General features: G+C 41.7%; 1 protein-coding gene across 1 annotated transcript; it reads left to right on the top strand.

Moving 5' to 3' along the window:
• Positions 1-25,816: 25,816 nt before the first annotated feature.
• On the top strand, positions 25,817-65,101 carry LOC126260590 (uncharacterized). Its single transcript, XM_049957925.1, has 2 exons — positions 25,817-26,159; positions 64,845-65,101. Exons 1-2 carry the CDS (start codon positions 25,817-25,819, stop codon positions 65,099-65,101), a joined length of 600 nt encoding a protein of 199 aa, XP_049813882.1.
• The last annotated feature ends 6,988 nt before the right edge of the window (positions 65,102-72,089 follow it).

Raw genomic sequence — 72,089 nt, 5'->3', positions numbered from 1 at the left:
CAGTCATTATACCATGCGACATAAGACATACTGTCAAAACAAACGGCAACAAATACTTAAATAACTACATAGCATTTCTTAACTAACAGTAAATATATAAACTTCACCATTATTCTCATCTGCAAAGAAAAAACTTCATTATTCATATTACCATAACTTCATTACTATCATCACCAGCAAAGAAAAACTTCATTATTCATATTAGCATATTTTTCATATAACTATTCATCATCATTCATTATCAACTGCAAAAAAGACACTTCATGATTCATTATTCATATTACCATTTACTTCATACAACTATTCACACCATAGAGTTTCTTATTTCTAGCATATTTCATCACTAAAACTAAGATGTGCAGTTCTGTCTGACAGCCTGCATCAATCGCCTCGTATTCTGAAAGAAAAGAATTAGTTAAGACTGCTATCATACGATGTGTATAGTATATTCTTGTTAATGCTTGTTAATTCTGATCCATTTACTCTTCATCACAAGGTATTCCATTTTCTTTCGTTCGTTCCGAAGGTGAAATTCCCATTTCATAGTAATCCACTGTGGTTTGTTTAATTTATTTCTTTTACACGTTATTGCTTTCTGAAAATGATGAATAAGGATTAATATCTTGCATTTGAATCATATACCCATTAAATAAAAACTGGTTTCTAGTGATACAATTAAGCATACAGCATAGCATGACAGAAAACGTATTATGTCAAAAACATAGACAGTTTTCAAGTGCAAAAAAAAACTGTACACTGAGCATCATAATGTAGTAGCAAAAAAAAAATGTAAAATAGTCAAGATATTGAGATATCATAAGGAAAAATGTCAAAGTCAACTGGTGTTTGTTATACCTTAAAGATTTCGTAGTGCATACAAAAAAAAAAAACAGGAAAACAATCATACATACACGAAAAATGGAAAATGTGCAAGGTCTCATAATTAACGAGAAGAAAAGCGACCTGCTAACCTTACCTTGCCGGGCACTTGCCAAGGAAAAATATGATAATCATCAGTAATTGTTCATATAAATATAATTGTATAAGTGGTCATATAAAAATTAGAAAATGGCATTACAGTGTGATAAATCATAAAGTATGTTCATTCAATAAAGGGTTTAACATTGGAGACATGGTGATTGCCTTTACTTTTTCTGGTTCTCAGAGTTTCGACGTGTACTAAATTGGGGTGAGGAATGCTGCGAGTTCTGTATGGACCTGTATATAGAAGCTCAAATTTACTGCATCTACTCTTTCCTCTGTTGGATAAATAGTGTGTACGTACTAATATCTTCTGTCCAATGTGAAAGTCACGGCGTGTACAAACCTGTTTTTGCTGTCTTCTCCGGCGCTCTGTGGCACGTTTGATGTTGTTCAGCGCAATGTTAACTATTTCATGTTGTCGTAGTCGACGAGATGTAGGAAAGGATACTAATTCTTTAATTTTGTTAGGTGGTTCAACATTTTTCAGTATAACAGACGGAGATAGCATAGTAGATTCATTCGGTATGGAATGACAGTATGTGTGTATCCAAATCATTATGTTTTTTATAGCAGTATATTCTACATAGTTTACCAATTTCTTTCATTAGTCGTTCACAAGGGTTCGAAGAAGCGTGATACATAGATATATAGATCGGAGAAATGTTTCTTGTTCGTAACATACGTGTCCATATAGCAGATCGAAACTGTGGTCCATTATCGGAAATTACTTTCAATACATGCCCTACATGAAATATAAAATGTTTTACAAATGCATTCGAAACAGATTTAGCAGTAGCTTTGCGTAACGGAGTGAAGGTAACAAATTTCGAAGTGAGTTCAACAGCGACAAAGATGTAACAAAAACCTCTATTAGATCTGGAAATTAGACCAAAAATGTCTACAGCGGCCATGTGTCTCAATTTAACAGGTACAATGGGATGTAATGGAGGAATATGTGAAGTCGTGTCTGACTTAGCTTTCTGGCAGATTTTACATGACGCTAAAACTCGTCGTATACGTTTCTCCATGTTGGCAAAATAACTGTTCTGTATCAGTATAAGAAAACATTTTCTGGCTCCATAATGTGCGTAACTTAAATGAGTATACCAAATTAATTTGTTAACAAGTTCGTCAGGAATGCATAGTAACCAGTTGTTGCTGTCAGGGTGAGAGCGGCGAAACAGAATGTTATTGTGTACAGTGTAATGGTTTCTGATGGTAAAATTATTCCTATCTTGCCAAAGGTGTTTAATTTCTTTCCACACGTTGTCCTTGCTCTGCTCTTGTGCTATGTCTCGTAATGATGACGAAATGAAATTTTCAAATGCAACTTGTTGAATATACATGACGCTAAAATTTACTTGGCAGAAGTTGGTTGCTACAATATTTTGCGTACCGGGAATATGAACAACTGTAAAATTAAAGTCCTGTAAATAGTTTCCATCTGCTTAATCTGTCATGTGTAAATTTTGCTCAAAGTAAAAACTGGATAGCTCCATGATCTGTGTAAACGGTCGTATGTCTTCCATAAAGAATATGTCGAAATCATAATGTTTCAAGTTCTGTGACAGAATAATTGCGTCCAGCAGGTGACAGAATGCGATTCGCAAAGGCGATGTTTTTTATTACTGTAGAACCATCTTCTTCAATTTCCTGAAAAATGTGTACGCCTAAAGCGGTGTTAGAACTGCCGGTGGCAATGGGAAAATTTCTAGTAAGATCTGGATGTGATAAAAGTGGTGCATTCAAAAAAGCTTGTTTCAGATTGACAAATTCAGAATGTGCTTGGCTATCCCAGGACCAAATAGTGTTTTTACCCTTCAATTGACATAATCTAGGGGTGTCTAAAGCAGAGTAATGAATAAATTTACGAAAAAAGTTAATTAAACCCAAAAAGCTGCGTAGTTGTCTCTTCGTCGTAGGTACAGTAATGTAGGTACAGTAACAATATGAAGCAGGTTTATGTACGGACTAACTGCCGGTTCAATAATTCCTTGGTCAAGCATAGCTTGCAATTCTTTCTTGACTTGTGTGTGAATATAAGGAATGGGATAATGTTTGGCTTTAAATGTGTCGTGCTGTTTAACTTGAAATTCATACATAAATCCGGACATAGTACCAGGGATGTTGTCAAAAACTGGAGCTTGCTGTAACAGAATTTTGTGTAGTTGCGTGCGTTCGTCGTCTGTATTTGCATTGCTCTGTTTAACTTTATCAGAAATCATCCGTATAACGTCATAGTCTGCTTCGTCTGGAGTATTATAGTTGTGTACATTCGTATCTGTGAACAATGTGGAATGGCAGTCTATGTTACGTGATGCAGAAATGACCTCTGTCCGATTAATTGTTTGTTCTTCTGCAGATAAAGAGTGCTGAAATTCTAATGCTAGTTGTACCATTTCATCCTTTAACATTAAATAGGAATTTTGAAAGTCAATAATTGCGTCGTGTTGTACCAGAAAATTCGTACCTAAAATAACGTCTGTTGTCAATAAGGGAACAATTCAAAAATTTGAGTGAAACGTATGACCTGCAATACAAAATGATAAGTGTGTCTGTAACTTTACATCTACTCCTTTACCAGATACTGCTCCTTTTACTTTAGTTTTGCCTAATGGTAACGTAGGATAGGTATTCTCTTTGTTACATTCGTTGAAAGTTTCCTAATTTGTAACTGACATAGGTGATCCAGAATCGATTACTGCTGAAAATTTGGATGATCCAATCTTTACTTCAATGACAGGGTGTTAAGTGGTTTTTTGAATAACTGGTTTATCCTGCAAAACAGTGTCTCGGATGTCGTCAAAAGTCATAACATTTTCGTGAACAAGATTCTGTGTGTCAAAAGTATTGCTTGCGTTGCTGGAAGATGCAACCTGTACTGTATCTAGTCAAATTCTATCTGACGTGCTATTGTTTGCGGGAGGATAGTGTGGCATTTCAACTATATATGACAGTAGTATCTGTTCCCGAAAGAACAGTTACCGTGGATGACCATGCAGCTTTGCTAGAAATGAAATGATAATTAAAGAGACACCCTAGCTGCAAACAGGCGTTGATGTACTTCATTGGGGACATGTTAAAAATGTGTGCCCCGACCGGGACTCGAACACGGGATCTCCATTGACCTTCTTGTGCGAACGGACACGCTATGCCCGAACTCGTACGGGACTTGGTAGATTAATCTGCCACGAGTAATGAGTATGATGGGCAAACATCTATTAGGCGCACTACGAATGTAGTGGTGTGGACATGTTGGGAATCTGGACCTCACGGGGAGCTTGCAAGGGATAAGTCCCTGCAGATGCACTTTCATCTGTGCCCGCGGTGGCTCAGATGGATAGATAGTCTGCCATGTAAACAGGAGATCCCGGGTTCGAGTCCCGATCGGGGCACAAATTTTCCACATATCCCCAATGAAGTACATCAACGCCTGTTTGCAGCTAGGGTGTCTATTTAATTATCATTTCATTTGAAGCATTTCAACTATTTGTACTGTTCTGTTATTTCTTCCTGGCGTATTACGTTCGGGATGATACCGATTGTCTGGTTCATTCATGATAATCTGTTGTTGCGGATGATTTTCCTGCTGGTAAGACCCACTGTTATTAAACGTACGCTGAAAATTGTGCTCATTACTTTTACGCCTGTCGTGATAGTCATTTCTATACAGTGCATTGCGATATGAGTTGAAATGGTGTTTTTTCTGTACGTACTGATTTCCTTGTTGCTGTGCGTTACTATTTGGCGGAGCCGACGGTATATGTGTAGGCGGCGAAAAATTAAAGCTTGGTTGACCTTGCACATTACATTGTTGGTTAGGTATGCTAACCGGCTGGTTTTGTTGCTGTTATGGGGAAAAGACTCTATTGTTGCATAAATGTATCTACGATAGCTGAAAATTTTGTACATACTGATGATTAAAATTTTGTTTGTTATTAAAAGCTGGTAGTTCTTGCCATTTCGGGAATGTCTAATGAGAAATGTCACTTTCGGTAAAACTTGTCATGTCGGGTTTTCTTTACACATTCTTAATTCTAGATAGATCGATAGTTGAAGAGCTGTTTTGACAGATATAAAGGATAGTAAAAGAGAAGGCAGCAGTGCAGAAAACTAAAGATGAAATAGCACTACAACGGCTCGGGGCCCTGTGCACACTACGGCACATATTCATCAAAGCGTAATGAATCCCCTGAGGTCAATTACGCGCTGCAAATAAAATTTAGTTTCTGCGTTACAGGCAGCTCCGGTGAAAATTCAAAAACATATTGTTGTATCCAATCCAATTCTAGTTTCTGCATTACAGGGCAAGCTGGTGAAAATACGAAAGCAAATTGTCGTATCCAGTCCAAAACGTGTCTCTGTGTTTTGTCATTATTAAGTACGTTAAATTTTCTCACGGTTAGAAACTGCTTATAAGCAAAATTGTCTTCTCTGAATATCTGAACTGGTTCAGGATTGTAAGATAATCTGTTTGTCTGTGTCTGCCCGGAATCCAAGTCAAGTAATCTCTGTAAATTACCTAAATTATACAGGCTGTGTGAGTGTGAGAAATGTTCGGAACGTGGCGTATGCTGTGACGTGTTACTGACTGAAACATTTTTCATTTCTGTCACTTTAAAACGTTCGTCAATTTGGCTGTTCTGTTGTTCAAATTTCTTATCGACTTGCACATCCAGACTGTGTGAAAATTCTGTTGACATTAATTTAAACTCGTCGTGTAACTGTGTTGCGTTCTCAAAGCATTGTTTAGTGACTGCACTAATTTCGTCTCTAAGTAATTTCGTTGTGGCTGCATGTGTATTACTTAATTCTTGTGCCACAGATCTAATTTCTTCACTACTGTTCCTAGCACAAGCCTTAATTTCCTCAGATAATTATTCTTTAGTGTCAAAACGTTGCACGGTAGCGGCTGTAATCTGTTCACTAAGTTGTTTGTTCTGTTCATTAAGGTTGTCGTGTTTTTCATTCGACTGTTTGAAACTTTCATTAAATTGTTTGCACGATTCAGTAAGTTGTTTATAATTGCTGTCTAGTTTTTCATTAAGTTGTTTGTACGATTCTTTAATTTGTAGCAATACTGCCATAACTTGATCCCAGCCAATATTACCTACTCTATTCTCTGTGCTATTTGATGACGTATCTGTATTTGTCACGTTTTGTGTAACCATTTGGTCATTCTGTAATTCTTGAAAAGGTTTGCCAATTGAATGTGCACTGTTGGTCACTATACCGGAATCAAATAAATCTGACGTACTTTGAGTACTTTGTTTACCTTCGTTAGAAACTATTATCTCTTCGCTAAGTGAATTTTGCAAATTAGGTGTATCAAACTGGGTAGCGTTCATTGTAACGGAATGTGCCGCGTCATCATTTGCCGTTAAATTAAGTGTGGACATAAATGAATTGGTTTGCTCATCATCTGGAATAAAACCATTAATAGTGATCGGCACGCACTGATTATCTGTAATTAGGGAATTATCACTATTACACTGAGTGTCGCTAGTATTATCTGTCAAATTATTCGAGTCAACTATTTCACTCATTGCACATCGCGATGTACTGTTAACAGTTTTTCGCGGCATTTTTCACAAATCAAAATTAAGCACAAAATGAAACAAGGACAAGGCAAAAATTGAACAAACACAATTACAACAGAAAGCAATAAATTGCCGATGATCTGTGAAAGAAAGCGTGTCAAATTAGTAAATGTGTTGCGCCAGATGCAAACTAAATTTAAGTAAATAAGAGCAGATATATGACTACTTCTCAGAGGTTCACAAAGAAATACGATCCTGGCCGGTTGTCGCCAAGTGTAACCTCCCCACAAAATAATGTAAATAATGTGAATATGATTCTAATTTAGTGTAACCCCAAAACAAAATTCTTTCACAGTGTAACCTCCCCACAAAATTCATTTACATTTATAACCTCCCTGCAAAATTCTTTACACATTAACCTCCACACAAAATTCTTTCTGATTTAATCCAAGCTCAAAATTCATTCACATTTCGCGTAACCTCAAAAGAGAAAATTTCCTAAACCTCTCAACAGTAAAAATTATAATTATGCAGTTCACATTCATGTGTAACGTCCCAACAAGAAAAACAAATTCACTAACCTGGTAATAATACAATGTAACTAACCTCTCAATTAAATTATCGCTCACTTATGACTTTTCAATAATTCACTGTGAATTTAACCTGGTAAATTTTGGGCGACAGCAGTGCTGCATCATGGCCATGAAAGTTCATTCTGAATAAAAAGAGGAAAAATTCTTACCTCAATGATATCGCCGGATATATCTGCTCTTACAATAAATTTTTCCGGCACAGCTCCGTGCAATGGTGGCCGAACTATCTGTCATTTATGAACGGAAGCAACTGATTTTTCTATTGCAATAATCGGGATGATCATGGATTGGAGAAATTAGTAAATTCTTTAATTTGAATTGAATGGTTTTTAAAAGTTACTTTTTATGAGCAAGATTATTATTACGAAATTTTTAAAACATTTACATGGGACTTGAGATAATATTACTACATATGCGCGAGGCTGCTTTTTACCTTATACATTAATACTCAGGCTCCGGCATCGCTGCACCGCGACCGGGCCAGCCAACACGATACACCATACCAGACCAGAGCAGACTCCAGACTAGCAACAACTTACTGCTACAGCTACACAGTTCCTACTGCAGTCAACACTGCTCTCTGGTCAGAGACCTTGCATATCGCAGGCAGCGCATGAGCAATACATCGAAATTACATCTGCTCGGATCTCTTACAAGGTTTAAGTAGTTCTAAGTTCTAGGGGACTGATGACCTCAGATGTTAAGTCCCATAGTGCTCAGTGCCATTTGAACCACTTTGAACAACCTTTACATTTAATTCCAAACATTTACGAAACTTTTTTACGCTGAAACGCTCCTCGAAATTATGGAAAGAAAAAAAGTTTATAGTTTACTATATTTTCGCTGTCTGTGCTGTCAAACTTCATCATCAGGTATGAAGTTTTAATTTATTACTTCTTTACTACCGACTATATCCACAATAGTATGCACATATACCACTGGACGTCCTGACAAAATTATATCATACTGACCAAATTATATCGTTGCACGACAGATAGTTCAGGAGATATTATGTGACAGTCATGTAGACATACTGAAAACCAGCTTCTGATGAAAATGGCGCACCGCATAACTTCTACATCAGGCATGACGTTTCATTACTAACTTCATGCACTACCCAACGTGAAGACATTACGAAATGATAATTAAATCAATACCCTACGCTGTCGACAGGCGTTGATGTACGTCAACGGGGCAGTTGAAAATGTGTGCGCCCCGAGCGGGAATCGAACCCGAGGATCTCCTGCTTACATGGTAGACGCTCTATCCGTCTGAGCCACCGAGGGCACACAGGATAGCGCGAATGCAGGAAATTATGCCCTGCACGCTCCCCGTGAGACCAATATTCCCAACTTAACGTCCATACGCTACATTCGTAGTGCCCCGCCCATTACAATCATAACTCGCGGCAGATAATCTTACCGAGTCCCGTAAAAGTTCGGGCAATACGTGTGTATATGCACAGAAGAAGAAGTTCAATGGCCGGTTTGCCTTAACTATATGAAGATGGTATCTGTTTTATTGGACATGTTCGAAAGAACAGATACCATTTTCATACATGAAGACTTTATGTTCATATATAACTAAATACACATGAAAAGTTGCTTTACTGTACGACACACAGTTCAGATCATACTACGTCATAAACATTGATAAACCTGAAAAAACAGCTATAGCTTATAATGGAGCGCAAATTAACTGGACTATAATCATACTGTGTTCTATAATGAGAATAGTTATCGACATCCACCAAACTTGAAGCGTAATTTCAATCCTTACTTAAAAGTTTTGTCACTTACATGCTTTGCGTCAAATATTGCACACATTAACTTAAACAGTCAGGTGTTTGAAGCTGTTTTACAGATGAGAGTTCGATTCCTTAAAGAATGGTTGGTTTACTGGAAATTTAGTAACAGAACTCGGCTCTCGGTGTGCTTCGATATTGTAATTAGTGAGAGCACAACTGTAAGGCTCGTTTTAAGTTCATTTGTAGACAGAAAACCGTTGTCTCGAGTGCGGCAGCGTTTGGTGGCTCCAAGCCCGTGCTGCCATCATCCTTACCGCCAGCTAGTCACAGCGTAAGCTTTGGTGTCAGGCGTCGCGCAGAGGACCGCGAGCAGCGCTGGAGCTCCGCCGCCGCCAGACCTCCGTAGGCTGCGGCGCCCCCCTCTTCCCTTGTTACCAAAACCGACCGCCGCGCCGGCAAATTGCGCCAATTAGCGTGGATTTACAGGAGCCGCATGCTGTACCTAACCGTATGGGGAGGAGAACTGGGCTCGGACTACGTTTCGAACGGAGGGGCGCAAGTCATGCATCCCCAGAGGCAGCTGATGGCAGGGAAATAACGAGCACCGCTGTTAGCTGAGCTGGCAATGATAATGTAGATGATACAGTTCCAATCACACCACGACGTGATCATCAGTTCCAGGATTAAATATGACGTACATATTGAGGTTGGAAGAACGACATCTGCTCCAAGATTTGGGAATCTAAAACAATGGGCCAGTGGCGATTTTCGTCTGAACTTAACTAACTGAAACACAGTTCAAGGAAGCCAAGAAAAGAACAAGAGCACGTTGGTCTGTTTGGACGCATTTGGTAATAACGTCGCCATAGTTCGGTTTCCGCAGTTACTGTACGCGCGTCGAAAAGACGCGAATGCCACAGTGAAACCTTGCCTACGTGTCGGTGCATATGTACTCGCATCGGGGTCACGTTACTTTTCGTACACACTGCAGCAGTGGCCTCATACGGAAACTTTATGATTGCTCCTTGTATTAAGAAACCAGTAAATTGACAGTATCGGAAATCGAGAGCTGAGATTGAGCTTGAAATCATCTCACTGACAGAAATACTAGTGCCTCTTAATCACATTCCTATTGGATAGCCGGCCGCGGTGGCCGAGCGGTTCTAGGCGCTTCAGTCCGGAACCGCGCGACTGCTACGGTCGCAGGTTCGAACCCTGCCTCGGGCATGGATATGTGTGATGTCCTTAGGTTAGTTAAGTTTAATTAGTTTTAGGTTCTAGGGGACTGATGACCTCAGATGTTAAGTCCCATACTGCTCAGAGCCATTTGAACCATTTGAACCTATTGGATAATCTGAGTGCCAAAGTGAACACTTAGTCTAGAAGCATGTCACGTGCCACGTAAAGGAGTAAGTAACATGACTCGTTACGAGAAATACAGCGTCTCCACATCTGTTTAAGAATACAAAAATGAGACAGCCCTGAATAAAGGAGTATCGACTAATGACAGTCCTAGTAATGCTACGGACAACTGACGAGGTAAATATGACTTTCGAATTGACTATTGCCTTTGGGTGAAATCAATGTAGCAATCGCTGACTTTGAACACAAAAAGATCTCTTTCCGTTGGTTATAATCCAAGAGAAAGTTAGCAATAGCGATTCATCTGTTGGCCTCCAACTAAAACATCGTCAGCATCATCGTCGCTCGCCAGCTATGAGGGAGTTCCACCAGCCGTACTGCATAACCTTGTTACCAATTGATCTGTACGCATTTGACTCTATCCAGAGTGGACATGTCTGTATTGTGCTTGCGACTTTGCTATTTAATCTTTTCTCCAATATTCCTCGTGGCTGATTCGTCACTCATTTCCAGTTCGCGTTTTTTATCTAACCTGATTACATAATCAATCATCTTCTAGTTGTGAGAACTTGCTTTACTAAGCGAAATTTCGAAAACGCTGTTGCTACTACAAGGCTGTCCTTCCAGTAAGACGGCTATCAACTTATTTGATAATGTCACCTTTTGAGAGTGGCCTAAAGGCCATCGCATCAGAATCAGAACCCTGCCAAATAGAATTTGTTGCGTCTGAAACACTCCACTTCTTCCCTAGGTATTTCTTATGTTTTTGTCGGTGTAAGAGATTTATTTCAACAGAGTTCAGTAACAAATAAGACACAGAGGACTAAATGAAAGCTCGTCATCGAAAGCCAAATTCCAGTAGTACTGAAAGACTGCTAAATGATATTCGGGAACAAAACAAGAATGAAGACCTTAATGTGGGTTAGACAAGCGCAGACTCTATAACAGAAGACGGTCCCAGTGACACAGTAGCACACAAGGTGACTCACATCATTAGAATCAAAATTATACCGACGGTAGATGATCCTAAGCTTGGCATTTGTAGTAAAATGCGATAGGCTGCTAAAGACACTACCACTCAGTTTCATCTTTACGTTCTAGTGGAGATCCATACACCGCCGATGCAGTATAATCTCATAGGAAAGAATTCATTGTGGATAAATTACAGACGATTGTGTATTGTTTTCATGGCAGCTCTGAATACATAGATGTTTATAGGGCTTTGAAACAGTTCTGCTATTTTAATGATATCTTTCAGTAACCACGATGTATCATGCCGTGACTGCTTGGTCAGTGTTACATAACCTTAAAAAATTCGACATTTGTTTCAGACGGCTCCATGGTGACAACTAGGACGCTTGTCACACGACGATATTTTAAGAACTACACTGAACTGTAGCTCAGACGACTCTTTCGTACTTCATATTCTCAGAGGATGTGCCAGCAAAACTGTACTTAACTTGAGTGAAACTATTTCATTGTTGTAGCGTTTCGAACATAATCAGTAAAATCCATCGAGCAGGAAGCATATACAAGTAACTGGGAGCTACAGCACAGTACCTGGACGCTGTCGTGATCAATGGTATCACGGTAATAGCTCGTGTTATAGGTCCCCTCGTGTTCGCAGTGCCACGAGCAAGGCGTAACTTACCATCTTCTGACGGTACATCCAGTTATGTGGCGCCACCGCTTCCAATTAGCGTCTATACTTTCAAACAGGATATTTTCATTTATTTCGCTTTTATTTATATCACTTCACTTTATTTCTCTACCATACAATGCTGTGCGCCAAACGTACATTGTCAGAAATTTCTGCCTCAACTTAAGATAGACGAAGACTTCTGTTGCCCAGGAATGCCCTTTTTGCCAGTGATAGTCTGCTTTTATACCCTCCTTGCTCAGCCCCTTATAGGTTATTTTGCTGCCTAGAAAGTAGAATTCCTTTACTTCGTCTACTTCGTGATCCCCAATTCTGACGTTAAATTTCTCACTGTTCTCTTTTTGTTACTTCTCAATATTTTCGTTTTTCTCCGATTTACTCTCAATCATTGTTCTCTAGCCATCAGACTTTTCGTTGTACTCAACAGATCTTGTATTTCTCTTACACTTTCACTGAGGACAGCAATGTCATCAAGGAATCTTATTACTGATGTACCTGGACCCTGAATTTTTATCAAGCACTTGAATCTTTCCTTTTCTTTCCGTCACAGTTTCTTCGATGAATGGATGGAGCAATAAGTGAGGAAGACTACGAGTACATTCCGGTATTACACACATTGTATTCCGATCACTTCGTTCTTGCTCTCCCAAGGAAAGAAAAAAATTATGATTAAACATCGAGGTCATTAGAGAAGGGGAAAAGCGTGGATTGTGTCAAGCAGGAAAGGAAGCAAATTGTCTGAGTCCTTTGGAAGGAACCATCTCGGCATTTACTTAGAGCTATTTAGGGAAATAACGGAAAACATATATGAGGATGGCCGTCGTACTCCCGAATGCGAGTCCAGTTTGCTAGCCACTGCGCCACCTCAGTTGGTCTTGGTCTCCCATTCTTATTGTTCCCTCTTCGTTCTTCTATACATTATGCACTAATCGTCTTTCCTTATAGCATACTATTACTTTTCTCAGACTTTCAAACGTCTTCCACCACTTCACATTGACAAACGCTTTTTCCAGGTCGGCAAATCCTATGACCGTGTCTTGATTTTTTCCATTATCAGCGCAGCGTCAGACCTGATCTTCTGGTGCCTTCACATTTTCTAAAGTCAAACTGATCCTCATCTCAGATCTCCAATTTTCTTTTCTATCCTTCTGTGCACAATTATTGTCAGCAACTTAGATGCATCAGCTATTAAACTGATTCTAAGATAATTTTCGTAGTTGTCGCCACTTGCTACCTTCAGAATTGTGTGGATGATGGTATATCGTCTGAATCACATATTCTACTTATCAACGGGAATAGTCATTTTACTGCTACCTGTCCCAGTGATTTTAGAAATTCAGATGGAATGTTATCCATCCCTTGCACCTGGTTTGATCTTAAGTGCTCCAAAATTCTTTTAAATTCTGACGCTTATATTCGAACCCCTATTTCTTCTGTATCGACTCTTGTTTTTTTCTTCTTTCACGTCGTCAGACAAGTCTTCACCCTCAGAGGCATCTGGTGTACTCTTTCCACCTACCTGCTTTCTCCTCTGCATTTAACAGTGGAGATCGCGTTGCACTCTAAATGATACCTCACTTGCATTTAATTCCACAGAACGTTGATTGACTTTTCTATATGCTATGTCAGTTCTGCTGACAATCATTTCTTTCGCGATATCTTTTTTCATACAGAAATTTCACCTTAGCTTTCCTGCTCATACGGTTTATTTCATTGGTAAGTGGCCTGTATCATTGTATGGTGAATTTCGCTAAACATTTTCTACTCCCTTCTTTTGTGGATCGGTGAACCTTTCCTTCTGTTATCCAGTTTCCTCGCAGCTACCTTCCCTGAACCTACACTTCGCTTTCCCACTTCTGTGATCGCCTTTTCTAGAGATGTCCATTCCTCTTCAACTGAACTGCGTACTGAGATATGCATTATCGCATTATCTATTACCTCAGAGAACTTAAAACGTATATCTTCAGTCTTTAGCATTCGAGTATCTCACTTCTTTGTGCATTGATGCTTCCTGACTAATGTGTTAAACTTTAGGCTACTCTCCCTAGTTACTAAATTGTGATCTGAGTCTATATATTCTCCTGGATGCGCCTTACAGACCAACATCTTACTTCGGAATTTCTGCCCGACTACGAAGTGATCTAACTGAAATGCCACCCTCTTATTACTATACCTCTTTCCTCTTGCTACCCCTGAACAGAGTATTTTCTATTAGTAGTTGAAATTTATTGCAGAAACAAATTAGTCTTCCTCTCTCATTCCTAGTACCAAGTCCATATTCCTCCTTAACACTTTCTTTTACTCTTTCCTACCACAACCACATTCCAATCCCCCATGACTACTGTATTTTAATCATCCTTTACGTACTGAATCACTCGTTCAATATCCTCATATACTTCCTCTATTTCTTCATTCTCGGCTAGCGACGTCGGCATGTTTACCTGAACTACTGTTTGCGGTGTTTGTTAGCTTCAGTTCAGGTCAGAGCAATCCTGTTCGTAGTAACTCATTGTCTACTCTAGCTTTCTATCGTATTCATTACGAATCCTACATCTTTATACAACTTTTTACTGCTGTTGATATTTTCCTGTACTCACCTGAGCAGAAATCCTTGTCTTCTTTCCATTTCACTTCACTGACCGCCGGTATATCTGGGTGGAGCTTTTGCATTCCACTTTTCAGATCTTCTAGTTTTCCTACTACGTTCAAACTTGACAGTCCCTATCCCGACACGTAAAACATTATCCTCTCATTGGTTATTTAATTTTTTTCTCATGATCTCCTCTCCCTTGGTAGTCTCCTCCCGGAAATCCGAATGGGGGACTTGTCCGGAATCGTTTGCTAATGGAGATATCATAATGAAACTTTTTTTTCAATTACAGGACAGATGTCCTTCGGATACACATCACGTGTCTTTAATTAAGTGGTTTTCATTGCCTTCTGCATCCTGATGCTGATTATTCCGCCCTTTAAGGACAGTTTCTGATTAATAGTCAAAGACACTACTCCTAGATCACGGGTGTATCTGCTAGTGTTACTATAGATACATAAATCAGGAAAAGAAAAGAAAAATTAAATTTTTTAGATAAAAAATACGTTCTTGCAAAAAATAATAGATTATATCACAAAATTCTCACATTAAAACCAATTCCAAGTGTAAACTATTTTTTAATGCGGTTATCAGCCCGTAATATGTTCCATTTTACCAAAGCTGAACCTCTCGCTGTGGTTCTCCCGTTAACTATGATGCTTATTCCTAGATGCTGTACTTTCTTATATATATTAATCTCTTTGTTGTAGGTAGTAGTATTAGTAGTAGTGGTAGTAGTAGTGTTTAATGGTTGTCACGCACTACGTTTGGAGTATCAGCTATTGGTGCAATCTTGCGGGTTGCGTGTATCAAGAGGCGATCTCACGATAATCTCTGTTCCCTTACAATTCTTGTCGACTGCTTGCAAAATGTGACTTCCCTCTAATTTTGGCGTGTATATAGAAAATGTATGAGCAGTGGAAACCTGGGATGGCCCGTAATGCATTCTTCATTTATTTACATCCATACAGAGTGCGAACACTATGCCACCTGTTTTGCAAACGGCTCTGTTATAAATTTCATGGTAGGTACAATCGCTATTCTTGCAAAACCAAGACACTGAAATATAGTTTCACTGTGGAAATTTATGGTTGGAAGCGACACCTTCATTATCAAGGCTTGAGTTCATACCTAAGGACCTGCATTTGGATGACAACACACCAATAAAGAGTATTTGCAAGCTTTTTTGATTATTTTTTGTACAAGGTATCACAGGTAAGCAACTTCCATGGGTTTTAGACAGGAGAAAGGTGGCCACAACTGCCAGCCCAAACTTTTGCGACTTTAGATCAGTTGCAGCGGATCTAGAAACTCTAAAATCACATTGCCTACAGTCAGATTATCCCTCTGTCTGCTTGATCCTATCTAAAAATGAATAACTTCAAAAGTACAGCGAGTGGCAAATGTGCCCGAGGGGGTAGGGTATAATGGCCTCATTGCTAGAAACGGCTACATAGTGTTTTAACTTTGAAAAAGGGTCTTGAAACAAAAAGAATTTATTTACATTAAAAGTTATATACTGAGACTAAAAGAATTAATTATTTAATAATAATTATTTTATCAACACAAAATTCATTATTATTACAAATAAAAAGTAAAGTGATTCCACAGCATTCAGGTACAGTTACCGGATATACATTTTGACAACATGATGAGTGTTCAACAATATATGTAAATGACAAAAAGTCAAATACTTGATGGTTCAAATGGTTCTAAGCACTATGTCACTTAACATCTGAGATCATCAATACCCTAGACTTAAAACTACTTAAACCTAACTAACCTAAGGACATCACACACATCCATGCTCGAGGCAGGATTCGAACCTGCGACCGTAGCAGCAGCGCGGTTCCGGACTGAAGCGCCTAGAACTGCTCAGACACAGCGGCCGGCGTCAAATATTTGAAAATGACATAAAAGGCCGAAACCTGGGTTGTACTTATATATACAATAACATTGTGAAATGGCGGAAAAAAACATCATTTCCCTTCTGTTTATCACTTTCAGGTTCCTTCGATACGGAACATATTCACTTATGAAGTAAACTGATCTCATTGATAACTGAATACCACGCATTAACATCTCTTCGACGTTACAAAGTACTTTGTACCTCACCTCTTTCCTGTTTATTAATATTTTTTCATTATTTTCATCTTCCTGTCTGCATATTCTACTGTAATGACTTTACTTCCTCTCTGTATAATTTTTTAACCACTTCATTGCACCTTGGAATGTATAGTGTAATAGTTTGCCCATAACCCAAAGATAATAAAATTTACCTCTGACGGTTTCGCGCGATATGTCATAGTTAATCTTAGGAACATGCGTCTCTGATCCTTTCTTAGAAACGATGCCAATATTATTGTCCTCATCCTGTAAATCAGTAAACTTGGTCCATATCCCATTACGCATGCCAGAATATATTTATTATACATTGTGGTTCCGAAAACCATGAGACGGCGATATGCACATAGACAGAGGGAGGTAGCAACGAGTACAAAGAGAATTGGCGGAGCTGCCATTTGTACCCACGTGATTCATGTGAGAATGGTTTCTGACGTGATTATGGCCGCACGATGGGTAAAAATAGACGTTGAACGATTTCGGAATTCGCCAGGGAATTCAATATTCCGAGAGACACAGTGTCAAGAGCTTGGCGAGAATATCAAGTTTAAGGCATCACCTCTCACTATGGACCACACAGTAGTCAACTGCCTTCACGCAGAATTCAATTTTTGGCGTACTACGAACGCGTCTTTTAGATCAGTGCTGCAAATTTTGGGGTAGTGACCATATCGGTTAGACCCCAGATGATTGGAAAACCGTGACCTAGTCAGATGAGTCCAATATCAGTTCGTAAGAGCTGACGGTGGGGTTCGAGTATGGCCCAGAGCCCACGTAGCCTTCGACCCCAGTTGTCAAGAAGAAACTGTGCAAACTGATGGTGGCTCCATAATGGATTGGGCTGTGTTTACATGGAACTGACGTCGTCGTCTGGTCCAAATGAACCGATAATTGGCAGATAATGGCTATGATCGCACACCTTCACACCATTTTCTGCCATTATCTTGCGATATATGGATGGGACATAAAGGAAATGCCAGATTGTGCAAAAAATCCTGCTCCGGGAACACTTTCGCAATTATGGACGGCTATAGTGGCCTCATGGGTCACTATTTCTGCAAGGGACTTCCAACAATTTGAGTCCGTACCACGTCAAGTTGCTGCACTACGCCTGGAAGCAGGCGGTACTCCCGAATTTTTGTCACCTGAGGGTATATTTCTATTAATCTTTTCCCACAACGCGAGAAGTTTGTGTCCTACTAACTTCGTAATTTATAATGCTCACTGAAAAATTTCTCACAATTTCTTATCTTCTTGATACTAGTTGAATTCCTTACAATTCACTGCAAAAATTGTGTTGACTGATGTTCAATATGCGTTACAGCCCGAGGAGAACGAATTGTTCTTACCCTGTTTCAAGACCTGCAGCACGCAGGCAATGTCATAGAACTCCGTAATGTCTTTGCATCACAACGAATCTTATGAAAATGCTCCTGAGAAACGGAATCCACTCTGTTGACAGAGTAATACCCAGGCGCACGGTGTTTCTCAAGTGCTGAAACAGAAATGCAAGCGGATTATAGGGGAATGTTAGTTTCGTTGTAAGCATATGACTACTGCCGTACTGTGGAAGGACAGTAAACATGGGACCATTCTCACAATAAGCCCTGCTGAGCAAAAAGCACATCAGAAGACGTACGAGTTCTGAAAGCAAGGGTTCACATAACAGCCTTGCAACACATTTACAGACATTGTCATTATTTTCAACGAATGTGAGAGACTAGAGAACAAGGAAAGTATGAAGTTGCTGCTACGTTCATTTACGTATTGAGTTTTCTTTTCCTAATTCGATTCAAAACAAATTTTTTAAGTGGGTAGTTGATATGAAAAATTGGCAAGAAAAAATGTAACAACAAATGACTGGTCTTCTTATCTCATATTTATGAAAATACGGAATTATTAATATTTAACTTTGAAAAGCAAACGAATTTTCTATTTATTCTATTAGTACTTGTCTGCTTCAAACTAGTTTTCGGCTTATTGAATAAAGTTCGGAAAGCAACGGAGTAGCGTTCAAATGAGGCACTAGAGTGTGCTAAACTAAACAAAAGACGCAGAGAGATTATGAACCGACCGAACCATTGGTCGTGCCAGCCGGCCGAAGTGGCCGTGCGTTTCTAGGCGCTGCAGTCTGGAACCGCGAGACCGCTACGGTCGCAGGTTCGAATCCTGCCTCGGGCATGGATGTGTGTGATGTCCTTAGGTTAGTTAGGTTTAACTAGTTCTAAGTTCTAGGGGACTAATGACCTGAGAAGTTGAGTCCCATAGTGCTCAGAGCCATTTGAACCATTGGTCGTGCCATTGGGTGATAAATTTCAAATAAACGCTCATATCTCGTGTTATAGCTAAGCACCTTAAATTGAATTACGATGTGTAGTTGGATTGTGTTCAACACAATACTTTTCCATTTACATGAAATGTATTTGTTATTGTGTTTAATCAGCTGTTTAATGGAATGAAGCAATGAAAATTTGCACCGGACCAGAACTAGAACCCGGATTTTCCGCTTATCGCGAGCGGTTGCATTACCAACGCCCTGCCCTCCAACCCCAGCCCGCCCTTCATTTTGTCGGTATTTTTCGTTGTGTTCGGTCTAGGTGGACGTCACGTGACATCCGTTTAAGTTGATCGTTGATACCTCTACTCAGTCTTTTTGCTACAGATGGTAGTCAGAACCTCTGAAGGAACACGCTGGGCTACCGTGCCGTCTCATTACGCTAGCCAAGCACGACTCACGGCCTGACCCGAACTTCCATACGTCGTCAACCACGTGTCTACAACCTGCAATCGTACATTCATTATGTATATTCCCATACTGGGGAGACATTTCAATTGAATGTCACTTGCCCAGTATCGGTGGCTAAATACTGTTACGGCTTCTGCCGTACTTGTTATGGCCATTTGCCACTTGTTAACAGCAGACACAGTGGCTGCGCACGACTGAGAGGGCGTTGAGTTTTACAATTATTTATTGAACTTTATTTACAATTTCTCCCTCGTCGTCGCTGCCCAGCCCTGCGGATCCCTCCGCCTGGCTGCTGCTGTGTGGATTCCCTGACAATGTGCGCCATGCGCACCGCCGATCGCATTCGGAGCCTCAGGCCACTAGTGCTCTGCTGAAGTCAGGATGCCCTGTGGTTAAGTGGTTCAGATGAACTCGTCGCAACTCGGCAGCCGCGTCGCCGTGAGGTCAGCTGCCGACGCCTGCTGCACCGGTGGATGGGAAGCCGTCAGTCGCGATGTCCGCGAGGTCCCGTCATGGACAGACCACGCCGCGTGGCCGGGTTGCCGTGAAATCCGGGCGTCAGTCCCCGGCGGCGCCTGTGACCAAGACCGCGCTGCGGCCGGTCCTGCTGCAAGTTCTCGCTGTAGTTAGTCAGCCATGGTGCCGACCGACCTCGGCCCGACCTCCAGTGCTGGAGTTGACAACTGGCGGCGAACGGATGACTCCTGCAAGCTGGAACAGACTTCTGGAATCATCACCTACGAAGATTGAACATTCGGACATGGACCACGTCCGTCCTCAGATCCGAACTGCTTCCTAATTGCTTCTGTCCATTGCTGCCTGCGCTCCACTATTTATATCCAGCAGGAGGACGTTTTTTACCCTCGGTGGTAGCTTCTTGTTATTACTCCCGCAGAATATTGCAGCGTAACTTAGCATGCTGGCCTCACTTCTCCTTACTCAGCACTCTCCGGAATTCGCTCGGCGCTCAGTCTGTGTGCGTCCTTGCATCAGCCGGTTGGCAGTCTGCTACTGTCAGCAAGGCTATTTGTGCCGCGCTCACTTCGCAACGCCGCGATCGCTGGCTGCCTCTGTTTTGCCATTCTCCACTGCGTGAAGGAACGCTTACTACATGTGGCCGCAACAATACGATATTGCAGTGCCTGTCGTGTTCAGAAATACATTGCAATGTTTCTTGGAACATGTGTGCATGGCAGTATCAATATTGCAACGTATTTTTGAATAACACAGTCACTGAAATATCGTACTTTTCAATGTGTTGGCTGCATGTAGAACTTCTGTTGGAATTTTCTATCTACATCTGCATGTTGAGTAAAAATGGAGTCTTACTTGTGTAATCTCCAACTGCATTGATGTTCAGCCATTCAAGCTGCTATAGCCCTGCCTCTTAACCAATCCACAGTTTCTTACAGTCAATGAGAGTGATTTCATGAACGTCATTATTGTATTGTATTGTATTGTATGGTATGTTAACCGGGGACAGAGAGGCTCCATCCCCACTGTAGCTGCAGTGGTCCACAACCCCACGACGACTACGGCAGCCCACTTCACCCCTTCGCCGCCCCACACCGAACACAGGGTTATCGTGCAGTTCGGCCCCCGGTGGACCCCCAGGGAACGTCTCACACTAGACGAGTGTAACCCCTATGTTTGTTTGGTAGAGTAATGGTGGTGTACTCGTACTTGAAGAACTTGTTTGTGTAGCAATCGCCGACATAGTGCAAATGAGGCGGAATAAGGGAACCTGCCCGCATTCGCCGGGGCAGATGGAAAACCACCTAAAAACCATCCACAGACTGGCTGGTTCACCGGACTTCGACACAAATCCACCGGGCGGATTCGTGCTGGGGACCAGACGCTCCTTCCCGCCCGGAAAGCCGTGCGTTAGGCCGCATGGCAAACCGGGCGGGAAACGTCATTATTACTTAACATTCAACACCGTAGGTGAGTGTTCAGCGTAGATGGATGCCATGTGGAGGACCCAGCTTCGATTCCCAATACCGCCAGGGATTTTTCATTGGTGAGTGGAGTTGCACGGGATGCACTCAACCTTGTGGAGACAACTGAGGAGCTACTTGACCGAACAGTAGCAACCCCATGGTCAGGAAAGCCTGCAAAATGCCGGGAGGATGGTGGTGTGATGGCCACGTGTCCCTGCATACGGCATCTGCATGACGCCGCAAGTCGTAGGTCGACACGGTGGGCGGTAGACAACCCTTGGGCCTTCGCAGGCTACGTGTCGACACCGGGTTTCACCCTCTGCCTTTTCTCGTCATCTCCAACACTAACATAACACTACACTACACGTCCCAGCCATAACTGTCACGTACACTTAACACATATATTTCCGTACAAAGTTCTCATCGTTCGCGAGGGAAAGGTGCCCATGAGCACGAAGGATGAGGAAAAACTTTCCAATTAGGCGGCTGAACCTGCCCTTTGTGGTCTCCCAGCCTTCAATGCCATACGCATTTCCTTTACTTCACAGCCTGCACGAGGAGCTCGTTTATTACCACTTAATATCCGTATTTTATCGCTGAATATGAATAACATTTGAGTTGTGATGCTTCTAACATAAAATAAAGTTTTATATTTTATAATGCTTGGGAGTTTTGGCTAATTTGTTAGATGACTTTCGTTACTATGTTATAGTTCACCGGTTAATTTTAATTTGCTATTGAAGAGAAGGTGTAAAGTTAGAACAGTATCTTTCTTCTTTGCTTCACGTGTAGAATGTTGTTCAAATAAATCATGACTACAGTCGTTGCTAAGCGTAATGAATTTGTCTGTGATTAAGCTTCTTTTGGAAAATTGTTCCTGGGAAACGACGATTAAAAATTAAAATTTACGTTTTTAAACAATAACAGTTTAGGATCGCATGTGAATTGCTAAACTTTATAATTTATTTACCAGTTGACCGGCTTTGATCGCCGTATGGTCATCGCAAGACCATTAAAACTCCAGTGTTTATTGTCGCTGCGTAGAGGGGCTGCTCCTCGCCACTCTCTCCAGCCGGTATTACACCGTTTTAATAGTCTGATGATGATCGTATCACGATCGAAACCGGTCACATGATTAACAAATGTTAATTTTCAACAACCTTCATGCTATTTAAAAACGTTTAATTGTGATCAGCTCCTTTTGGGTATTCTATTTTGACATTTTTGCGGCTGGAAGATGCTGCACAGTGGAATAAAAGGCAGCTAGTTTGTGTGTTTCTGAATGCTGTTAACAGGAAGGTGTTACTACGTCTACTATAGCAAGTTTTGTAGCAATGTGTAGTTGTTGGGATGTCTATATTAAGATCCAAGAAGTTAATGGTTTTTTTCACCCTGCTCCGTGCTGAAATGTATATTTTTTGTGTTATCATATTAGATGTTCCAAAAATGTGTTTTCAGTTGGCACCAGTCCATAGTCAGTACATCGTCTACACATCCAAACCAATTAATATGGCTAATGTGAAGATCTTTGTCTTCGTGGGATGTTGTGGGGCTAGAAGAAAGTGGCATAAGAAAAGATACTGATAATCCTTAGCATAACTGCTGCTGCCTTGTAACTAATTTGCCTTACATGAAATGAAAAGCTTTGATGATAAGCTTCCTATTAACAATACATAAGGATAGATCAAAATGATTCCGTACGAAGGCCGTATAATCTAGAATCGATACGGCAATGAAGCTAGTCATCCCAACGAGGGACCATGTTGGTGATACCTGTTCTATAAAATACCGTGTCCTGCTGCTTTGAGAAATCCGAAGTCCATTCGGCACATTCACGTTCGACTAGAATCGTCGACGCCTCAGGGCATTTTTGGAGGGACCGAAGGAGTGATAATAGTGTTGCTCTGCTAATTTCTATAATGCTGCTTGCTTTGACAATTTGCATTTTTGTCATTGCTGTTTGTGTTAATTGTTTTGTGCTGCTGTATTGCCTCGTCCCTTAGTTTAGCATCTGAGCTCAGTAGATTTAAGTTAGCTTAAGAGGGGGTAGACTATATAAGAGAATGAGTTGCAATGAAATGGAAGAAATGCATTGAGAAGTTATACGAAAAAAGTACAGAAAGCAGGTATAGGTAGGATTTTCTTGGAAATAAATGATGAAGTAAGATAATGGAAAATAAATAATGAGGTAAGAAATATGTGAACATATAAATACAGAAAGCATGCTTGGATAGGATTTTTTTGGTGGAAACAAATGTTGAAATAAGACGAAAGCTCTATGGAATGAAGTTTTGGGTTGGACTGCAGTACCAAATGTTACACTGAAAACAAACACTGTCCTTTCCTCCTGTGTTATTCTGCTGTGTGTTTGTGTACTCTTGTGTATTTGTGTTTTTCCTGTCTTTATGTGTTTAGCTACTAAGATTTATGTTGTAGAATTTTTCTAGTACTAAGCTATATTCACTATGATGAGGAATACTGTTATCCTCAAATTTAATTTGCATTAATAATATGTTATTTTCTTTGTAAAGATGTTTAGATACTATTTATTCTGTTCTGTTTTAATGCTCATGTGTGAAATTAATGTTTCGAAAACTATTCTCATTACTTTATATATTTACTCATGTCATAATTCCTGTAACACTGATGTATATGTTTATTTCTATTCTTTTGCAAAGCCTTTACTATACAAAGTTATCTGTATTGTTATGTTCTTTAATGATGTATTTTGTACCTTTGTTATTATATTCTTATGTTATAAAATTGTAATTGACACCAGTTCATCAAATTAAGTAACTTGTAAGCATTAATTTCACTGCACACATTTCTGTTGGTCATAGTATATGCACAATATGTGAGAATTTGGGACTGCTAGTGTTCGCACGTGTGTTAATAATTCAGCAAGGGACTGGTTAACAGCATTGCTGGTTCTAAGGACATTTAAAAAAAAAATTGTGAGTGCACAAGTGGTGGTACAAGGACTTGCAATATTCTCCGCAGGACTCTTAAATGGTGATTGTGCACCTGCACAGTCACAGCAGATGGTTGCTAGCCATCTCTACAAGGACTACAGTGGGTCTACACCTTTGATGACTCACCAATACCATTATTTCTGCAAGGACTGCACTGGGTCTGCACCTCTGGTGGCCCACCAATACCGTAATCTCTACCAGGACTACAGTTGGTCTGCTCTGTGATGACCTACCTACCAATATTCTTCAAAACTTCGACTGACACTGCGGTGGGATTGCTCTGTTGTGGACCATTACCCGTTTGTATGTCAAGAGTCAGCACTGTCTTTCTGTTGGAAGGACAACACTACTTCTTCAAGACTGCATTGAAATCCACTACTTCCGTGTGCATTGTCTTTTACTGCTCAGACTTTGAGAAAAAAACTGCAATTTTACTGTGATGAATGATCAGGACTGTTGTGAGAAAATTTTAGCTTTTGAGCAACATTGTATCGATAAGTGTGTGCATTTGATATCTTTTTTATTGTAATTATGAAAAATTTTATCAAATCATTATTGGCCACTGCCCAAAACAATTTGTAATATGTTTTGTGGGGAGCATGGGGGCTACGTAAGTAGGCTGTTTAGGTTTTTATATTGGTAACGCCACGTAGCGCTCTGTATGAAAAACACTGGCTGTGCTGTGTGCAGTTTGTGGCTAGTTTGCATTGTTGTCTGCCATTGTAGTGTTGGGCAGCTGGATGTTAACAGCGCGTAGCGTTGCGCAGTTGGAGGTGAGCCGCCAGCAGTGGTGGATGTGGGGAGAGAGATGACGGTAAATTTGTAAGACTGGACGTCGTGAACTGCTATATATTATTACCTTTGAACACTATTAAGGTAAATACATTGTTTGTTCTCTATCAAAATCTTTCATTTGCTAACTATGCCTATCAGTAGTTAGTGCCTTCAGTAGTTCGAATCTTTTATTTAGCTGGCAGTAGTGGCGCTCGCTGTATTGCAGTAGTTCGAGTAACCAAGATTTTTGTGAGGTAAGTGATTTGTGAAACGTATAGGTTATGTTAGTCAGGGCCATTCTTTTGTAGGGATTTTTGAAAGTCAGATTGCGTTGCGCTAAAAATATTGTGTGTCAGTTTAAGCAGAGTCATGTATAATTTTTCTAAGGGGACGTTTCAATAGCATGATGAGAGATGAGGACTGTAGGGCAGGTGCTAGAGTGCCTCCCATTTGAGTTCGCGTAACTTCGGGGTTACGACATTTGCGACATGAGGACGTGCGTCATCATGAAGCAGCAGCCCTTCTTGTCGCAGTTTTCCACAGCTTCGGTTTTCTACAGACATGCTGCCTCCCGCATTGTTCATTCTCCGAAGGATGTGTCCAGTGTTTGTCCTCCGGCAGCCAAGAAAAGAGTAACACTATTTTGTTCCTGTTTGGACACAGTCGGTAATAACATCATTCATGTTTCCGCGCTGCCGCACGCATATCGGAAAGATAGGAATGCCACACTAATCCCTCGTCTACAAGTCGGTGAAAATATAGCGTGACTGCAGCCGTCGCAGTAATGGAACTGTCGCTAGGCGGCCTCCTAAGAAGGTCCGAGACTCCTTCATCAGCCTCGTCGACGCCGACGCCGACGCCGACACCGACGCCGACGCCTAGCGCCGGTGGGCCCGCGAGAAGTAATCAGCGCGATCGCCGGGCCGCAGCGTCAGCGGCAGAGACGCTCACATCGACCGCGGGCGGGGGCGGCGCCGGGGGCCGGGATTGGGGGCGGACGGAGGCAGAGTCAGCGCGCGGCGGCTGCTACATCCCCCGTAACGAGCTCATCCATCATAGCCGACACGACGCGCCGCGCCAGGGCACGACGCCTCGTTCGATGCGCGCACGTCACGCCGACAATCGATGTTCGTCACGCGTTCAATATGGAAAAAAATTCGCCGCTGCTTTCAGCGGATCTGGCGCTATCTCTCCTGCTTGAAAAATTTGCCACAGTACTGTTTTACAGCTGTGTGAATGACTCGCTTTTGAGTTCACCAGTACCATTTAGCCTCGTGTGAAATACAACTTTTACAGGATGTATCATAATTAACAGTGCAAACTGACACGGGTAAAAATACGACAATAGGAGCAAAAGCGTTCCAGTAAACATCGGTAGGCAAATGACCATTTGCGAGATAATTGCGAATGTGTGTTCACAAGCCGCCACTAACTTCAGCACGAAATATTGTACTAGTTAGTGCAGATTTATTTGATATAAAACCTTTTCGACTAAATGCCTGTCTGATTGTGCTCGTATTTCAATGGTGACACACGTTTGGGGAATGTAGTAAATACATGGTGAGGTGCCGACTCACAAGTGGAAAAGTGCTTCTATCGGAACACAAAAATGGAGAATAATGTCCTGTTTATTAAAAGAGGGGGGGGGGGGTTGTGGGATTAAAGGGACCAGACTGCGATGGTCATCGGTCCCTTTATTAAAAGACTCTGATCAAAAAGTGGGGAACTAGCTGCCTCATTCCACCTTCCTTAGCACCTTCAAAAGTTGTCCGAAAAATTTTCGGATGCTGAGAGGGAGGGAGGCAGTAGCCGTGGAAAGAGACCGAAAACTAATAAATGCTGGAAGATAGTAGACACTGGTTTTGGTGTAGAAAGAGCGATGGGGACAATAGCAGTGCGAGAGAAGGAGATGGATATAGTGGCAGTGGAACACAGTTGACAGAGAAAGAACAGTGCTACGAAAAGAGTGAAGGAGACAGTGTCAGTGGGAGAGGGATAACGAAATGGAGAAGGTGTAAATGGGTGGAAGCCAGCGATCATGATGAACTGTGTCTTTGACCATGACTATGAGGAACAGAGAGATCGTTACAGTGAGAAAATACAGCAGCAGCAGGAATGAATGAATGAGACAATAGCAGCAATAGATAGAAAGAGGGAGATAGTGACAGTCAGAGGAGACAGTAACAGTAGGACAGAAAGAACGATATTGTACCTGTGAGACAGTAGACAATAACAGTTAGAGAGACACAAAGAGATCATGACAATGACTGGACTGAATGAGTGAGTAGAATGGGTAGTGGGTAGTGACTTGAAAGGACGGACTAGTGGTGTGAGCGAGTAACAGTCAGAGGAGCTAATGGAAGCGAGAGGTGAGTTGCATGATAGAATGAGCAGGAATATTTTCGCAAGACAAAATTTTTAGGAAAATTATTAAAGGTGCTGGGGAAGTAGAACAAAGCAGCTGGTACCACACTTTACAGTGTTTTAATAAACATGGCCATATTTGCTTTCTTTGCGCTCGGATAGGAAATTTTTCCGCTAGTTCCCTTCTTTTCCCTGCTACTTCAGCGCACGTCACTCTTGTGAATGGAACTTCATGGGCTGGTAAAATCTTGATGTGCACTTACCTGAATCTGAAATGGTGCCAAACTAATTTTACACCAGAAACCGTCTTTTACATGCACAACAATTTTCCTTGTGCTTCGGGCGCACAACATGGGATTCCCAGAACATTTATGATGATAATGATGACGCTGTACATCATATTTCCCTGTGTTACGACACCTTATAAACTACGTTTTTGCCTCACAACGTATTTTATGGTTTCAAGTAGGGTAACTTTGAACCTCGTATCTCGGAAACGAATAAGGGTGTCAAGAAAATTTTCAAGGATGCTCGATTTTGGTAACAAAAACAAACATGTTTTTTGGGTGATTCTCGATAATGAATGAAGATTTTTGAAAACGAGAGGATAGTACTTCTACATACATAAATGCCTAGAGAATATACCCTTAAAATTTGAGCAATTTTCTGCAGCTAGTTACTTAGATATCCGCTTTGAGAGCAAATGAAGGTGAGAAACAATTTTTTCGGATTTTCTCAGGAACTGCCCATGAACTAAAGAGAGCTTGCGTAAGTTCCTTAAGGCGCACCACATACTACGTCAGATACAAAGAGATCAAACCGGTTTGCTCTATTTTCCTAAACAGGAGGAAGTGTGTAATATGCAAAATTTGACCCTGATTTTAGGATAGTTAAGACGGTCCGTCTGTTAGGTATAGAAATGCTCCCTAGCACAAGGGGTACCCAGACACTTGACCCTATTTCTGTGTCGCCAATAACAAAAGGTGTATGAGTCCGGAAAAAATCCTGTTTTCTTTGTGCGGCGTTTTGGAACATATTGCTAGCTCATGCAGTCTCATACGTATTGGTTTTGGAAAGCAGTAATATGACGTTTAACGCTACAACACGGTCCAAGACAGATCAATCGAAAAGGGCATGTATCTTGGCCTCCAGAATAACCGGGCATCAGTCTGCTTTATTTTCGTGGGTTATTCCCGAAAACGAAGTGTACAGTACTTGCGTTGGTACTGTTGAAGAACTAGAGCACCAAAACGTACACTCTTATCAAGCTTCGCGAGACAATCCCAGCATGGTTAAAGAATACCTCTGTTCACTGCAGTGATGAATTCAGCACCGTATAGCACCAAAATGCGGGGAATCTACATGGACCCCTGCTCTAACTGGTACCAGTTTACAGTACTTTGTGACGAACAGCATGTTGGAGAATAGTGACAGGAAGGCTACGCGGCCACCCTGTAACATTAATAATGCCAAATCCGTTAATAACCATGCCAACCTCGTACACATATGTCATGAAGGCAAAGGAAAGAGATGAAGAATAAGAGGAACGTGTTGAAAAATTACTTCTCGGTAAAGATGGCTGTGGGTGAAATTTGAATCTGTTTAGATGCGGATAACATTTCAAAATCATTCCTGAAACCCTTTTACTCCTATTATCATATACTGTATTTTATCCGTGTCAGTTTTCACTATGAAATATTATACACACAATATTCTTATTGACGCTCTTGTTATTTTCGTAGATCTACTAACTAGACGGCGTTAGGTATTAACAAAATAAACCGACATTCCAGTTCAAAATCTCGACTAAGCTGTGAATGATTCCTATAAATTATTCCACGTTAACACTCATAAGCAATGGGGCGCTGAATTCATCACTTTCATCGCCATTTCCCTTTCTCATTTCTCTTCTCTGTTCCTTATTTTTCTTCTCATTCTCGCGCACGAAGATAAGAATGACGCTGGTGTAAATTAATGGCTTCAGCTGCTTGATACTGACCTCCTTGAGGACCTTACCGAACTAGTACCTTAGACTCGCTAAAACGGTTTCAAAAGTGAAGTAGGAGAATAAAAGTGGAAGATCTTGAAACTAGAAATATGTTATGAGTGATATAAGGCACGATCATAGTGTCTGTGTCAGGTACTTAATTGCGAACTGCTAAGTACTCACGTAGAATGCACTGTTATTTAACACGTGTATCGAAGGATCAGTTAAAAAACGGGTCGAAAACGCACAAGTAGGAAATACACCAATGCTTAATTTCCCAGACTTGTGGAACTATGTGGTTGGATTTATGATAGATTATCGGGAATTAAATGATGGAGGGAATGTCGAATGATAAGGTTACCGTATGTTGCTGAGTTCTTGAACCAAGTATGAAAGAAAGAGTGGGATGACAGGCAGGAAACTAGATGATACAATGTTGTCAAACCAAGAAAGATACCTGAAGAAGACCGACGCAAGAAGAAACTTACTTTGAAGGAAAAACTACATTAGTAACGCATCTGTATGCTTCTACTGTTATCCAAGTGACAACGTGAGAACGTATCCGAAATTTTTGAAACGGTGTAACTGAGAAGGGTAGGGAAATCAGTCTGGTATTTACGTAGTGGGACGTGGGAAACCGGCTAAAAACAACATCTAAGATCGGCCGGCACACCGGCCCTCGTCGGAGTGCACCGGTGAGATTCTGTGCGGGGACAGCGTGCCTCCTCGAATCTCGGAAACGGCGTGCTAACGGGCACTCCTATTAGGGTGGGTATGTGTTTCAAATGTGGCGCTACTAAAAGACGTTGGCATTGAAGTTAGTTAGTTAATCAAGAAATGATGAATTACTTGAACGATTAGGTGAGGAAAGAAAGCTTTGGAAGATCTTTGTTAGAAAATGTGTTAGTTTAGTGAAACATTTGACGAGGCCTCCAGTATAGTTTAATTGGCTGCGGAAAGGTGCTAGTGACGGAAACGTTGTAGCGAAAGACGAAAGTTAGAATGACTCAGTAGAATATTCGAACGCAATTTTCGAGAGCACTGCGAGAGCTAATAGTGAATCCCAAACGCGCCCTACGCAGTATTACCGGTACTAAAACCATAAATGATGCTGAGTAATTAAGAAAAAACAATTTCGAGTTGTTACTCCAGTCACTTCAAGCTCTGCCGTCAATTCATTTGTATCTCATACTTGCTCCAAATAGTTTAAATAATATTTTGCACTATCAACACAGCGTTATGAACAACATTCTCGTCAGGATTCATATAGTCAGGTTCATGTTCGATATTTTCGTTGTTCCATGTCATTCGTTTCCTTGAAGACCATTAAGTGAAATTGAGGTGAATAGAAAATGCAACTTCCAGCAAGAAGTACTCTTCCATTGACATCCATTCCTGAGTTTACAGATGAAATGTATACGTTGATAAGACATTTGAATTGAATGGTGGTTACAGTATTTATTATTGTGATTGCTAATTAATTTACTTTCTTAGCGATAAGCGACACCTGTATTACTTTTAATCAAATTGGCTTTTGATTACAATAGACGGTATGAGTGATTTAACCGCCTTGATATCAACATTTAAAAGCTTAATGTTGCAGTTGTGTGATCCTTTCGCACATCCAGCTACTTGTAATGTAGTTGTCGTTTCTACTTCCATTTCGTGTGCGCTACTCTTAACAGTGGTAAGTCAGGTAGATTTACACAAGGTGCTTTTTTAACACATTAACAATCACAACACTGAACTGCAACATCAATAATAGATTTTTGGTATCCTTAACCTATCTACCGTAGTTACTGAACTTTATTTCATTACTTTTGAATTTCGCTGATTCTTTGATATTTTTGATCTTCTCCAATTATGAGTGAAAGTTTTTCTTTAATTCTTGAATTATACAGATTACAAAAATGCTTATCAAGCTCCCCATATAAAACTGATCCTTACACAGATGTTAGAAATTCTCTCCTTTAGTATTTATATACATTTCAACTTCAGACTGATTTCATATGTCGCAGTGCCGAAGTGTCGTTGAAATATCACTGGCATTAATGCTTTCAAATGTACCACAAAAAAGGCTTTAGATCTAGAACGTAGAGGCCAGAGATTTGGTCCTACACTTTCTATCCAACTGCAACGGATTCTATTAAGTGGGTGCTGACAGAAATTAACACTGTTAGAAGCAGAGCTCCATAGCATATTAATTACATGTTTCATTGCACTTATAAAGAAATATCCTATAGCAATTTCGTCAGACTATCCTGAGGAAACAAGTAAGTTCACTTATTGAGCTGGGCAGGTAGACATAAAGACACAAAAGTAATTCATAACTATGCTGGCCCGAATATTTAAAGAAAATTTTTGTGAACGACGTGCTTCAACAGCTGCTCAAATTTCCTTGCACGTTAAAAGATACCCTGTGCCTTATGTTGTATTTTGTAAACGTACATTCTTATTGTGAAAATAAACCTCCTCGCACACTGCTGTTTACTGCCAAGAAAAATTTAACAACTGTTCAACTGTTAAGACGAGTGTTCGAAATACATAATACTGGAAGGAAGACGGGAAGTAAGATAGGGTTTAACGTCCCGTCGAGATCATGATCATTAGAGACGAGATGGGACAGGAAATCAGCCGTGCGTTTCCAAAGGAAATTCCAGAATAGGATGACTGGACGCAGATTTGAACCGTTACATTGGAGTTTAAGTACTCTTCCAATAATCACGATCTGAATTGTGTTCGACTTCCCTAGATCATTTCGCCGGCCGGTGTGACCCAGCGGTTGTAGGGGCTTCAGTCTGGAGCCACGTGACCGCTACGGTCGCAGGTTCGAATCTTGCCTCGGGCATGGATGTGTGTGATGTTCTTAGGTTAGTTAGGTTTAAGAGTTCTAAGTTCTAGGGGATTGATGACCCCAGATATTAATTTCTATAGTGCTCAGATGCATTTCGAACCCTAGATCATTTCATGCTCAGATTTAAATCGATCGCAGCGCCAGGTCGTAGCCAGTTTCCTTGTTCAGGTTATGTACTGTCTCATACGATTTCCATTTCGACCGGACCTAGTACTCGAAAAACTCCCACTTCTATATACTTCATTAGTGAATATGTTTCATACTGATTTAAGTTTTTTAATTAAAATTTCTCAAATGTAATTTCATTCAACGTTGACTTAAAAATATCAGTATCGGCGATTAGATATCTTTCAGTGGCAACTGTGCCGCCTACTGCGTTGTTGGCGTGTGTAACAAGTCTCTAACAAAGATACCTGCCACATGAGCAGGGCGACTGAGTGGGCCTTTATTTTCGTGAACTCGACGCTTTTCACGAAAGTAATCTGAAGTGCTGCCAGGGCTCAAGAATCTGTAGCACGAAGCAGTTTATGAGTTGAGCCGCGTGCGCTGTCCCGGGGATATGAGTAGCTGGGCCGCGAACTTTGTTCAGCGCAGGAAATATGCAGTCCAACTTTGCAGGCGCGTCTGCGAGCACACAAGTTGGGCCCACCGGGATGACATGCCAGCAGACGAACGAGCTGGGCGCCCGTTCCGGGTGTCGGCGACTCACTCCAGAAGAGGGCCGCAGCGCTGCTGAGCCGTGGACACGTCTCGTAATGATGAAGTCTAAGGCTAATCTTAAAATAAATCACAACGTTTTCAACTCGAGGAAGTTTCGGGACTGCATGTGGATGACGACGACTTTTGCCAAGATACTGTATTTCGGCTGGCAACAATTCAGCCATCATCAGATGTGTTTTAGCACTGGAGATTGCTAGTTCACATCACCAATTATGTATTAAAAATTGATGCGGAGAAGCATGTTCAAAGGCAGCCGTTGCATGAGAGACCTTTTTCGAGTCTCGCGTCCTCCTCGAATAATGCTGCATCTATGGCGTGCTGGCACTTGTGTAATGGTGATACTGCATGCGCGCTACCTGTCGGAATGCGGGTTCGCGGAGCTCAATTTCAGACGGAAAATTAATAAAGTTAACTGCCATTAAAAAAAAAAATTCTTTCTGAAGATATTAAAGAAACTGCCGGGCTCCACGCCTTATCCAACTGAAAACTGCAGTCGCGATTAATTAGATATACCGAGAAACGGATTTCCACTGACTGCTTGATTATTGCATACCAGAAGAATGTAGTCGAGGCCAAGAGGGCGCAAAACAGGAGGGAAATTGCTCATGTATTGGCCACCTTTGGGTATGCGTCTCAGCGCCAGTTTTTGGCAGAACGTTAGTGATATGCACTAGAAATGCCCAGTGATAAACACTCAGCTGAAGATTACTGAATGATTGACACCATGAATATCGTGACGATGTCATCCGGCTGCAGTCCCAATAATTCGTGGACTGCTCTTTACGCCGGAAAAATTTCAAGAATCATACTTTGTTTACTTTGTGTACTGTGTATTCCCCAGCAAACGTTAACCATGAGGGTCTTCTACGTTGACATACGCATTTATTCTTCACTAGCCTCATTTCAGTCTGTGGCGGACATTTCATAATGTGGAAGGAATGTAGATTTCTTGGCTGTTTTATACAAAATACAACAGCCCGCATCTCGTGGTCGTGCGGTAGCGTTCTCGCTTCCCACTCCCGGGTTCCCGGGTTCGATTCCCGGCGGGGTCAGGGATTTTCTCTGCCTCGTGATGGCTGGGTGTTGTGTGATGTCCTTAGGTTAGTTAGGTTTAAGTAGTTCTAAGTTCTAGGGGACTGATGACCATAGATGTTAAATCCCATAGTGCTCAGAGCCATTTGCATTTTGCACAAAATACAACGCATTTTCGTATTGCGTGCCCCATAGCAGTTACTCGTGGACACTGACTGTTTTAACAAATCCGCGACGAATTGCGCTACTCTTCCTTCGATGATATTCGGCTCATGCCTTAATTAAACTTGGTAATAATAATGATCTGACAGGTGAAAACAGTCGTCAAGGGTCTTGGCTGTTGCACCTGAAAGAGCAGCTCGCACAAGGCATCAACGTCAACTGAAGATAGTACGAGTTAGACAGAACATTAGCACTACGTCTGCAGGCTCAGTCCATTACACCGAGGGAGTCAAAATGTCTTATCAAAGTCGGAATAATGTCCAATTATGACGGAACTGGCAATGGTGTTGGTATTTTATCAGTGGGGAATGTTGATTTCACAGTATCTCATGAGGTACGGTGATTAATTCTGCACACTACTCAGAAACTAAAATAATATGAACATTGTCGTAAAACATTGCAAAATAACATCTATTTGCTAGAGAGAATATAAATATCCACGAGTATTTAGAATGCAATAAATGTCGCTTTACTTTAGCCATTGAGTCTTGTGTTTCTTATAATTTCCAAATTCGAACAAAAAGCAGTATTTCTGTCAATCAATTATTTCCATTATCTACATGCGTTATATTCTATCTCTCGATGGACAGTGATGATAACGATTTCACTAAGCATTCCATAAGGTATTCCATTTATCTTGAGCACCTCAAACGACTTGGGATTACATTTGCTTACTGTCAACTTCTGGAAGTTAATGAGTTACGTTATCCGGGGACCTATTGTTCAAGTAAATGAGAATTAAATTCAGTATTTTGCTGCGTTTTTCAAAACGCCATGTTTACGTGAATGGCACACAGTGAAGCGTTTCTGAACATGCTTTGTGGAGAGAAAGTGAATCACGGAGTAAAAATATGGGGCAGCATTTTAAAAAGAAATAGTGTTGTTCAGATCTTCATTGCAAAGAAAGTTACAAGACACTCAGTCGTGATAGTTTATTTCTCCTTCATACCTACATTTGAAAGATAAAATACACTACTGGCCATTAAAATTGCTACACCAAGACGAAATGCAGATGATAAACGGCTATTCATTCAACAAACATATTGTACTAGAACTGCCATGTGATTACATTTTCACGCAATTTGGGTGCGTAGATCCTGAGAAATCACTACCCAGAACAACCACTTCTGGCCGTAATAAAGGCCTTCATACACCTGAGCATTGAGTCAATCATAGCTTGTATGGCGTGTACAGGTACTGCTGCCCATGCAGCTTCAACACGATACCACAGTTCATCAAGAGTAATGACTGGCGTATTGTGACAAAGCCAGTTGCTCGGTCACCATTGACCAGACGTTTGTAATTGGTGAGAAATCTGGAGAATGTGCTAGCCAGGGCAGCAGTCGAACTTTTTCTGTATCCAGAAAGGCCCATACAGGACCTGCAACATGTGGTCATTCATCATCCTGCTGAAATGTAGGGTTTCGCAGGGATCGAATGAAGGGTAGAGCCACGGGTCGTAACACATCTGAAATGTTACGTCCACTGTTCAAAGTGCCGTCAATGCGAACAAGAGGTGACCGAGACGTGTAACCAATGGCACCCCATACCATCACGCCGGGTGATACGCCAGAATGGCGGTGACGATTACACGCTTCCAATGTGCGTTCACCGCGATGTCGCCAAACACGGGTGCGACCAACATGATAATGTAAGCAGAACCTGGAATCATCCGAAAAAATGACGTTTTGCCATTCGTGCACCCAGGTTCGTCGTCGAATACACCATCTCAGGCGCCCCTGTCTGTGATGCAGCGTCACGGGTAACCGCAGCCATGGTCTCCGAGCTGATAGTCCATGCTGCTGCAACCGACGTCGAACTGTTCGTGCAGATGGTTGTTGTCTTGCAAACGTCCCCATCTGTTGACTCAGGGATCGAGACGTGGCTGCACGATCCGTTACAGCCATGCGGATAAGATGCCTGTCATCTAGACTGCTAGTGATACGAGGCCGTTGGGATCCAGTACGGCGTTCCGTATTACCCGCCTGAACCCAACGATTCCATATTCTGCTAACAGTCATTGGATCTGGACCAATGCGAGCACTCTCCGACCGTAGGGCGCCATTATTGTTTCTGCTGATGACGATATCGTCTTTAGTAGTCCCACCTGGAGATGCGAAAGGGGTGATATTTTATCTCTGGAATATTTTATTCTAGATGATGTCAGCATCATTTAATCAATCAGTACAGATAGATGTCCCCGAGAAAAATAACGGCTGAAATTTTCCCTTGCTTTCAGCTGTTCTCAGTACCCATATAGCAAGGACATGCTGGTCGATGTTACAAGGCCAGATCCGTTAGTCATCCACATTGTTGCCCCTCCAACTACCGAAAAGTTTTCTGCCTCTCTTCCGTACGTTTGTCTGACTTCTCAACAAATACTCCTCCTTTGTACTTGCACCTATGGTATAATTATCTGTATCACAGAGGTACGCAGGCCATCCCACTATGACATACTACACACCATGGTGCTACCTACATAAAGTGCCGAATGAGAACAACTCCGATATATGAGCCAGAACAATTTGACCTTTGCTAGCTGTGAGACTAAACACCGTCTGGTGACGTTGTGGGCACGTAAAGTGGCGAGGAAAGTACACCTGTCAGACAAAACATTATGACCGCCTCCTTAACAGCATCCTGCCCATCTTTGTAAATCAATATTGCAGCGACTCTGTGTGGCATGTGGTCGACAAGTGCTTGGTAGTTTTCCAGAGATAAGTGGCAAAAATGTCTTCGTAGAGGTCACGTGCTATCCATACACTTTTAACAGGTGGTTAGTCAGCACCTACCAGGCGTCCGATAGAGTCCCAGATGTGTTCATCGAGTTCAGATCACGTGACATTGGCAGTCAACGCAACAAAATGAGTTCATTACAATGCTATTCAAACCACAGTATCACGATTCTAGCATCGAGGCACAAAGTTACCCTGCTCAAAGATCCCCTCGCCTTCGTTCAGTCAGTTTCCGTAAAGGCTCATGACAGCAACATGTCAACAGCTGACAATATGTGCCGTTTGCAAGATGCTCTTTCCCGAACGCAGAGCCATAAGTATCAACCCTTTGTCAAAGTCGATTATGTCAGTGGATTTAACAGTTTTCGGCCTGGTTCGTCTCTCCTCTATTTGTAGACGTATTTTTCTTAATTCCCCACGTGCTCTAAACGCGCGAAGCAGCATTAAATCTCGCGATGGGCATTTCTCAGAATATTCTGGCACAGTAGAGTATTTAAGTGGAGCATAGGCGAATAAGGCATCCCCCGCGGTCAGTTTGGAGAGCTGACAGTGCTCACATCGCTAATGTGTACGTAGTGACATTGTACGATGACTCTTGTCTGACATTTCTAGGACTCGTGTTTAATCGAGACATCCAGACTAGCTTGTTTACGGTGGTTTATTTCTCAGGGATTTACAGTCCTTGAGCCCAGAGGCGGGACCAGTTCGAGGTCTGGGAGGCAAGAATTAGTGCGGGAGACGAAAAAAAACGCCGTTATTCCAAGGATGTCAGTGCCGACAGAAAGCGTTCAAGACATGACCAATTACAAACTGAAAACCTCTTACGATAAAAGAGAGCAAAGAAAAACAAAAATACAGGGTCCACATGGAGAGAAAAAGAGTACGGTAACAATAAATGGGTGAAATTAGAAAAAAATACATTGAAGTTTACTGGAGGACAACACAACTTCTTTTTTCAAAAGAGTAGAATGAGGAGCAAGAGTCATCAGGCGAAAACAGCGACACTACAAACAGGTCGCTCAAGAAAAACGGAGGTACTAGAGATTACTGAGAACTAGGACACGCAACAATCCCAGCGCACAACGAAGAAAAAACCTACTAGCAAACGAACAGGTAAAGCGCTGTAACAAGAGGATTCAGAAGATGAACAGTTGAAAGCGGCAACAAATATGGACATAGGTTGAGAAAACGAGGCAGACGGCTGATAATTAAGAACCATCTAAGTTAACAAATCCCGAAAGACCACCAATAGCGATTTTTCACTGCTCCGATCATGTCAGGTTGTGCAAGTAATTAAAGAACATAGTACCGGGAAGCATGTGATCAGCGTAAAGCAGAGATATCACCAGATATTACGCATATTCAACTGATGATTACCACACAGTGTTTAAGTTCTGCTATGACGTGAAAAAACCATTCCATACATATTACAATGCATCCAGCAGCGACAGGAAGATTGTCACAGTAGACTTACTACTCACGTAGCTTACCGAAGAGATCAAAGAAGAACTCGGCAGAAAAGGATTCAGTATCAGAGAATCAGACAGATTCGTCTGTTCAGACGCAAGAGCTCAAAAGAAGGGACAGTAATTCTACTGCCTGTATACGCAGGACACTTACTTTGCTTCTCTGTGAAGGTATGTTGCACCTTTGCTTGACATAAATTATCATTTTGGTAGAAGCACTCGCAACCGCAGAGTACCCAACATAAGAAGATCCCGAACCATAGTGAAAGATTTCCAATGTACTTATCATTGCCAACGGCTTACAATACAGACCAGAATCAACACTTCAGACACACAGATACACAAATATAGACTACCTTAAATGAACGATAAGGCAAATAACGACTCAGGCAGCTCAACACCAAAAATGTCACAGACACCGGAATGAAATTTTCAAAAAGTGGTTCAAATGGCTCTGAGCACTATGGGACTTAACATCGGAGGTCATCAGTACCCTAGAAAATAGAAATACTTAAACCTAACTAACGTAAGGACTTCACACACATCCATACCCGAGGCAGGATTCGAACCTGCGACCGTAGCGGTCGCGCGGTTCCAGACTTAAGTTGCTAGAACCGCTCGGCCACACCGGTCGGCTGAAATTTTCACTCTACAGTGAAATGTGCGCTGATACGAAACTTCCTGGCACATAGAAACTGCGTTCCGCACCGACACTCGATTTCACGACCTGTGGCTTTCGTGGACAAGTGTGTCCGCAGCTCATGGTATAGTGTGTAGCGCTGCTACCTCTGGATCACGGTGTCCCATGTTCGATTCCCGGCCGGATTGAGGATTTTCTCCATCCGGGGACTGCGTGTTTGTATTGCCCTCATTATTTCATCAACATTCATAATTTGGGAATTTGTACTGGGAACGATGACCACGCAGTTGAGCGCCCCACAAACCAAAATCATCATCATCATCATCATTGAGAGCAAGTGCTCTCCCGACTGAGTTACACAAGCGCGACTCACAAGACCTTCTCACAGATATGCATTTTCCGGTACCACATCCTCTACTTTCCAGACTTCATAGAATTTCCTATGGAAACATCCCCCAGGCTATGGCTAGGCAATGTCTCCGCAATACCCTGTTTCCCAGGAGTACTAGTGCTTCAAGTTTCGCAGGAGAACTTCCGTGGAGTCTGGAAGGTAGGAGATAAGGTACTAGCAGAAGTGAAGCTGTGAGGATAGGATGTAAGTTGTGGTTAGGTAGGTCAGTTGGTATATCACTTTTCCACGAATGGCAAAAGTTCGGATTTCGAGCATCTGTCCGACACACAGTTTTAATCTTCCAGGAAAATGTATGCTTAATCCCTCGTTTTAACGGTAATTACACATGGTCAACACGTACAGAGACCATTATTTTTATCAGATTTTGTCTGAGTGACGAGTTTCTTACGACAGACCCGTTGCAGTATTTTGAAACCGAAGATTTCATCAACGCTGTAGGACTAGCAAAAGTTGTGAATGATCCTGCTGAAAGACGGGTCACGCTAGTGAGTGACTGCAGTAATTCATTCATAAAAAACGAGAAAGAGGAGCAGTATGTTCTTCAGGTATATAAGGCTATCACCGTAAATTTTCGGGTATGGACATGTGACTTTATCAAGAAATGAGGTTCAAAATGGTTCAAATGGCTCTGAGCACTATGGGACTTAACATCTGTGGTCATCAGTCCCCTAGAACTTAGAACTACTTAAACCTAACTAACCTAAGGACATCACACACATCCATGCCCGAGGCAGGATTCGAACCTGCGACCGTAGCAGTCGCGCAAGAAATGAGGATTTGTAAAAGCATACACAATTTTCTCGTCTATTTGCCCCATTTTTGAATACGTAGTAGTATTACATATTTAGTTATTAAACTTAATGTATAAAATTTAGTATTTAAGCTGAAAGTAACTGGTTAATCAGGTACCTCTAGACAAGAATCAAACGAGATTTTTAGCCTTTTTTCCCAGATGTTAGGGCCTAGTGAGACAACTTCACTTTTACCTGACAGTTTGAACTAACAGTTGTGGACAACAGATACTCCAAAATTCGAATCAAGGACCGCTGTGAACACGAAGAATTTAAAAGTAAAAAGGTTGGAAATTTAATCGTGATAACTTACTTATTTATAACATATGCAAAATATATACGTGTTCCAAAGTTTCACTGTCCTTCAGTGTAGTCACCAGCGTTGTGTACAAAGTGTTGCCAGCGACTGGATATCGTAGGATACCCTTAGCATTGCCAGTTGTGTTGCTGGTTCGAGTGGAGTGCTTTATAGACAGACGAATCTCATGACTGTTTGAAGCAAATGCCATGAAGTGCATCCTTCACCTTGGGAATCAAGCTGACGTCACAAGGTCTTTGGTCTGGGGAATGTGGTGGGTGGTACAGCAATTTCCAGCCATGCACCGAACAAATCAGTCACGACGAGCGTGATAAGCGCCAGAGCACTGTCCTGCAAAAATGATAGGGGGCGCTGTACAAAGTGTCTCTGCTTTTTTCTCTAAGCTGGTCGTAGGGTACCTTCTAAAATCAACAGAAGAACAGACACAAGCAAAAATCAGAGGCCGCACAGAAAGATCTAAGTTTTAATTTTTCCAGGGCTTTGTTCGGGAGTGGAATGCTACAGAATCAACCTGAATATGGTTTGATGAAACTTCTGCACAGCGATTTAAGACTTAACTATTGTGTAGTCATGCGCAAGAGCACCTGAAGCATTAAAATTGCTATCATAACTTTTCTCTAATTTTTTAATAATCCAGTCTCAAAAGTTCATTAATTGACAGTATATATACATATACTCGGATGTGTTGCTATTTCCATACCCGGCGTCTCCCCAAATGGTAGATACGGGAACGCCCATTAGATATTATGGGTAACGAGGAAATAAAATACTCCGAGTGGACCAAAAATGGTGCAGCGAATCCTGGCGCGACGGTATCCACAGGGAGCGGCTACCTGGTCAGCGTATGTGCACCCAGAGGCAGCGGATGCAAATGAAGGATCCAGGAAGTAACAATTCGTGGTTGTAGCTTGCCACTGGAAACACTGGTTCGACACGATTACATGCAATCATAATTCCTGAGACAAATAATAGCAGTACCCTAGGTGGTAACCAGTCCACCCGTCAACAGACTCAACCAGGAACCCGGAGTCTGGGGAACCTGGAGTTTCATGAACACAGAGAAAGTCTGAGTTCCCTAACAAACTTCCACTTAAAATTTCTACAATCTGGAACCCTTCAGCATAAACACACTGACCAAACCAGGGAAACTGCACACCCTTTAACTAGAGCTTTTCCCTGCAGGAAACACGCATAACAGACAAAGCCAATCAGACAAGTCATTCACGTAAACAACAGGCTAATGACGATGCGCCTACGATGCGGAAAAGAAAATATACCATAATCAACGTACACTCCCCCATCAATGGAATAACAAAAAGCACCTCAAATCAACAGAGCTATTCTGGACAACATTAGAGAACAGTGATTGCCTAGATTCTGGAAACCTTGCAAGGTTTTCTCGATCCACAAATCGGCAGAGAAAAAAATCACCGGAAAACTGTAGGAAAGTTTCCCGCGCACAAATATGCAAACAATAATGGCAAATGGCTCATCTATGTCAACAGACCAACCTGAAGATTATATCAACATCCCTTACGAAATTCGCGAGGAAACAGAAAACGTCGATGTCACCTATACAACAAATGAGAGAATTCCAAACAGAGCCATATCCTACCCAGTCCAGAAACAGATCCATGAAATTCAGTTTCACAGAGGTACAGATGTTGATTCAGACCATTACCTAAGTCGAATCAAAATCAAATTCACACGAAAGAAAATCCATCAGAAAAGAACACAAGTAGAGAAGTTTGACACGAAAGAGATCATACAATCCACCATAAAGCAGATATGGGTAAGAACAAGCAAACACATGGGAAGAATCCCATAGAAAGATCACACAAAAAGCAGAAGATCAGATACCACGGAAAAAGAACACTAAACATCCGTGACGACATTCTGAATGTGAAAGGGCACTAGAAAGACGCAGACAAACCTTGCAGAAATACAACACTAAAATATACCCAGAAAACGTATATCGTTTTATCGAGTCCAGAAAACCGGCAACAAACTCATTAGGCAAACCAAGAGAACATACATGAGGGAACAGCTAGACGCAATAGAGGAAAATTTCCTCAACCACAACATGAAAGAAATCTACAGGACTTTCGAAAGGAAGGTCTTTGGGTAACTCACCTCAAATTTTTTTTTCGGAAAACATTATGGAGACATCGCATCAACTAATGAAGAGAATTCAGAGGGACTTGCACGTTATTTCTCTGATCTTCTTAACTACCCTGAACCGGAAACAAGATTCCCAACATAAGACTTCACCTCGAGTCACCCAGAGTTATGCCCACTAACACGTGAAGAGATCCACAAACATTTACTTAAGAAGCAGCAGGACATCCCATGAAAACGGCATCATTGCAGAACTACTAAAGAAACTAGCACCAAAGTCTTTCCAGAAATTTACATAAATAATCACAACCATCTGGCAAACAGAAGAACTTCCTGACGACTGGATATAAGCTCTTATCCACCCGCTGCACAAGAAACTAGATAGGGCAAATGTGAACAATTGCAGATGAAGCTCCCTGCTGCAAGACACCTACAAAATTTTCTCAGCGTGCTTACTCCAGAGAACACAAGAACAGTTAGAACACAATATTGGCGAATACCATGCAGACTTCTGCCCAAGTCGTTCATGCACAGAACAAGTCCTTAATCTGAAAACAGTTCTAAAATGCAAGGTTATAAAGAATACTCCAGTCATTTGCATTTTCATAGATGTAAAGAAAACATACGATTCCTTATACCGAAAATCCTTATTCAACATCTTAGAAGAACAACGACTCGGCCTAAAACCACTACGACTAATCAGACAGACACAGGGTGTCACAACACCGAAAGTTAAATTCATGGGTGAAATCTCTGACCTCTTCATTATCAAAACTAGAGTACGTCAAGGTGACAGATTACTCGCGCTCTCTTCAACGTAGTGCTGGTCACAGTATTGAGGAAACGGGAAGAAGGAGCTGAAAATCCAAGGTCACTGGAAACCAACAGCTTAGTACGATCCCAGTAGAAGATTGAAATATCAAACCTAGCTTTCACAGACGCCCTGGCCATACTCTCGGATAACGAAGCAACAGCAACCAACCAAACAGAAATTCTGAAAGAATGTTCCAAAAATTTTGGAGTGCAAATCTCTTGCTAGAAGTTTGAATTCTTCCGCACATAATCAAACATACTAAAATTAGAGACAAAATGTGGTAGGATGAACAGTTACACAATTCAGATTTCTAGAAGAACCCACAGGAAGAGAAAAGTTCTTACAGAAGACTCGGCTACAAAGAAATGAAGCTTACAGTAGAATACAAGACCCATATAATAAGAAACGCACTTTCATTCACACAAAGATCAGAAACTACAACACAGTAATCAAGCCTGAAATACTGTATGCAAGTGAGACACTGACACCCCATACGAAAAGCTATATGGAAAGCATATTGAAGCAAGAATTCAAAATGATGAGAAATATTCTCGGCCCAAAGATGACAGAAGACGTTCTAGAAAAACAACGGAGATGATGTCAAACCTAGCAGCAGGTGTCAGAAAAAGAAGATTAAAGTTCTACGGGGACATCAGTAGGCTACCACCGACAAGAGTAAAAAAAAATGGCTCTGAGCACTATGGGACTTAATTTCTGAGGTCATCAGTCCCCTAGAACTTAGAACTACTTAAACCTAACTAACCTAATGACATCACACACATCCATGCCCGAGGCAGGATTCGAACCTGCGACCGTAGCAGTCGCATGGTTCCGGACTGCGCGCCTAGAACCGCGAGACCACCGCGGCCGGCCCGACAAGAGTCACCAAAAGAGTTCTGACATACTACAAGACGTCAAGTCAACAGTACCATGTACCAAAGAAGTCAGACTTGACCTAGAAAAAGCAGAAACTGAACCAATAGAGGAAAAATACACAAGTAGAATGTTAGGTCAGAGAATTGAAGTATCAAAGAAAAAATGTAAAAAGTGAAATGAGGATAGGAAGAAACTCCACGGGGAGAAAAAATGGAGAAATTGTGGAAGATCAGAAAGAATGGTGATATGAGGCCGATGCATTGTGTAATGCTAAAGGGCTTGACATATATGGGACTATCAAGACGTTTCCGTTTGAGAGCTTTGCTGCAGCGTATGTGCAACGTAGCCCAACTCCGATGCGACGTACATAAGTACAGACATGTACGCAAGGGATTATTTTCTCGTTATTGTCTTTCCGACGTGCTTACGGCAAATGCGGAAACGTCAATTATGGCGACGTTACTACCAAATGCGACCAAACAGGACCAACGTGCTTTTATTCTTTTCTTGGCTGCAGAAGGACAAACCCTGTCAAACATCCATTGGAGGATGAAGAATGTGAATGGGGCAGCATTTGTGTCGAAAACCCCCGTTGTGGAATGGAGCGTGACAAGGGGTACTGCTTCACTATAACGCACGTCCCCATACCTCAAATATCGTAACGCAGAAGTTACAAGCAAACAGGTATAGAATCTCGCACCCACGCTATGGTTCTAATCTCTCCCTACACGATTATCATGCGTCTGGTCCTCTAAAAAGGACTTGAAGGGTCGCCGTTTCCTGTCGGACGAGTATTTGCAGCAGGCAATTGCGGACTTCTCCAAGCAGCAAGACACCGTGTTTTACCAAACGGGTATCTTCAGACTGGAGCATCGGAGGGCTGATTTGCTTCTATACACACGCCTCACTTGCGTACCGATTCTGAACTTTACGGCCTACGAAAGGAACAGAAGGAACCCACCCAATCCCGTCTGACAAATCGAACTGTGGATCGCCACTACTGATGATACGATAGTAGTGCAGTAGCAAAGAACCAGAAAAGGGAGGAATCATTCCAGCGACGATATGGGCCGCGGGTGTAACGCGGGTGCCTCCAGAGCGAAGCGCCCTCCCCAGCGGGCGATCGATGCCCGCGCCCCACACCTGCAGCGGCCGGCGGCTCTTTTGGCCGCGTGGTGCCTCCTCGGCCTTACGGGCCGCATTAATTTTCAATGAATATAAATTAGTGACGCCGGTAGCTGGGCGACGCGACGAGCAGAGACGCGGCGGCATCACGCCTTCAGGTGCTGCTCCTCACGCTGACCACTCAGTCGGAGAGGAGGCCCTGCCGGCATGGTCGTTTATACCGGCGGCTCAGCGCACTCCATGCCTCGGGATCTTTATCTGGATGCACGTGTAGCACGTTCAGCATTTCATAGTACTACATATTGGACACTCCAGAAATAAACAACCTATTAAAAACATTTTTAATGTTCTATTCTACTTGTTCATGATGCTGTCACTTTGTTCTCTGTGCTTTCCTTCGTGATATCTATGTATCCTTCGCCACATCCGCCGCGTTTCTTATAGTAAAGACGTAAATATTACTGAATACCGTGATGACCTCGTTGAGCCGGCCGTGGTGGCCGAGTGGTTCTAGGCGCTTCAGTCCGGAACCGCACGAATGCTACGGTCGCAGGTTCGAATCCTGTCTCGGGCATGTTTGTGTGTGATGTCCTTAGATTAGCTAGCTTTAGGTAGTTCTAAGTTCTAGGGGACTGATGACCTCAGAGGTTAAGTCCCATAGTGCTCAGAGCCATTTGAACCATTTTTTGACCTCGTTGAGTCTCTTCCATGTGAGATACCAGACACCGTAGAAGAAAAGAGTAGGGGCCCCCAACGAAGAAGATATACGGCAAATAATAAAAAAAAAACAACTAAAAGAAGGCTTTCAACGAGTGTCAAATTGCAGGACAGGCAACAGGGAGTGGAGAAGCTGTTCTGCTTAAATTAGTCAAAACGCTGTTGAAGAATGTTTGGAAATATAAAAATGGTTCAAATGGTTCCGAGCACTATGGGACTTAACATCTGAGATCATCAGTCCCCTAGACATAGAACTACTTAAACCTAACTAACCTAAGGACATCACGCACATCCATGCCAGAGACAGGATTCGAACCTGCGACCGTAGCAGCAGCGCGTTTCAGAGCTGAAGCGCCTAGAACTGCTCGGCCTCAACGGCTGTCTTGGAAATATAATAGATTGTGCAATGACGACTGCGAAATGGCCGTAATTTGCCCAGTACCAAAAACAGTGGAACACAGATTTGTGATAATTATTATCGATTGCACTACGTAATGTAAGCTACATAATTCCAACACAATCTCTGCTGAAGAGAATTATCGCAATTGCAGAAGGAATTGTATGAGATTATCAATGGCGTTTCAGAAGAAATTGGTCAACTAGAGATCACCTTTTTACGGTGAGACAGATAAGAGAGACAAATAGCTCTGAGCACTATGGGACTATCTGAAGTCACTACTTAAACCCAACTAACCTGATGACATCTCACACATCCATGCCCGAGGCAGGATTCCAACCTGAGACCGCAGCAGTCGCGTGGTCCCAGACTGAAGCGCCTAGAACTGCTCGGCCACATCGACCGGCTGAGAGAGACAGTGTGGGAACATAACCTTGATATTACTAAGATTTTTGTAGAGTCAATAAAGCTTGTGACAGCCTACATAGGGGAACAGTCATCAACGTTTTGAGAGAGTTCCAGTTACCACAAAAGTTAATAAAGCTAGCACGTAGGTATTTAGTGGAAACCTATCACTGAGTAAATATCACTACATAGCATTTTGAATTCGTACCTGGTCTTATACAAGGAGAAGTATTATCACCAATACGTTTTAAATTAGTTTTAGAAAAGATAGGCATAGAATGCGAAACATTAGAGCAAGCTGGTATAAAACTGAGTAATATCACAATAAATCGAGTTGCATATGCAGACGATTTTCTAATAAGTGGTAGCAAATTGGACTTGAAGCTCACGACAACTTCTTACAGAAATATTTTAAGGGAATCAGGGCTATAAATTAACGAGGAGAAAACTAAGTATATGGTCGTCAGGAAGGCACCCAATGTCATACCGCAATGGTAGCTGATGAAATCATTTTTAAAAGAGAAGACGTGTTTAAATATTTACGAAGCAGTTTTAGCGAGCAGAATAGAATAGAAATTAAAGTTAAGGCAAGAATCTCAGCGGAAAATAGATTATATTTTGACTTAAGGACGTACTGTGGAGTCGGGCAATTTCGATACGTTTTAAGATCAGACTATAGCAGAGTACAGTTCTCCCGGTAGTTTATTAAAAAACGAGGAACTGGCTGACCTATACTCACAGATTGAAAGTTTTCGAAGAATGAAAGAAATAACATTGACGTGGGCTGCACACCTAACTGGATGGAAGAGGAGAGACAACCACGAGTAGCATTCCCAAGATCCTTGGAAGGAAAAAGTGGCGGTGGAAAGCCACGGACAAGATTGGAGGATGATATCAAAGGGATACGAAGGCGTTGGGCCTCAGAAAAGGCGAATGGACCACGAAAGTAGCGTACAGGACTGATAAGTGGAGAAGTGTAGAGAACGCATATCATCTTCCAAACCAAACAGACAGTTACGAACAAGCATACTGGCATGTAGTGGCAAACGTAGAAGTGAAATGGGGTTAATATGCAGGTAATTCTAACGATAAAACTGGAACACCTTGACTGAAGCACTCAGATTATGAAAGGTGTAGAATCGGGATATAGAATCAGTGACGCCAACAAAAAATAAGTTGAAAAGTGGGACCAAATTCATAGTGAAAGAGCGTCAGTGACAATACAAGATTCGCTGATGACATTGCTGTCCTCAGTGAAAGTAAATAAGAGTGACATCTACTTCGGCCGCGGTGGTCTAGCGGTTCTAAGCGCTCAGTCCGGAAACGCGCGACTGCTACGGTCGCAGGTTCGAATCCTGCCTCGGGCATGGATGTGTGTGATGTCCTTAGATTAGTTAGGTTTAAGTAGTTCTAAGTTCTAGGGGACTGATGACGACAGATGTTAAGTCCCATAGTGCTCAGAGCCATTTTCACATCTACTTCTACATAAATAGAAAAGACACAAAATGGAAACCCAGCGAAAGTGCATATTTGAACAAAAATTCAGATGACAACCAGGCCTACATGTCTCGTTGCTTTATTTGGCAACGAACGGCGCCTTCGCCGTACCTGCAGTACGCTACAAGTGTCAGTCGTGGTCAGAATACCTTTCTTTGTAGTTGTGAGTGCATCGTGTCGGAGGTAAATGAATTCGAATTTGGAAAAATTGTCAATGGTCGTGTGGTTGGTGCTTCCATAACCACGGTAGACAAATCGTTAGGTCTTTCAAGAGGCATCGTATCGAAAATTTATACCGTATACAGGGAAAACGGAGAAACATCATCCGCTAAGTCACATCGCGGACGAAATTGTGCGTTACGCGATCGTGACAGACGCTCATTTAAAAGGGCTGTGAGGTAAATTAAGAGGAATATGCGGTAAAAGTCACAGCTGAATGAAGTACTCCATAACCTCCATAAGCAGCGAAATGCAAGGCGGGCTGTAATCTCGAAACTACCCTTCAGTGATGAAATTGCTCGTTAACAGGAAAACGTGAGGCTGGTCTTATAAAAACGGAGCAATGTATGGTAGCCATTTGGTACGATGTGTCTTGCTTCACACTTCTTACAACTTCCAGCCGGGTTCATGTCCCTAGTGTGAAACATGGTGGGGGTTTGGTGATGGTTTGGATTAGCGTATCATGGTTTCCCATGCGCCTGATGCTTACTTTTCAATTTCTCTTCACTGCCAACTGTTGTGTAACTATTATGGCTGATCAGGTCCGTCAAGTGGTATAACATTTATTCCCCAACGTTGGTGCTGCATTCGAAGACGACGGGGCCCCTGTTCACACAGCTGGCATGGTCCAAGACCGGGTCTGTGAGCGCGAGACTGAGTTGTCCTATCTCTCCTGCGCACCAGTCACCAGACCTCAAACACATTGAGCATTTGTTGTGTAGTATGGAGAGAAGTGTGCGTGATCGCTGTCCACCTCCATCATCGTTACCAGAGCTTGCCACTTCTCTGTAGATAGAATGGTGTAAGATTCCTTTCATAATTACTCAGTACATGTATTTTATACGTTCGGAGATGACTGGAAGCAGTTTTGAATTCTGTCGGGTTTCCTGTACTTTATTAGACATGGTAAAATATTGTCTTTTTGGTGTTTCCGCAGTTTTGCCCATCTCCAGTACGTACTCTATAAGCCAAAAATGGAGCGTGGCAGAGGGTACTTTATATCGTTACATGTCATTCCATTTCCTGTTCCACTCACAAATGAAGTGAGGGAAAACCGATTGTGTAAACCTCTTCGTACGAGCCCTAATTTCTGTCTTTGTGTTCCTACACGAAAAGAACGTAGTCTTCTCCCCAGAGATTCTCATTTGAGTTCAGGGAGCATTCTGTAACACTCACGTGCTGATCGAACCTACTGGAAAACATTCAGCAACTTTCATCTGAATCTTGAATTAGACTGATGGCAGCCCGCACACGACAGCAGTCCTCAAGAACAGGACACACGAAGAGTTTCATAAGCGATCTCCTTTATTATTGAATTAGACTTTCCTAGAACTCTCCCAATCAATCCAAGTCGACCATTCGACTTTGTTATTAACGACCTCGATGGCTCGTTCCATTTGACATCGCTTTGCAATGTTATGCCTAGATATTTAATCGCCCTGATTGTGTCTAACAGCACACCGCTAACACTGTATTCGAATATTACATGATTGTTTCTTCTACTCATCTGGTATAAATTAAATTTTCTCTATATGTAAAGCGATCTGGTATTCATCACACTAAGTAAAAGGTCTGTACGAGTCATCCTGTATCCTGCTACAGTCACTGAAACACGACACTTTCCCGTGCGCTACGGCGTCATCAGCGAATAGTCGAAGACTTTTGCCCGCCCTGTCCGTCAGATTGTTTACGTGGATGGAGGACACGAGTGGTCCAACCATACTTCCCTGAGGCACTCCTGACTATACTTATGTATCTGAATGGTGTGAACAGTCTAATAAGTACAGAATAAGGTGACAGCAATAAAAAGTAACAGGAAGGAGAAAAAATTAACTTCATATTGCGTTACAATTATCAAAATGAAACGAGTTGATTCGGCTACCTTTGAAGCAAAATAATACGGCATACGAAGCTAAGAGGACGTCAAAAAATACAGATTGGGACAGGTGAAGATCACATTCCTGGCGAAAAGTCTACTAGTAGCAAATATTGTCATTAATTTGAGAAATAAATTTCTAAGAATGTATGCTCAGAGTTCGGCATTGTAGAGAAATGAACCATGAACTGTGGAAAAAACGGAAAGGAAGGGAATCGAATTGTTTGACAAGTAATGACATGTGGTTCTATCGAAGCATATTGGAAATAGGTATACACCTAAGATAAGAAGTAAGTTCTCCGCAGAATCGTCGAGAAAAGGAACATGTAGGAGACACATGATAAGAAAGGACATAATGATAGCCAATGTGTTAAGGCATCATAGAATAATCTCCATGTTACTAGAGACAATATATGCACATACGCGGAAAACATGTGCTTATGTTGAGGATAAAAACTGCTTGGGTGGACAGAGATTAGAATGCATCCAACAGATAATCGAAGACGTTGGGTGCAAGTGCTACTGTGAGATGAAGAGTTTAGCAAAGAAATGGAATTTCCCGTTAGGCTACTTTCTATGTGAAAATGTAATGAGTCGGCGTATTTCAATTCTGTGTAGAAGATGGTAAATTCGAAGCTGGCTGTTCGATGTCTTTTGAAACTTTCAACCAAAAGCATGGAATACTCGATAAAGATCGACAGGCAACGCTGAATACAAGTATGTTTAGTTCGAATCCTAAAAGTGGAAATGTGAAACCGTGTCCAACTAAAAGTGTACTTCATATAAAACTACTAACATAGGTTGTACGATGAACATCCCCTAAAGTATAACAATGGTAACGTCACATAGCTGAAGTAAATCTGGCAGTACTCTGGAAAGTATATCAGGAAATGAGACACTAAAGTAGTATACGAGTTTTACTATTTGGGCATAACAATAACTTATGATAGCAGAAGTAGAGAGGATGTGAAATGTAAACTCGCACTAGCACTGAAAGCGCTGAAGAAGAAGAATTTGTCAACGTCTAACAGAAAATTAAATTTCTATGTCTAGTGTAACGTGGACGACAAACAGTTCAAATGGTACAAATGGCTCTGAGCACTATGGGACTTAACATCTGAGGTCATCAGTCCCTTAGAACTTAGAACTACTTAAACCTAGTTAACCTAAGGACGTCACACACATCCATGCCCGAGGCAGGATTCGAACCTGTGACAGTAGCGGTAGCGCGGTTCCAGGCTGAAGGGCCTCGAACCTCTCGGCCATAACGGCCGACATGAAGAGAATGTAAGCTTTTGAAGAATGCTGAAGATCAGATGAGTACATCAAATAATTTATGAGGAGGTACTGAAGCAAACTGGGGAAAACGGAGTTTGTGCCCAACTTGACTTTAAAAGGAATCGTTTGGTAGGACACATCATGAGACAACAAGAAATCGTTATCTCGGTAATTGAGGCAAGTGCACCAGATAAAAACCATACATGGAGACAAAGAGATCAAAACAGTAGGTAGACTCAAATAGATGTGGGCTGCAGAAGTTGTGCGGAGGTGACGACGCTTGCACAGGCCAGACTAGCGGGGAGACCTGCATCAAACCAGTCGTCGTACTGAAGATCACAACAAGAACAACAGCTGCATCACATTTTCTTCTAATTTTTGTCTCCCAGATACGTTTTGATATCCTGTGACATTTTTATGGGAATTACTTTAAATCTGTCAGAAATAGTTTACAGCTTTGACTGTCTTCCATGTTATTACTTTCGGCTACGGCTTTACTATATACTCCTACTCTTATAAGTGCTAAATGAAAAAGGTGAGTGACGCAGACTGATGTCAGAAACCTCAAAATTGTATCTACGCCCTACAGAAACAATGTAGAAAACAAATGACAATGACCTGTTTGGTGGGCAGGTGTGAGGGTACCACTGATAAACTTTCGCAGCTGACTATTTCTAAGACATTGAACCACCTTTCAATTGGATAGCTCAGATTGTACAGCACTTTCCCGCGAAAGGCAAAGGTCCCAAGTTCGAGTCTCGGTCCGGCACACATTTTTAAACTGCCAGGATTTTTTATATCAGCGCACACTGTATTGCCGAGTGAAAATATCATTCTGGCAACAAAATTGCAGTTTTAAGCTTGCATGCATAGAAACGAATGCGTTAAATATAAGATTACAATCTATTAAGACTGCGTGACGTTGCTTGCTTGAGCAAAACATTTAGGAAGTGGACACAAATGACTTAAAGATATTCACTGCCATTGCACAGTGATTTATAACAATAGGTCTAGTTGAATATTTGTGCCAGGTTGGGATTCGAAACTCAGCTTCCTGCTTCCTAGGCAGATGTGCGGACCACCACACCATCCGGTATGCTAGTGTAGTCCGTGTGGTTGTGGAGACCACTGTGTCCAGATGAAGTAGTTGTCAGTACATCTGCTTAGTAAGCTGGCTCCAGGTTCAAATCCCAGTCCGGCGCACGCTTTCAGCTTGTCCCATTGATATAATTCAATGGCCACTAGCAGCTGATATCTTTAATGCCTTTATGTCCTTCATACTGGCAGCAGGATCAAAATGATGTATGTCCTTTCAGACATGTCCAAAGGAACAGGCAATACATATATATTTAGGAAGCAGATTTACCTTGTATTCATTTCTTACCACCAACCCGCTCCGGCTTCGTACGAGTATCACTAGGAATCTATGGATGGACGACTTCTCTGGCGCAGCAGTCATGAATTACAAATACAAACCTTCCTCATGCTTAAGTCTGTCTACAAGTGAAAACCCTTTCGAAATCGCTACTGCAGCCCCTGAGGCATTCCCCCACACACAAAGACAGAAAAACGCCACTGGGGATTTTAATTTACAATGTGTAATGGTTTTCCCATTTTCTCCCTGACATACGTACTTACTACGAATGAAGACACACTGCGAGGTGTTTAGGGTTGTGAACTTCCGGCCAAACAGAGCATTTGTTTATTTATTTATGTTAATTATTATTTATATGTCAAGTTACGTAGGGCCAAACTGAGGAACAAATCTCAAAGGTCATGGAACGTGTCAGTATATGAAATTACAACATAAAAGTAATAACAGATAAAAATAAAATGTTACTGAACCCAAAAAAGCCATAAGTTTAAGTAACACAGAAAACAGTGTAACATAGGAATCAGCATAACTTGTCAAGGAACTCCTCAAAAGAATAGGAGGAGTGACCCATGAGGAAACTCTTCAGTTTCGATTTTGAATGCGCTTGGATTACTGCTGAGATTTTTTAATTCTTGCTGTATCTTACTGAAAATGGTTGTAGCGGTATACTGCACACCTTTCTGTACAAGAACTAAGTAAGACCGATCCAAATGCTGGTTTGATTTCTGCCGAATATTAAATGAGTGAAGGCTGCTCATTGTTGGGAATAATCTGATATCGTTAACAAGAAACGACAGTAAAGGAACTTACCCTACTTATTGCCCGAACCGCCCATTTCTGAGCCAAAAATATCCTTTTAGAATGGGAAGTGCTACCCCAAAGTGTGGTAGCATACGACATGTTGTTGTTGTTGTTGTTGTGGTGGTCTTCAGTCCTGAGACTGGTTTGATGCAGCTCTCCATGCTACTCTATCCTGTGCAAGCTTCTTCATCTCCCAGTACCTACTGCAACCTACATCCTTCTGAATCTGCTTAGTGTATTCATCTCTTGGTCTCCCTCTACGATTTTTACCATACACGCTGCCCTCCAATGCTAAATTTGTGATCCCTTGATGCCTCAAAACATGTCCTACCAACCGATCCCTTCTTCTAGTCAAGTTGTGCCACAAATTTCTCTTCTCCCCAATCCTATTCAATACCTCCTCATTAGTTATGTTGTCTACCCATCTAATCTTCAGCATTCTTCTGTAGCACCACATTTCGAAAGCTTCTATTCTCTTCTTGTCCAAACTACTTATCGTCCATGTTTCACTTCCACACATGGCTACACTCCATACAAATACTTTCAGAAACGACTTCCTGACACTTAAATCTATACCCGATGTTAACAAATTTCTCTTCTTCTGAAACGATTTCCTTGCCATTGCCAGTCTACATTTTATATCCTCTCTACTTCGACCATCATCAGTTATTTACTCCCTAAATAGCAAAACTCCTTTACTACTTTAAGTGTCTCATTTCCTAATCTAATCCCCTCAGCATCACCCGATTTAATTTGACTACATTCCATTATCCTCGTTTTGCTTTTGTTGATGTTCATCTTATATCCTTCTTTCAAGACACTGTCCATTCCGTTCAACTGCTCTTCCAAGTCCTTTGCTGTCTCTGACAGAATTACAATGTCATCGGCAAACCTCAAAGTTTTTACTTCTTCTCCATGAATTTTAATACCTACTCCGAATTTTTCTTTTGTTTCCTTTACTGCTTGTTCAATATACAGATTGAATAACATCGGGGAGAGGCTACATCCCTGTCTCACTCCTTTCCCAACCACTGCTTCCCTTTCATGCCCCTCGACTCTTATAACTGCCATCTGGTTTCTGTACAAATTGTAAATAGCCTTTCGCTCCCTGTATTTTACCCCTGCCACCTTCAGAATTTGAAAGAGAGTATTCCAGTTAACGTTGTCAAAAGCTTTCTCTAAGTCTACAAATGCTAGAAACGTAGGTTTGCCTTTTCTTTATCTTTCTACTAAGATAAGTCGTAAGGATAATATTGCCTCACTTGTTCCAACATTTCTACGGAATCCAAACTGATCTTCCCCAAGATCCGCTTCTACCAGTTTTTCCATTCGTCTGTAAAGAATTCGCGTTAGTATTTTGCAGCTGTGACTTATTAAACTGATAGTTCGGTAATTTTCACATCTGTCAACACCATACGACATAATCTAATGAAAATAAGCAAAGTAGACTACTTTTCATGTCGAAAAACAACTTACTTCAGATAGTGTTCAAATAGTAAACATGGCAGCAGTAAGTCTTGAACAGGATCCTGAACCTGGGTTGTCCCCGACAGTTTACTATCTATCTGGACACCTAGAAATTTGAAATGCTTAATCTCACTAATAATATTCCGGTTCTGTGAAATTAGAACCTCGGGTTTTGTTGAATTGTGTGTTAGAATTTGTAAAAACTGATACTTACTATATTTAGCGTTAGCTTATTGTTCTACACGCCATGAACTTAGGTCATGGACTGTACTGTTTGAAACCGAGCCAGCGTTGCACACAACATCCTTTACTACCAGGCTAGTGTTATCAGCAAACACAAATATTTTAGAGTTACCTGTAATACTAGAGGACATATCATTTATATAAATTAGGAACAGGAATGGCTCCAACACTGATGCCTGCGGCACCCACATTTGACAATACCCCACTCAGACCCCACGCCACAGCTGATCTCAACACTGTGAATAATGACTTTTTGCTGTCTTGTTAAAGTAAGAGGTGAACCAATTGTCAGCTATTTCCAGTATTCCGTAATGGTGAACTTCTGGAGCAATATTTTTTGATCAACACAATCAAACGCCGTAGCTTTCGAAACCTTTAGTTTAACCTGTCCAGTACCTCACACAGAAAGGACAATATAAAATTTTCAGTTGTTAAACTACTACTAAAGCCGATCTGTACATTTGATAGTGAATTATGTGATGCAAAATGAACAATTTTCCTTACATAAACAGGTTTTTCGATAACTTTAGCGAACGCTGATGGCATACAAATAGGTCTAAAACTGTCTACATTGCCCCTTCCTCCCTTTTTATAAAGCGGCCTCACTACCGAGTATTTCAGTCGTTCAGGAAACTGACCATTCCTAAACGAAAAATTACAAATATGGCTAAGTATAGGGCTAACATGTGCAGCACAGTACTTTAATATTCAGCTAGGCACTCCATCACATCCATGAGAGTCGTTAGTCTTGAGTGATTTAATTATGACTCAATCTCCTTCTTGTCTGTATCACAGACGAGTATTTCAGACATCAATCTCGGAAAGGCGTTTGCCAAGAGAGTTATATTATTTTCTGTAGAAACTAAATTTTTATATAATTCACCAACAGTGCTCAGAAAATGATTGTTAAACACTGTACGTATATCGGATTTATCAGTAACAGAAATAGTTCTACTAAGAACCACATACTCTTTGCCACCTTACAATGCTGTTTGTTATGGGCTAGTGTAGGTTGATTGTGATTACTTCTAACATTCTGAGATACAAGTCTTGTCCAGAAAGTAAGTTCCGATCAGTCGCGAAATGGAAACTACATAGCAAGTCAGAAATGTTTTATTTGCGACAGTTGGTTCCACCTTCCAGGTACTTCTCTACATAGTCGTCGCTCCAGCTAGGACATCTGTCGCACCGTTATACCAACTTTTCAATACCCTCGTCATAGAAGGTAACCGCTTGTGCTTCCCGCCAATTCTCTACGCTCATCTATAGCACGTTGTCTGTGCGAAAATGTTGTCTTCATAGCCAGTAGTTAATGTGAGCAGAGATGAATCACAGAGGGAGGCAATTACGTGCTGTAGTGCGGGTGATCAAACACTTCCCATCGGAAACGCTACAGGAGCATTTTCATTGCCCCTGCAGATTGCGACAGAGAATTTTCACGAAATAGGAACCGTATGACAGTTCTGTAATGTGGGCTGCATAACATCAGGCGAAATCTCTCAGCAGGACCTCATACTTGGCGGGAGACACTATTTTCTACGCATCTTTATGTGGTCACCATGCGCTCAGAACTGAAGAGAGCGTAGTGATGCAACCGACAGGGATACTAGAGACACTGTCGAACACATATGTGCAAAGCTTCATTAGATTTTCAAAATGGTTTTCATTTCTTGACCGATCGGAACTTACTTTCCGAATATCCCTCGTAATCCCCGCTTTGTTCTACATGATATCCTTATACCATTAGTCAGCCACCTAGGCTGCATTTTACTGCTAGCATCCAGTTTAGAACGTTCTAACGGAAAGCAACTCTCAAAGAGCATGACAAATGTGTTAAGAAAAGCATTATATTTGTCATCTATGTTACCGGCCATATAAACATCCCGCGACTCTTGTTCCTTGACGAGTTTCAATAACTGTCTATTGTCGTTGGATTAACTTCTCTACATAGTTTTTAATTATGTGTGACATTTGTTTGAGTACAAAAGCATTTAAGTGTTAAAACTTGTGCATCATGGTCTGAAAGGCCATTCACACTTTTACTAACAGAATTTCCATCTATTAATGGAGAATGAGTAAAAATATTGTCCGTTATTGTGCTACTCTTTCCCTGCAGCCTAGCTGGAAAAAGCACAGTCTGCATCAGATCATATCAATTTAGGAGACCTACCAACATCTTTTATCTTTCACAATCATATACATATTTAATATTAAAGTTGCCACATATAATTAACTTCCGGCATTTCCTGTAAAAAGTCTACGAATTCCCGCCCACCCTCCATATTTATGTTTTCCTCGGTTCTCCGAAATCACTTCCGTAGAACGACAGTTACTCTGAACATAACACTACTGATTTCTTGTTTTCTGTTGCGAAATCAGAATCGATGTTGCGTTCCGTCTTTACCTCGTTGTGCTTCGACGTTGTACTGGGGTCAACTTGTTTTCCTTTTCACATAATAACAGCTGTTGTAATAATTCACAGATTTCACCATCCTAAAATATTTTGGAAAACGGATCATTTTGCGAAGGACAAGTCTCGCCATACTACGGTACATTCTACACGCTATCTCAGAAACAGAAATATAATCGCAAAAACATGTGCGGTAGGGATATTATTTTTCAGTTTTAAAAGAAAAAGAAAATAAAAAGCATTTTGGCCTTTTACCATGTACCATTCCGCTTACAAATACAATTACAAGTTTCACTAGATGCTATAAATGCTTATATTACAGCAAGATATTTCTGTTTAAATGCAATAAATACCACTAGTGTTTCAGAATTGTAATTATCTTATGTTGTTTTGCTTGTAGGTGGCGATATTGGAGCGTAAGCTGCTGAAGTCACGGTAAGTTGTAGTGAAATTATCATTTATGTCATCTAGATGCTTCATGAAACAGACATAATACATTTTGAAATTATCATCGCACTATAGATTTTTTTGTTTAAAGTCTACTTTTTACACACTATGAATGAAACAGTATTTCAGAAAGAGACTATGTGTTATAGTAACGTAACCAGACTGCACCTTAAGGCGAAAATTTCTTAAAAAATGGCAATAAAAATCTGAAACTTGCAGTAAATTTGTGAAGTTTCAGGTCACCTGTAGAATGTAAGATTTTCAACGTAGCTTTCTGTCGGCTTCAAAAAAACTTTGTTTCCCTGTTGAAGCTGTTTAATGTTGTCGTTAAAATTTTTGTGTAGGCATTACTTTAAAGGGAAATGAAAACGCACAAATTGCTTAATAATGCTCTATAAGAGGATAAAAATAAATAACCTTAAAAGTGAAGGTTATTCATCTATAGACGACCCTATGAAAACTAGGAGAGCAACTAAAATGACACATATCAAAGTACAATCTGTGTGAGTAGATTATCAGAACAGGCTGACACCCGTATGTGACTCACAAATTTTAAATGGTGTAAAGCGGCATTAGGCCTGATCTTTACAAAATACCTGTTTTTTGCTGTCTGTATTCTATCATTTGCACATTCATATACTGTCAGTCACGTCACGGGTATCATTCGCGACAAAGAAACGCTTCTCCAAAACGCAATTTCTTCTTTATTTCTGTTAGTTTACCGATAGATATTTTAGAATGATTTTCCAGCCCTCAAGCTCAGAGCAGAGCCATCTATGTATCAGAAACCGTCTATAATCTGAGAAATAATTGCAGTTGACCACGTGTCAGTCAATAAACAAAAATAGGAGTAATTTTTTCTCGGTCATTTAAAGATTTTATCGACTACCATTTCGTGCATAAATTCCAGCAAGTTTGCGCTCCGACATCAATATAAGTACAACGTAGGAAAATGGTACAATATGTGGGTTTACACTTTTAATAGCCTTACTTATGTCTGGACCACACTTTCTTTTCATCAACCTTACGCGTTTAGACTTTCCTTCATTTTTTAAAGCTACAAAAATACAACATACAACTGGTACCAGGCGACATGAAAATATATTTCACCACTGATAAGAGACACATTACAACGAATAGAATATTGATTCCTAGCTTACTAATGGTATGCCATTCATATAACAAAACTAGAAACATTGTATCACGTCCACGTTCTCGAGCACGAGGCAAGTGATGATGAGCACTGTTAATAGTGAGATCAGGAGATAGAATAGTCGACAGTGGTGTTTCATGAGTTGTAGTATTCCACAAGCTCAGTGGTACCATTGCAGTTATATTATGAGTAAGTGGAACATGTTGATTTACTGATTAATTGTTTGAGGCGAGGAAAGAGGCTGAAGCACTTTGAGAAGATCATTTTATTTATGACTCTTATGATGAATAATAGAAGAGGATTTATTTTTTGTGTATTAATGTTTGTGAAGCAAAGGAAGAAATTACTTATCAGTATCGAACTTTTCCACTCAGAAAACTAATTGCATTTCATCTTATAATTTATCCCAAATCATTGTCCGCATCCTGAGTCCATGCCAAAATGTGAGTTTTCGTTTTCACTTATTCATACTGGTTGTGAACCAAGTACACTTTGCCTGGTTTTAAAACAGAACGCATTGGAACAAGCGAATCTCAGTAGTTAGTTGTAGATCAGCAAATGCGACGCGCATTCAAGACAAGAGCAGTGTATTGTAAAACAGGTAAGCCCAAATTAATTAATAAGAAAAGGAAGCACTGAGTTTATCCAGGGTTATTTTATCAGTTTAAAAGTTAAATGATTGGTAGTGTTGAATTCAGACAGTATTCTTCCCATTACGAATGTTTAAACATACAGGGAGCCAGACAGGCACTTTCAATTTACGTTCTCCCAGCCAGATTTTGGAACACATTCTTGCAGTCGATTTCTTACGTTCAAAGTCTCCTAATTCCTATGTTGAAAGCACGGAAGTTTACAGTTAGCTTACACTGTCATCAAGCGGCACTTTCAATGAATTACGACAACATTATTATATTTATTGGGATAGCGTCATGCGAACGTGTGGCATCACCGCAACTACAGTGAATACATTCGAAAGACTGCGGCAAACATTACCGAAAATAGTCCACAGAATGCGACCTCATGCGAAGATGTGTCACTACCAGCGCCTTAAACATTTAGTGTGGCGTTGGCTGTGTTACGGGATGGATCCTCCCCCACTCACCTCACACACCATACCTCAGTCCAAGCGACTTCATTATCATTCCACACTTGAGAAAACGATTGCATGGGAGGCACTTTGCAAAAAGAACGAATGGTCTCACGTCGTTGAGGCGAAATCTGGATAACATTGTTGACGATTTCAGTGACTTTCAAAGCCTTCCCCTTCGTTGGCAACGCTGTGGGTAGACACTGGAGAATTATTTCAAATCAGAGCAGTTGATTTTCATGCAGTTTTGTTCCATTTGTAATCGTACACAATAAATTTACATCGACTTCCAATGCGTGTGTTTCATTTCAACCTTGACCGTCACCTCCTGTACTGGAAGCTCAATTTACGTTGGCATTTAGATACGCACTGCAGTATAGGTTCAATGCACACCGTAGAATTGTCATGTTGCTGCATTATTGCAAAATATACCACAGTTGCCATGACTTTTGGGATGATCCTCGTATATACACTGACGGAAAAAATCGCAACACCAAGAAGTTGTGCAACATAACCGAAAGGTAATAGGCTTGTTTCTACATCTGAAAGATCGTGTCTATTCAGTATCGCACCAGTCACACAAGTGTGTCGCAAGCAGCGCTGCTACAAGGCAGCAAATCACGTTTGCTTTAAATACACGCTAGTTAGTTACCACTGAGACTGAACGTGGTGATTTGATGTTTGTCAAGAATACTTTTATGAGAACTAAGACGGCATTATCAGTACCTCATTGGGTTTGAACGTGGACATGCTGTAGTGCTACGAGGAGCTGAATATTCTTTCTGCGATATCGGAGAAAGGCTTGGCAGGAATGTACCCAATGTACATCACTACTGGCAGCGGTGGTCACGAGAATGTACACTCGCGAGAAGACCATGCTCCTGACGGCCACTTGGCCCTATCGTGTTCGGCCTATGCCTCTGGTGCATCGTGCTGCATCTGTAGCAGCAGTCTGAGCAACCGCAGGTACTACAGTGACACAAAGAACTGCCACAAATCGGTTAGTGTAAAGACAGCTCCGAGCTAGAAGCCCAGTAGCGTGCATTCCACAGACCTCAAACCACTGCCGTTTGCGACTACAGTGGTGCTGAGCGACAGCTCAGTGGAGGGCAGGGTGGAGGTCCGTTGTGTTTTCTGACAAAACGTGGTTCTGCCTCCGTGCCAATGATGGCCGTCTGTTGGTTATAAGGAGGCCGGTTGAGGCCTTGCAACCAATCTGTCTGCGTGGTAGACACAATAGATCTACACCTGGAGCCACGGTCGAGGATTTGATTTCGCGTGACAGCAGGAGCACTCTCGTGGTTATCCCACGTACCCTGATTGCAAATTTGTACCCAGTCTCGTGATTCGATCTGTTCTGCTGCCCTTCATAAACAGCATTCCTGGGGTATTTTCGAACAGGATAACGCTCGACCACATTCCACTACTGTAACCCAACATGCTCTAAAGGGTGTCGATATGTTGTCTTGTCCTACTCGATCACCAGATTTGTCTCCAATCGAGCACATATGGGACATCATCAGAAAACTCCACCGTTATCCATAACGGGCATTAACCGTCCCTCTACTGACCGATATTGCAATAGGCAAGGAACTACATCCCACAAACTGATATCCGGGACCTGTACAATACATTGCAAGCAATTTGCTTGCTTGCAATCAATGTTCTGGCGTTTACACCGGCTATTAATGTACTAGTGTTTGAAAGTTGCGGTTGGATAGCGTTACTGCCTCTAGATCATGGTGTACTGGGTTCGATTCCCAGCTGGGTTTGGCATTTTCTCTGCCAGGGACTGAATGTTTGTGTTGTCCTGATCATCACTACCGTCGTTCTTGACAGTGGCTAGTTGGGACTGTGTAAAAATAGAAATTGGACTGTGTAAATTTAAGTCCGGGTGCTGGTGACCACGCTGTTGTGTGCCCCACAAACCAAACATCATCATCACAATTTATAACTGCCCACCTCGTGTTGTGCCGACTCCATTGTAGCTTGAATTGATTATTAAGTTTGTTTTATATGCCCGACTTCTAATTTCACCACCCAAGTCTCCAGGGTTAAGTAGTTATTGCCCGATGACGACACGCAATACAGTTTGTTAAAGCGGAGTTCGCCGTTATTAATTATGTTTTTAAATTTAATTTTATTACTCGTACAGGGACTCAAATGGCTCTGAGCACCATGGGACTCAACTGCTGTGGTCATAAGTCCCCTAGAACTTAGAACTACTTAAACCTAACTAACCTAAGGACAGCACACAACACCCAGCCATCACGAGGCAGAGAAAATCCCTGACCCCGCCGGGAATCGAACCCGGGAACCCGGGCGTGGGAAGCGAGAACGCTACCGCACGACCACGAGATGCGGGCTACAGGGACTCAACGTTCGTTTGTTTAACAGCGCGTCGTCAAAATAAGTATGAAATGCTAATGTCTTTGCAATACATAATGTCGACTATTGAGTTAAAGTTCGTACCTATTTTGCCATTTTGGAGAAGAGAAACCTTAAGCGCTTCTGCTTCTATAGTCTCAGTATCAAATGTTCCCTAATTTCAATTTGTTTCCTATATACGTTCAGTATTTAACACAAATTATATATCAATGTCATTTCAGAGATATTACGTCGGTTCCACACTAACGGAATAACACGTAATTGTCATTTAACATCACTATCTAGGAGGAAAGAGGGATTGATCCTAATCATGAGATAATAGCTTTTAATAAGCAGCAATCGTTAATTACATAAAAAGTCACGTTCAAGGATGATAATCGAACAACTTTCGTTACGTCCGTTTTGACTTATCTGTCAAAACTAATCCTTTCGCCCACAATTCAAATTAACACTGACGTTAAGCCCTTTTGTCGGAACATCGAATCGTAACAATTATGTGAAAGTTTATTCTAGTCCCAGAATTAATTCCTTTCAGATACGCGCACGACCGAACAGCAGAACGGAACACAAACGACTTGTTTTAACAACCGAACAACGCAATGACGTTACATTACGAGAATGTGCACTCAATGAACATCTCTTTTCTACTCTGCTTAATTAAATTATTCCTAATTACAATTTATTCAGCTATTTAACGAAAACATATAACAAAAAATAAAATAAATTTATCCCAACGTAAAAGATCCGTTATAACTTGCAATAGCTGGACCAGAGTTGGTTTCTACAGGGTATTGGGACGAACCCTAGTTCAAGCTTCAGCAAGTGGCCCGCCAACAAGTGTAATCCAAAATACAATTATGTGTATCCTGCATGACAACCGCTACTATCCCTATCACCTGCAATATCAGCAGCGGATTTCACTGTATGGGAACGAGTTTGTCGATGGCTATTGCACCAGATCATCATAGTTACGAGATTTATGCCAACGGTCCTCTTTATCGACCAAGTAACCTTTACCAGAACTGGCATCATCAGTCTCCATAATCGCCACCTGTGGGCTATAGACACGGCACTTGGTCAAAGGTACTTTCATTCGTTAGCGCCTTCTACTGTGGCAACGATCCATTTCCGGTCAAAAGTTCATAAGAATAGTTACCTCCATTTCTTGTCAAATGGCTCTGAGCACTATAGCACTTAACATCTGAGGTCATCAGTCCCCTAGAACCTAGACCTATTTAAACCTAACTAACCTAAGGACATCACACACATCCATGCCCGAGACAGGATTCGAACCTGCGACCGTAGCTGTCGCGCGGTTCCACAGCCTAGAACCGCTCGGTCACCACGGCCGGCCATTTCTTGTCAGAATCTTTCCTTAGGAAATGTGTGGAGAACAGACGTTACATTTTGAGCGTCCTTCACGGTGGAAGTGTGTAATCATATGGTAAAGACGAAACCAGTTGTTTATGAACGACTAGGAAATAGTTCCGGCCACAGTTAAGAAGTTATCGGAAGCTGGAAATGGTTGCACCGAACGCAGAGTGTGGGCGCCGCGGCCGCCTGTTGGCTGTGGGCAGCCTCCGCTCCCACCTCCACCTGCCCCTCCGCCCCGCGCGGCGAGTTACAAATGGCGGCAGTTAGCCGGCTGCCCGCCCCCGCTTCTTACGGCGGATTAATTGAGCCCGCTCTGCCCGCCCCGCCGGCCAGCTGCGCGCCACAGGTATCACACCTCAGCGCCGCACCGGGGCCGCCGCGCTCTGAGAAACGACGACGCGTATTACCAGACTCGTCGTCTCCGACTGCAAATCAGATACGGCACGAACCAAGTGTCTGAATGAGTTCGCTTCACCTCCACTCTGAGCTTCACTTCAATTAGTACGTCCTCTCTGGGAGACACTGCGAACAGAATTCAGATTTAATCCTGTATTATCTAATTTTCTGACGGCGTCTAATGTTTACAGTACCTTATTTTCATTGAAAATTTTAATTTTGCACACCCTAATTGCAAATTTTGGTTCAATTTAGAAGGGTTCCATATTTAGAGATTTTAATACTCCGCTCTCTGCAAAACATAATATATTTCCTTATTTTATTCCTTACGCAAACAGGCGTGGACACTACGTCCGTCTTCAGTGGGTCTCGTTTTACTTCTCTAAAATATTATAGAATACATTTGACTGTCTTTCTAATGTAACTAAATAATGTAATATGCACATTTTTGTTTCGTTGTCATTGCTCACAGAATTGTATTAATTTTACTTATGAAAATGTACAGGTACGCCTGTCACGCCTTAAAGCTAGCCTACGTGTACTATCCTACATGATATTAATGCCGTTTCGGATTAACTATCACATCAAAATAAAAAACGCACCTGCTAGCCGTTAGGACTAAAATAGAAAACCAACAATACATTCTGTTTAAACTTTTACGGATATTAAACCAGGTTCGCTGTATATGACACCATGGTGTCCACATATGTTTGGATAAGAAACAAAATTACGAAAAAAGGTGTGTGAATTTTATCCATAATGGATGCAGCTGAACTCCGTGGCTGTTTCTTTATAGGAGTAGAGTAATAACCACTACCAGTCACAACAGGTCGTTTTATCTAACGCACGACTGGTTTCGGACCTGAGCCCATCTTCAGGCGGTTTTACATTCAATTATACGTTTCAAAGCTCAATGTTGAAGAGCACTGTTTGAATAAGAAAGAAGTAATGTGATGATGACGAAATAGATCCGACTAAAATAATTGGAAGTAGCTAAGTGACATATGCTGAAAAATATTATAGTACTTACATAAAGCAAGAGTATCCAGCTGTTTCCACCTCACAGTCACGACACTTTTTTACAAAAATATGTCGATGTTTTACACATTCACTGTACATTATACTTCATGGTAAATAGTATATCCATGTTCAGCCTTTCATTCAGCAGATGTTAATAACTTCAGAGGCATATACGCTCACATATTCTTTGACAATAACTTCTGTTTTTTATGCAAGCCCGTTGGATGTGAGTGCATTGGTCCTGAAGTTATTAACGTCTGCTGTAGCAAAGGCGTAACACGGAAATGCCACGATGTGTAATGTACAGTTAATACGTAAAAATTATATCTTTGTAAAAAAGTGTCAGGAATGTAATGTGGAACGGCATGGATACTCCAGCTGCATGTACAATAATGTTCCTCAACACACGTCGCTTAGAAGCTTCCAATCGTTTTAGTAGGATCTACTTAGTCATCATCACATTATTTGTTTTTTTCTTTTTTATTTCACAGTGCTCTCCAGCACAGAGCACTGCAACATGTAATTGAAATTAAAAGACCTGAAGGCAGGCAGAAGCTCGAAACCGGTCGTTTAATGAATTTTCATGTCTGGTAGCGATAATTATTCTATACCGAAACACATTGTGTTTTGCGCATCATGCAGTTTACAAACTCAAATTTAATTTACAAAATGAGATTTTCACTCTGCAGCGGAGTGTGCGCTGATGTGAAACTTCCTGGCAGATTGAAACTATGTGCCCGACCGAGACTCGAACTCGGGACCTTTGCCTTTCGCGGGCAAGTGCTCTACCATCTGAGCTACCGAAGCACGCCCGGTACTTACAGCTTTACTTCTGCCAGTACCTCGTCTCCTACCTTCCAAACTTTACAGAAGCTCTCCTGCGAACTCCTGAAATTACAAAGACAGAAAAGCGGCAACACAAGTTTCCAACCTAAGCTATTTAATGAAAAAGGCGTTAGTTTCAAAAACACTGAAGCTGTCATACTACCATTTCTTACACTGAGATACATCTGAGCTGTATGCGGTACAGCCCAGTCCTCAATGACAATCTAGACAGGTGCTGACATAGAGGTGTAGAAAACCTGCAACGAGTCTGACACCCATTGCACGGAGGTTATCAACCTACGAAGAGGCTAAATCCAGACGTACTTTCATTAACGACACCTATAGGAATCGAGGACCAAAAATTTCTAGGACAACAGATTTTCCTTCACTTTAACAGCAATAAAAGGTATTGTGTGTCCATTGAAGTAAGCAGATGATTATTAGCAGGCATTGGAAGTAATCCTTAGAACTTTAACGATGCTTAATAGTGCCAGATAATGATAACTAAGTAAATATTTAACATTAGAGACTGTTAACTTACCGTAAGAGCTTGAAGTAAGAGCGCCCTTCTTTAACACATAAACGAAGTCACTCCCTACTTAATCATAAATATACGTGAAATAGCAAGTTGAAACAATTACTGTTCGCCACTTTCAAATTCAGAAAGACATGTAAATAATTTAATTCAAACTATTGTGTGACACCATGTTTTACATGAACAACGACATTTTACTTTTTTGTACAGTTTCAGCTGTGTTCACTGTGGTGACAAAGCACGGCGCACTCTAAATCGTACTTGATGTACGGAGAGGTGTTACAGAGTGAAACATAGACCCACACACACTTTTCGTTTTGTGATTAACATGTTGATCACAAAACGACAAGTGCAAGTGATGTAAGTGATGTGTTGTAACAAATGTGGGTGAAATAACTCTGGAAATCGGCTAGCTCGAGCATGGGGACTAAAATCTTCCTCTTTGGCGCTGGTTCAAATGGCTCTGAGCACTATGGGACTTAACTGCTGATGCCATCAGTCCCCCAAAACTTAGAACCACTTAAACCTAACTAACCTAAGGACATCACACACATCCATGCCCGAGGCAGGATTCGAACCGGCGACCGTAGCGGTCGCGCAGCTCCAGACTGAAGCGCCTAGAACCGCTCGGCCACCTTGGCCGGCTTGGCGCTGGTGCCATACATACAAAAAAATAATATCTGAGCTGCTTTCTGTAGTTTAATTGACATAAACATTCTTCGGATTGAGAGCACAGTCCAAGACCACACGTCTCCCTTGAAGCATGACGTCCTGTCTGACGTCGCGAATTAACGTTGAGCAGGATGTAAGCGGCCTGTTACTAAATATCGTCGATGTTTGTCTTAGTAACAATTGTAAAGTACGATGTTTGTAAACTAAACTGTTTATTCCAAATATGTCGTGGTGATGAATATGTCGTTAACGTAGAACCTGAAGGTACAGATTAAATACACTGAAGCGCCAAAGAAACTGGTAAAGGCCTGCGTATTCAAATACAGAGATACGTAAACAGGCAGAATACGTCACTGTGGTCGGCAAAGCATACATAAAACAAGAAGTGTCTGGAGCAGCTGTTAGACACGTTACTGCTGCTAAAATAGCAGGTTGTCAAGCTTAAAGTGCGTCTGAACGTGGTGCTACAGTCGGCGCACGAGCGATGGGAGACAGCAACTCCGAGGTAACGATGGAGTGGGTATTTTCCCGTACGACGTTTTCACGAGTGCACCGTGAATATCAGGAAACCGTACGAACCATTCAACGAAACATCAGTGATATGGGCTTTCGGAGCCAAAGGCCCACTCGTGTACCATTGAGGACTGTACCACACAAAGCTTTAAACCTCGCCTGGGCTCGTCAGCACTGACATTGGACTGTTGATGACTGGAAACATGTTGCCTGGTCGGACGTGTCTCGTTTCAAATTGTGTCGAGCGGATGGACGTGTACTAGTATGGATAAAACCTCATGGATACAAGGACCCTGCATGTCGGCAGGGAACAGTTGAAGCTGGTAGAGGCTCTGTAATGGTTTGGGGAGCGTGCAGTTGGAGTGATACGGGACACATGATACGTCTAGATACGACTCTGATAGGTGACACTTACGTAAGCATTCTATCTGATCGCCTGCATCCAGTCATGTTCATTGTGCATTCCGGCGGATTTGGGCAATTCCAGGAGGACAATGTGACACCCCACACGTTCAAAAATGCTACAGTGTGGCTGCAGGAACATTGTTCAGAGTTTAAACACTTCCACTGGCCACCTTACACCTCAGACATCAACATTATTGAGCATATCTGGGATGCCTTGCAACATGCTGTTCAGAAGAGTTCTCTACCCTCTCGTACTCTTACGGGATTATGAGCAGCCCTGCGGGATTCATGGTGTCAGTTCCCTCCAGCACTACTTCAGATATTAATCGAGTCCTTTCCACGTCGTTTTGCGGCACTTCTGCGTGCCTGCGCCGGTCCTACACGATGTTAGGCAGGTATACTAGTTTCTTTAGCTCTTCAGTGTAGTTGCTAGAGTGCTGGTAGAAATTTGTACACCTGAAAAGACGATGTCGATTTTGATCCGATGACGAAATATGCCATTTGGGGGATAGCAGATGTACTGATAATGGTTTCAACGTCGTCCACTAAAACATAGCGTAGTGGCATAGCAATTTGCGCGCCATCTGTGTCTACCCTTCAACACGGAATGCTCGCAGCCAAAGGGCTCAGTATGGTGCAATAGCGTTAAGGAAGAAGGTAACCATGGCTCGAGGACGTACTCGTGCTTCCTGCAGTCAAATGAGCGAGTTTGAAATGGGTCAAATTGTGGCCTTACAAGCGGCGGGATGGTCCTTTCGGAAAACTGCCACACAAGTTGAAGTGCTGCATCAGCTGAGCAACGATGCTGCTGTCAGTGGTCACGTAAACATTCTCTCATCCTTAGATTAAGTACTCGACTTCCACGCAACACAGACGCCCACCAGCATCGTCGTATTGTAAAGGCAACTGTGGCAGATCGTACAGCTACCTCAGCAGAGGTAAGAGCGCTTGGGATCCCAGACGGGGCAATTCGAACTGTTGCGAACTGGTTACTAGCACTGTGACTACCGATGAGCAAATCTCTAACACGTCTTCCACTCAATTCACGACATCGACGTGCACGGCTCGGCTGGTGCTGTGAGAGGATTACTTGGAAGACTGAATGACCCGCCGTGATCTTCAACTATAGAAGCAGATTCTGCCTGCATGCAAATAATAGTCGTTTTCGCGCGGTGAGCGTTGTTTCGAAGAGCGCATTAGTCCAAGACACGGTGGCCCCACCTTAGCCCTTGTGGTCTAGGGTTCGGTTTTCTTCAACTCTGTTTCACCTTTGGTGTTTCAGGAGGTGGCGCTGATTAGCCCTCAGTACGTGTAGAATGTTGTTAGACCGGTGCTTCTGTCGTTCTGGCAAGAGGAAGGTAATGTGTAGTTCCAACAGGATAATGCTCGCTTACACGCTACACCTGAAACTCAGCCTGTTCCGCAAGATGTATAGAAACTTCCATGGCCAGCACGATCTCTGAACTTGTCTCCAATTTAGCACGTGTGAGATATGATGGAACGAGAAGTGACTCGTACGACCCATCATCCAACAACTCTCACTGAACTACTTGAACAGGTCGAGCAGGCGTTGGGTAACGTGCCCCAGGAGAGTGTTCACAATCTGTATGATGGACTGGATGTCAAAGTCAGCGGTCTACATCGCCGCCCGTGCAGCCTACACCACGCACAAATAAGGTTGTTTCAGCATGGGTGAGACCCGGTACCTGAGAACCGATTACGCTGTTAATCTGTAAATGTAATCGTTTCATGTGTTCTATATGCACTCCTCCACAATAGATGATGAGTGAAATGGAGACATCTAAAAGAGTGTACTAATCTCTTTTCCGGCACTGTATTTATGTTCTTGTTTCGCACAAATATTTGGTTGTTTCTTTCCGTATATGTCACGATTTCCGAGAGTAAAGTTAGGTAGAAACTTAAGCTTAAAACTGAAATTGTCGTTACTGAAACGATTAGTGATGCTAACTTCAGCGTTGTTTCCCTGAAAGTTGGGTGGTGAGAGGGGCGGGGGGGGGGGGGGGGAGGAGCTACTTGTCCCCGGGTATTGGTGGCATTGAGACTGAGTGCTGTGAGCGAAACCAGTAGTGTTCTTATTTATAATTCTGTTTCTTACAAATATTTGGCTGCCTTTTTTTGAATGTTATGTCATGATAGTGCGGCATATTTGGAATTGATTTCCTTTTATGGGGTCATGTTGTGGTTATTGGTGGCCCGCTGACGTGGCGGATGTTTCTGTTTGTAATGTAGGTTTGTAGTAATGGCTCAGTTAGATCGAATGTTTGTGTTTGTCGTTCGCTTTAGAGCTGTGTTTGAATGTTTTTTTGTTTGCAGTACCGTGTGTGTGTGGGAAAGAGGGCGGCGGGGGGGGGGGGGAGGAGGGGGAGAGGGAGGGGACAACCGTGTATAATTTGGTGTTACCCACTATTCGTAAGCTTGTTTTTATGAGCTTTTTCATTTATTTAGTTTACATTTTTGTGAAAGGGAAATCTCTTCGAAATGGGCGTCGCCAAATTTCTTTCTAGTTAGTTTAATATGGGGCAGCGAGGGGGATTGCATCGACGTGTGCGATTTAGCTACGTAGCTCTCGCTAATATTGCGGTACTTACATTTATGGTTGTGTGTGGGCGTCTGATATCGCTGTCTTTGTTTGAGCTCAGGTCAAGAAAAATACTCAGTTTCAGTCTTATGTTTTCCATATTTTTTCGTGCGGTTTACTCTGGATGAATTCATGTTCGTGACTTTAGGATTATTGCCAATTTTTTAGTGGGTCCTCGTCCAAAGCCCCATCATTCCCGCGGTTGTCCCGTTAGATTTAAGTGATTAACTGACTGACATTTTTCGTCCCTTTCTAATGTTTGTTTTCGATCCTAATGGTGTAACTCGTGGTAGCTGTCTTGAAGGATATAATCCTTCTTTTAATATATAATATCTGTGGTTGTATTCGTAGCTCGTGTAAACTATTCTGTTTAATGGAAATATGTCGTCATGGAACAAAGCAGACGAGTGGAATCGGACCGTGTTCTAATTTCCAGGGTTCTATAGGCCAAACAATGCAAATGAAGGTAAATAAATAAATTAC

This window comes from Schistocerca nitens, chromosome 5 (assembly GCF_023898315.1).
Source record: "Schistocerca nitens isolate TAMUIC-IGC-003100 chromosome 5, iqSchNite1.1, whole genome shotgun sequence".
Lineage (NCBI taxonomy): Eukaryota > Metazoa > Arthropoda > Insecta > Orthoptera > Acrididae > Schistocerca > Schistocerca nitens.
The sequence above is the reverse complement of the archived record's forward strand: the minus strand, read 5'-3'. Positions and strand labels throughout refer to the sequence as shown.

Coding starts and splice junctions, on each gene's coding strand:
- LOC126260590 (XM_049957925.1), top strand. CDS start 25,817: ATGGAACTGTCGCTAGGCGGCCTCCTAAGAAGGTCCGAGACTCCTTCA. Junction 26,160..64,844: donor ACGTCACGCCGACAATCGAT/GTTCGTCACGCG, acceptor GGCTGTGGGCAG/CCTCCGCTCCCACCTCCACC.